The sequence below is a fragment of the Haliotis rufescens genome, unplaced genomic scaffold (assembly GCF_023055435.1).
Source record: "Haliotis rufescens isolate VD_foot unplaced genomic scaffold, xgHalRufe1.0.p SCAF_69, whole genome shotgun sequence".
NCBI lineage: Eukaryota > Metazoa > Mollusca > Gastropoda > Lepetellida > Haliotidae > Haliotis > Haliotis rufescens.
Genome location: NW_025964360.1, coordinates 1,592,622 through 1,664,710, shown reverse-complemented (window position 1 = coordinate 1,664,710; position 72,089 = coordinate 1,592,622). Strand labels below are relative to the sequence as shown.

The 72,089-nt window shown below is 40.2% G+C and overlaps 2 protein-coding genes across 2 annotated transcripts; both read left to right on the top strand.

Annotated features, from left to right (window-relative positions):
- Positions 1-15,267: 15,267 nt before the first annotated feature.
- LOC124148683 lies at positions 15,268-28,400 on the top strand. The gene is made up of 6 exons (XM_046519914.2): positions 15,268-15,434; positions 16,416-16,512; positions 19,488-19,660; positions 26,362-26,449; positions 27,026-27,173; positions 27,570-28,400. The coding sequence occupies exons 1-6, from the start codon at positions 15,280-15,282 to the stop codon at positions 27,578-27,580; spliced, it is 672 nt and encodes a 223-aa protein (XP_046375870.2). The 5' UTR covers positions 15,268-15,279; the 3' UTR covers positions 27,581-28,400.
- A 19,491-nt stretch (positions 28,401-47,891) lies between these two features.
- On the top strand, positions 47,892-55,394 carry LOC124148682. The gene is made up of 6 exons (XM_046519913.2): positions 47,892-48,179; positions 48,868-48,964; positions 51,029-51,147; positions 53,962-54,049; positions 54,617-54,779; positions 55,187-55,394. The coding sequence occupies exons 1-6, from the start codon at positions 48,010-48,012 to the stop codon at positions 55,204-55,206; spliced, it is 657 nt and encodes a 218-aa protein (XP_046375869.2). The 5' UTR covers positions 47,892-48,009; the 3' UTR covers positions 55,207-55,394.
- Positions 55,395-72,089: the final 16,695 nt, after the last annotated feature.

Below are 72,089 nucleotides of genomic sequence, written 5' to 3'. Positions count from 1 at the left end.
CAATGCTTTCTTACGCTTGGTGAGGCAGACTGAAATTGAACATTAGGATAACGTCAGCAGGGATAAAAGAGGTCATACCAAAGAACTTTATTTACTAGTGGAAAAATCAGACATTCCGATCAACCACTACAGGCCCCGGCCGGATCTCAAGGTTGACCAGATCAACACCCCAAAGGAATATCTCTACGCCAAACAAGGAGTCCCTTTCGTCATGGTGCACAAGAAGGGTGGACAGGACATCGAGTACGACATCACAAACTACACAGACTTGTACCACTTCTTCCAGAGTAGTGGCGTACCGACCTCAAACCACTTCGTCGCCAATACCGCCGCCCTCCTTGCCAAGAGTCTCTACCAGAATCCCGACCCCCAGGATGAGAAGACTACTACAAGGACTAGACTTTTTTTTCTTTTTTTGGGGGGTGGGGGTGGGGTGGTTCGGGGTGGTGGTGGTGGGTGGGTAGGTGGGTGGGTGGGGGGCCGGGGGGTGGGGGGTGGGGGGTTGGGGGGGGTGGGGGTGGGGGGGGGGGTTTGCACTTCTTTATTTAATCATTACCCTTTTTTACCCTAATAGTACAAGTGCTTCCCCGTGTGCGAGATAGGCTTAAGTCGGAAAGCGCACGTTATATCTCCGAGGTACCTATCTACCAGAACTCTATCTGCTGTTCTGGCCATACATAAATATATGTAAGTTACGTGATTATTTACAGCTTACAGCAATATAGTGCAAATATTATGTTCAATAAAAGAAAACGTTGATAGATCTATAACACACTTTTTGTACTATTAAACCAACTGTGGACTTTTAAGACATTTTCGCTTATTATAATAACATCTTGCTAACCAATCATGTCTATCTCTGAAATCCACAAGCATAGTTGCTGTCAAACCTAAAAAAACATATTCAGGGAGGTCAGTTTTGATTTGCCAAGCACCTTAAGGTGAGTTTATTTTTAAACTGTCAAAAGCGATTGTCCCTTCAATACTAGTATATGTCTGGAAGCTGTCTCTCGGACTGTTATAAGTTATGATGTATTTTATGATATAACTGGGGAATGTTCAAATTAGTTTCTGTCGTTTAATCCAACGTTCTAACTGTCAACTGTCTCAACAGGATCATAGGTTTGGTTATATATCTCCTCCCTGTCTCTATGTCTTAAGTTGTTAATCGGTAACTGCGGTCCAAATGTATCAACTTATTCATCTATTGTTGCAAACTTGACTGATTTAAACATATCTTATTGATCATGAACTACTCAGTCAGTCAAGCACCTGTATCAGAAATGTAAAACCAGCCATGTTTCATGTAGTCCCAATATCACTGAAAAATGCCGATGTAACGTGACAAATAAATTTACTCACAGACAATATATTTTTCGTGAGAGTGAAGCACAATTTTATTAAAGTTTTATTAACAATTTCATAAACTATAATAATATTAATATTAAAATTCATCATCACTTGCCAAGTTTATGAAAATGTCCCCATTTGGGAGATGTCACATATAAACAAGGATTCGAACTAAGTTTGATCGTCTTTGACACTGAGGTTTATCCCCACTTTGCCAGCAAACTGCAGAAGATTAACAGTGAGTGAGTGAGCATCGTTTCTATGTTTATACAAGAAAAGATGTCATGCCAAAAACGCTCACAGTAGTTAGTAAGTAAACTCACGACCTGTCATGACCTGGTTGAGTGACTTCCTCAAATGAACGTGAAAGGATTACCCACAGAGAAAGAAAGGATTAAAGTCACCCATGAATCTTATCCTAACGTAGTACTCCAACTTCTAAATGCCTCTCAAAGAAGGATTAAAATCCTAAAGATATCCTGTCTACGTGGTATAGGTACTCACAACCTCTAATAATAAACTGTTACGTTTGGTATCCCCAGCAATACTCACTATGGTAATTGGGCAAATGTAAAAATCACAAACCCTAACGAGATTCTGTCTACATGGTCACACCCGGTGATTGTGAAGATCTCAAATTTTATCAACTGTCAGACAGCATGGCTGTTCATATTCATTTACAACATCCTCTTATAATTAGTATAAAAGTGTCCCACACAAAACCTTCTTTTATTTATTTTTCAAAATACAACACAGAAAGTTGGGTGTGGAGAAATGGGACATATTCCTACGTGAAATAATGAGACATTAGTGGTGGTGACGGCTATGTCATAATTGAATTGTCTAAAGCATAAATTTGGCGAACGAAAAACGTTATATTTGCAATCAAATGGAATGACTCGTGTGGGCAAATGAATATGTTTGCAATCCACAAACAATTATTTTATTAATGGCGAACATTTACCAACCCGCGACAATCGTGTCAACACGGGGGTTTCTTAGCAATAAACTCGCATCTAAATTCACTACTGTTCTACTGTCGGCTAGCCACACTGGCTAGACTGGACCCTAGTGGAATGGTTCATGCCATAAAAGTCTAGCAACCGAACACTAATTAAGATGGGCCGACCTTGTATTTACGGTCTGGTGAACACAGCTCAATGGCCGCTCATTAACTCAAATTTCACATCTCACTGTTTTGTTTTATTTCACTATTCATTTGATAAATTTGTCAACTTCAACTGGAACCCGGTCCCGTGTTACACGCGTGGCACACGCGTGTGCAACGGGTTGCACACGCGATTCACACCCGTTGGAATCGGGTGTGCAACGGGTGTGAATCGCGTGTGCAACCCGTTGAGCACCCGTGTCACATGCGTGTTACACGCGTTCTCAACGCGTGTTAGGGGAATGAACTTTTAGGCAGTAGTGTACTTGTAATCTTAATTGTTGGCTTAACTTTCACTCAATCAACAGTAGCCAGAGGGATGGTATAAATCCTGCTGGAGTTCCATGTAGGTAGCAAAAGTACCGTAAGTCCCCATGGTACCTAGTATGGTGACCTACCTTTGGTTGTTGGTGATCTTTAGCCCATTTTTAATTTGTATTGTTATGAATAGTTCAAATGTTTATAATGACATGCTAGTTTTAAATATACGTCTGTGATAATCTAGTTATTTTACTGTCCTTTGTAGACAGGTTTTATAGTTCAGTTTTGTATTTCATTAATTTATAACTTGATTTAGTCACGATATGGCTGAAATATTGCCGGTGTGACTATAAACATTAACTCACTCACTCACTCACTAAAGTGATATATAGGTAGATATAATACTAGTCTTAATAGAAGTGTCAGGACAGTTCTTAACGCGTGTCGTGTCAGCCCTATGTGATTCGCGAATATCCACTTCCAGATAACATCATGTGTTGGTTTAACATGAATTAGTAAAGGTTCTTTAGGGATGCCTAACACGTTAATTAATGAAAGAAGAGTAGTCAAAACATTGTTGAAGATGCATTTTGATTCAAACTCAATTAAATGAGACAAATTATGCGTTTGTTGACATTTGAGATCTGCCGAGATATGTACGTTTCGTTTTATTATTCTGCAATCCATTTTTAGTATTACCCGCTGGTCCGGCCCGGCCCAACTTTTCTTGGCCCGACTTTTTAGGCAATCCCGGCAAACACCTCATGGGGGGTGTAACGAGGTCACAGGTCAGGCGTGCACTCGTCAGTTGTCTTATACGGTCAAGAGAAAGATCTTCCGGATGATCACTGCACTAGGGGAATGTGGATTGTTGATGGGGAAGAAGAAGAAGAAGATATTTTATCAAAGTGTCACACACATATAAATGTGTGGCCAGATTTGGCCTATGAGACACTACAATTCAATAAATGTCTGTTAAAATATAGTTAAAGATATTGGTTTAAAATATATAAAGGTAACAATGACAATTATCTATCATGTATGCTGAAAGGATGTGAAATTGTTAATAAATAAGTTAGTAATGTACAGAATTATATATAAGCAAGTGTCGACCTTCATCGTTCGAACATTTGTGACACCATGGCAGCTAGGGATGTGATGTTATTGTCATAATTCAGCAGGTGGATAACCTTTTGTAATGAAGATTTTTCCAGAAACGTCGGGTCAGTCGTATATATATTTTGTTACAATGATTATGCCGCAAATTGGAGTAGAAGGGGCAATCTATGAGAACGTGAACCTCATCCTCGACTACGTGATAGTTACATAATTTGCAAATACAGTTCGCAAGGGGCGTAACGGGACTCGAGTACCGTCCGGTCTCTACTTCTAAAGGTAAGGTGCCACATCGTAATTTACTTAACACAGAATGCTGTGATCTATTCAAAATTTTAGTAACGTATGTTTCCGCACGGAGTACGTCTTTAAATGGACGGTACATCCTCAGTTTGTTGCCGTTTATGTTATTTCTATCGTCCCACAATCCAGCTAACCAATCACGATGATCTAAGTCAATGAGCCAATCTTTTACACACAAAAATTCAAAATCACTAATATTATTTACATCGGTAAAATGAAAATGAAATCCTGTGAGCACATCGAGAATTCTGTTACTTAAAGATTTGCGGAAGATTAAGTTGCGTGACCATCTGCGAATGGCGGAAACTAATCTGTTGTCACCTATAGATTGAAGCTTACGCCAAAACCTTACAGTTTCGATTTTTTGTTTGATGGATGGTGAAGTCCAACCCATTTCATACACAATGATACTGCAAACGCTCGGATTGAATTTCTAAATGATAAAACAGAAAATATTACTAACACAGGAGTTGTAAGAGTTTATGAATCAATAAGAACTTATGTATGGGCAATTCTCGGTGCACAATCGCAAACAGGAACGGGAATAATCGGTTCTGGGACGGCGCTCGATGCGCAAAAACAGTTTGTCACAAACGTAGAGGATGCTATTAATTCACCAGTTGACATACCATCGTCTATAAAGCGTTATCAAGATGTATTACAGTACGCTCAATCGAAAGTAGACTATGTTTATGCGCCGGGACTATACATGTCTCCGAGTAATATGGAAGTTAAGATCGGTTAAGTGATGTTTTATAATAATAAAATTGTTACTGCTACCGATCAGCAAAAAACAGGTATAAATTCAGATATTAACACCGAATTAATAACGCAAACAAACACAGGCGAAATGGGAATAGTCAAGCCACAGATATCTACTGACGCTCCTACTAAAACATCTACTGACGCACAACCACAAGTGCCACCACATGTTGCAGGTAAAAATCAACAACATATTGATGAAAAAACAGCACTTATAGTTGGTGGAGTCGCAGCTGGTTTACTCATGATTTTGATAAATAGTCTTTAGCGGATACGTACAACAGCCCTGCAATTGCTACGATCAGTGCCCACAAGTTTTGACTAAGCCAAGTGGTGGTCTTAGCTAATAAATTCAAGAGCCAGAAAACAATACTCCCTATTATACCGGGAAGTGCAGAAACGGCTTGCCAAGGGAGCTTTCCCAGTGCTTCTCCTTATGCTTTTAAATGCTATTTTATCCACTCTTTAACACCATTTTTATCACTAGGCGGTGTGCCACCTCCTGTACCACCTGTACCACCGGTTAACGTGAGAGTCAAAGTTGATATAATAAATCTCAATGCCATTAAAATACTGGCAATGGTTATCCCCTGTTCTCTGAACAATGTTTTAAATTTTATCGGCCAGTGTAGTATCATCGTTGAGGACTTGATCAATAGTTTCTCGATTTCGACTGATTTGTGAACGAAGTGCCTTTCTATTACTCGAAGCCGCTTCGAGTCAGGCTGATCTTTCGTCTTCTAAGTTACGCAATCTTTCAGCAACGCACCGTCTACTGAATTCATCACCCGCCTGTTCAAGTTTTGTTTACTCATAAGCTATATGCTAGTCTATTTCGGATAGCTTGGCTATATTATTGATGAGTTCTCCCTGCATTGTTTACATAGCCTTGTCAAGGCCTCGTAATTCCCTAATACTGAACTCCGAGGATTTTTTCTCGTGAGTAGTCTACAAAACCTTATTCATTATGAACAGTGTTGATGCCATGTAAAGCGGCTTTAGAAGACAAGGCTAGGGGCTTAAGAGTACGAGAATTCGTAAGATCAATATCTGGGGAGCCACACAGTCGCAATATTTCTTTACTATCTATCGTAAACTTTGAATAGTCACGACCTATTGGGCTTTCTTTTAAGGCATCGTAATAATCATTAAGGGCTGGTTTCAAAAGTTCCTCTTCGATTGTACTCGGATCATCAAAGTTATCAAGATTAAAATCATCTATTTTTATATTAAGCATAAGGTTACATAATTTCAATATCACAATGTCTTCGCAATACGGACACAAGTTAAACCCACAACGTAGACTTCGAGATCCATTAGGGGTCAAAGCAATTCGCCTATCTGTAACTAAAAATAACTAATAACCCGAGGACCATTGATCAGAATCAAACACTTCTGGTTTGCTTTCCTAATCTCGGCGCACACGATGTGTTAGTTCTGGGAACTGCACGACTATCATCTACAATTAGTTTGAATTCTACCGATGCTAGCAGAGAGCTCGTTCAGAACATAGGTTGTGCGATTGTTAAGAAAATTGCGATTAAAATTGGCGGCAATGAAGTTTTGAGTATTGACGACAGCGATGTATATTTCTGTTACATGGATCTCTGAAGAATGGCTAAAGAACGGGAAAACTTACAGTACCAATGTATTTGTAATCAGAACACATTGAGACTGTGTGTAGGTGCTGACAGTGGCGATAATACTGTTGTAGGAGATAAGGCTGTTGATGATGCATTAGTTAATCGATTTTATATTCCGCTAGACTTTGAATTACTAGATAGTCACATGCCCTTCTATCAAGCATCCCTAGGCGATAGGTTAGAATACGAACTCACTTTTAATGACTACGATCGCGTGTTTCGACACCGAAAGATCACCAGGAACAAAAGAGATACAACGTGGAATATCAATCTAAACGTTCCCGCTAGATCGTTGAAGGGTATTTTAATGTTGTTCGAGGACCCCTCTGATGCATTTGCAAAAGATACTGAGAAGATCTACAACCCCAAAATTACAAAAGTAGAATTGACTATCAAGGGCGTGCCTAATCAACTATGCCTTTCAACAGGGGGATGAGATTAAAAAACTCCCTTCTATAAAACGAAGACAAGAAGTTAACGCAGTCGTGAAAGATCTGTCTCTCAAAGATGTGTCGATGGCTGAATGCCTTACCATGAAGTATGGCTATTGCTTGACATGCGAACCACGGACGATGACCAACTACAAGGCAGTGGGTGGAGAATAGAAACTGCTAGCGAGGGTGTTACTACACAGATAATGAAGCACCAGCAAGCGGCTGGTAAATTAAACATATATTTGTATGTGATTATGGACGCACAACTCAATATATAGAGAATGGATGATTCGTGCAAGCAATCTATTAATAATCTGTTACCTAAAGAACTGCACTGTGCTATCATCTGTGGGCAAACGGGTTGCGGAAAAACAGCTTTTATTCTAGATATTTTACAAAGTCATTATCGGAACGTTTTTGACCATGTTATTATTTTGTGTCTGACTATAAGCGTTGATCCGGGCGATCGTTTACAAGACTGCTTACGAGCATGGCACGAAAAATACAAAGGAGAATCAACCCTTTTCATAAAAGACGATTGCAGCGCGAGTAAAGAACTTACCAAAAAGAAAGATATGCTTTCATATTTAGCATTCTCCGGTCGGCATACTCAGGATAGCGTTTGGGTACTTACTCAAAAATACAACTCTGTCCTGAAAGATCTCAGAGAGCAGACCAAATGGGTAGCCCTGTTTCATTTTACTGACCGAGATTCATTTGAGGAATGTCTACGCGAAAATGATGTTATTTATACCAAACTTGAACGAGATAAAGTCAGAAAGCTGTTAGTGGAAAGAAAGCATTGTAAACTCTTATTAAAAACCGATCAACCAGCTGCTTATGCAATTGCTTAGCAAAAATAGCAACTGCTGAGCAAAAATATAGCAAATATAAGCAACTGCTAAGCAAAAATGTAGCAAAAATGTAGCAAAAATATAGCAAAAATATAGCAAATGTAGCAACTGCTGAGCAAAATTATAGCAACTGCTAAGCAAAAATATAGCAACTGTTAAGCAAAAATAGCAAAAATTGTTTTGTTGCCATTGCCAATCCCATATGAAGAATCACCATACCGATATCATTACCATTAAAATCTAGCTTGGGTGGTGGTGTGGCTTTAGTAATCATTAAAAAGTAAAAGTAACACAGACCATAGCACTGAATATACCGAACCTTATTTCCGGAGCAATTAAGAAGTTATAACAAAGTCTGATACTGTAGGCACATCATTAGATACATCAATTCAGAGGATACAACAAACTTAAGAACGCTGGTCTAATAGAGGTTAAAATGGAAAATGGATAGTTTATATTTAGATAAAGCAAATTATATGCCTTTCAAAGGTGGGTCTTATATAGATTTACCTCCGTAATTATAAAAAGAAAAAAGCCATAATAAATGTAAAATTTTACGTACAAAACTCAAGAACATATTCCTTGTGGGTTTGGATCTATAGTTGTAAGGTATGATGGGAAAACAAACCCGCCTGTGATTTACAGAGGTCCCGATGCAGCAGGAAAGTTCCTAGAATACCTACAAAATGAACAGAGAACAATCAGGGAAAATTTATCGCGTAAGAAACCCATGTGTATGACGAAGGATGATTGGAGGGCCTATAAGAAGTCAACTGGTTTTCATGTTTGTAATAAACCTCTGAATGGGGATTCCGTAAGAGATCATTGCAAAGTCACAGGTAGTTATCGGGAGCCGCGCATAACGAGTGTAACTTGAAACTAAAAATGAATTCTCAAACAATACCCATCCCCGTTGTGTTTCATAACCTTAGAGGATATGATTCTCATCTCATTAAGCAAACTATCTCAAAGACTGACGGCGGCTTAACGTGTATTCCTAACAATATGGAAAAATATATATCATTCTCGTTGACTAAAACTATACATTATATGGACAAGGATGGGAAAGCCAGAATAAAGCAAAGTAATGGGCTTAGATTAATAGACTCTGTACAGTTTCTGTTATCTTCCCTGGACAATTTAAAGGTGTATATCCTTACGAATATATGGATGATTGGTCTAGATACGACAAAACTAAATTACCAGCCCTTGAATCATTCTATAGTAACTTAACAGAATCTAAAATAACTGATGCCGATTATGAACACACTCTGACGGTGTGGGATAAATTAGGTTGTATGAATTTAGGCGATTATCACGATCTGTACTTAAAAACCGATGTACTGTTACTCGCTTTTTTATAAGATATTTAGAAAGACATGTTTAAAACAATACGGCTTGGACCCGGCATGGTACTATTCCAGTCCCGGACTATCGTGGGATGCATTGTTGAAGAAGACCTGTGTAGACCTAAAATTACTCACCGATTACGATATGAACTTGTTTATTGAGAAAGGATTAAGAGGTGGTTTATCGATGGTAGCGAAAAGGTATTCTAAGGCTAATAATAAATGACTGGAAGGATATGATCCGAGTAAACCTGACACGCATATATTATATCTCAACGCCAACATACCGATGGGCTATGAGCCAACCTTTACACACGGTCGGTTTTGAGTGGGTCAATGTGAATGATATCAAAGTGAATGATATCCCCTCAGATTCCGATAAAGGGTACATACTAGAAGTTGACTTGGAATATCCAAATTTGTTACATAAAGACCATAACAGTTATCTGCTAGCTCCTGAAAGATTAATCGTGAATAAAGATTGGATGTCGGAATATCAACACTCCTTGATGGGTAATACTAGGTTAGCTAACGTAGAAAAACTCGTACCAAATTTGATGGATAAGACAAAATATATAGTTCACTACAGAAATCTCCAGTTATATCTATCGTTAGGTATGAAAATAAAGAAAATACACGGTGTTCTAAAGATTTATCAAAGCCCTTGGATTGAGCCCTATATAAGACTGAACACAGATTTAAGAAATATGGCTACCAGCGATTTCGAAAAGAATCTATATAAGCTCATGAATAACTCAGTATTTGGTAAAACTATGGAGAATCTAAGGAAGCGTGTTGATGTTAAATTAGTCAGGTCTAATGAGGAAGAGAGACTCAAGAAACTTATAGCCAGTCCGGCTTTTAACAGAAGCAAGATATTTGATAACGACTTAGCCGCACTACATATGCAGAAGAGTAATATAAAATTCAACAGACCCGTGTACGTTGGTATGAGTATTCTTGACTTGTCAAAACACTTCATGTATGACTTTTATTACAACGAACTTAAGAAGCAATATGGTGATAGATGCGAGGTGTTATATACCGACAGTGCCGAAGATTCTTAAGTCACAGATTTCATTTTAATCGCATTGGATGGTTTCTTCCTGATTAATCTCGTTACTTCATTATTCAGCGCTGATAAAATAGCTGATAATCGTGTCAACCATTTGGTTGATCTTAATCGTTCCGATTTCATTTGGATCCCATACTGATAGCCAAACAAATGTTCCGCTAATGTCCGGTTTAATCTTTCAACGATAGCTTGACTATGGTGGGCCTCTTTTTCACAACACCTGATTTCGACATCATTCTTTGTTAACAGTTTAGTTACTCATCCCATAAACTCGCGACCAACATCTACTTGAAATAGCTTCAGCCATTTTAGTGGTCTGCGTTTATAAATGCGGCTCAGTGCATTAGCTATTTCTGTTGAATCTTTTGAGGTAAATGGCTCAGGCTCTTTGTATCGACTAGCCACAACCACTACGGTTAAAGCGTATTTATACGTTTTGTGTCTTACTTTATTGTGGGGAAGAAACAAGAGGTCAGCCTGATGAACTTCATTCGTTGTAAAAATATCAAACTTCTTCCTTGGGATATAATGCGGTGCCGGTAAGTATATTTGCCACATCGCTTGTTTCTTTAACCAATCCTTGGCCACATCTTTAGATACCTTAGCCGCAGTGGCTAATTTTTGTATTGCTCCTATACCTTTCCAGTATCCTCGTGGGCTATAGTAAATTTTATTCATTATTAATTAATATTGATGTTTCTTTTAATACGACTCATGACGATCGTTGATGCGCATCATCATTTTGACATAAAACATTCCCTCTGTAGTGGTGGTATAGGTATATAAATCTGGCTCCAGTGGAAGTGAGCCAGAATCACCATTACCTATACCACTTCCCCTTTATGCAAGTGGGTCACGGTGATCCATATTTGGTTTCTTAATCGGATTAATAACGCTTGATCGCCAAGTAGCTGGACAGGCGTTGTTATTAAAACAATCAGAAATCAATTTAAAAAGAATGTCAATACAGTCTTTATTCTTAAGAGATTCAGCTGGTATCGAGTCGCCAAATACGTTCTGCCGTGCACAGATCGTCCCATTTCTCCTGAAGCTCATTTCACCAGTAAGGTTTGTATTTAGATTTAGCATTCGGGTTTCTCCTTACTGACTGTCGTGTTAAACACACGCTATCTAACTCATGATGCATAAAACTAACAAACTCGTCATACACAGCGTCAACGTTATTTGAAACAGTCAATTCTCTCTCAATTTAATGAATGACGTCTGTTGCTTTACCAATGACATCGTCTTGGGATTAAAACGAGTTGGTTATCTTACCAGCGTCGTATCGTTTGCGAGACATGGACGGAGTTGGCTGCTGCGCGTATGTGTACATCTGCAGACACAGAGGTAGGTACGGTCACGTTCCAGGTAAGTATTGAGTGGTCAGGTAAAGTATCCGGCAGGTTACCTCCTGTAACTAACGACGACGACCGCGTGACGGCGAAATCTCTGAAAAAGCTAAGAAGTTCATGAGTTGAGACAACATAATCAACCACGGAAGATCCGTTTTTTATGTATGTTTTATCATGTTTACCTATGCGTCCATTCAGCATGCAGGGATTACACTCGGTTAAAAAGTTAATGAATAAATCGCCATATCTGTTGTATTTTAGATCTATTACCTCCCTATCAGCTACATTATCAACACCTTCTATGAAATCACACTTGTCGCCCACTCTCGAGTTGAAATCACCGCATAAACATACCAGTCCTTCATTTTGATAAAGGTACAACTGCTCAAGCAGGGTTTCAAAGAAGTGTTCAGCATCATTAGCTCGAGATGAGCCTTCTGGGGGCAAATAACAAACACATAAAATTAGACTAAAATCTGAATCCGCATGGGAATTAAGTTTAAACCATATTATGTCTTCATGTTCATTATCTAAAACACTCACGTCAAAAGTTTGAAGAAAAGAGTTCTTAAAGAATGCGCCGACTCCGCCGGAGCCCGGTTTCGTTCTCCTATGAATATTTTTCCTGTTGTTACCGTGCCACGTAAACCCATCTAAATAAAAAATTTCGTCCTTTTGAAGAAAGTTTTCGCATACCGCGAATACATCACGGTCGAAATCTTTGACTACACAATCCCTGAATTAACGGCTACTGGAATCCTTCTGCGTCCATCCACACGCGTTCCAGAGTCCTAGCCTTATATGGGGCTTTTCGTCCGGCGATTAATCTCTTCCCTTGGAATCGAAGAGTGTTGTCTTTGCCGATCTTTTTAATCAGAGTCAGAATGTTGGCCCGGGCAACAAGTTCTTCGTGTGACAAGGCAGCATCAATATAAACCTTTGAAAAAGTTTTTCTATCCTTCAACTGTCACAACGAAAACACAACAACACAAGGTTTGGCGTCGCTCCTTTTCTTCCGTACTGCACGGACATCATGAAGTTTCGGCTTGTCGCGGATGACTTTGTTGACCATACGACATGTCTCTAGTGGGTCATTTGTTTCGTCCTTAGAGCGGGGAAAATTTCTCATAGCAGCACTCACTGTCCTTCTTGCCCGCAACAACATCAGCGAACTGTCTCTCCATATCACCAACTTTTGACGACATGTCGTTTAAATCGCTTTTAACTGAGTCTATTTCTATGAAATTTGTCTGTTCAACACTTACTATCAGTCACTCTTTTTTCTATATGGACCAGCTGACATGATGAGGTACAACGTGTTTGGAACTGGGAGTTGAACACTAAGCACTTATAGAGAAGAGTTCCCCATAAAACGTTATGGACTCGCGGACGGACTTGTGTTTTCAATTCAAGACGTACATGTATCAAGTTGAACTTCTACGACAGATATAACTTGGTAATCGCTTCCTAACTGTAACATTAACTGAACTTTACGCATTTTATAAACATTTGTGATGGGGCGACAACGAGACATATTTTGACATTGAAAATGTCGCGTTACGGCATTGTCGCCCGATTGTAAAATATAAAAAGATTATTCAGAGAGCGACAATGCAACAACACGACAAATGTCCAAAATGTCGCGTTGTCGAATTGTCGTGGATTCGTTAATTTTGACACGTTTTGCTTGTTTTTGTAAGGGCGTCAATGCGACAATACGACAACGCGACAATGTCCCTTCCAAGATTCCATACTGATCCGTGCAAATATAACTGAGTTCTGAAATAGAAGTCTAACATGCCAATTAAAAGATAAAGTGTAAAAATGCGCTATAGCAGCTTCTTATTTCATAGCTCTTCAAGAAGGATTATCAATATTGGGATGGGTGATGAGTTCATCTGCATACCGAATCTATACGCTGTGATTAACAATAATTCTCTGAGTCAATACATTTTGTCAAATGTATGACATGTATTACCTGTAGGAACATATTGTTTATACTCGTCCATGTTTTTGACGGACAATATAAATTACATGCTAGGTAATAGTGAGGACGGGCATCATTGTGTGTATCCGTGCTTTGTTCATGCGAACAATTGACTTGTCCTTGCATGTGGTTGTGACGGGTGCCATCTGTGTGGCAGGATACGCTCACCTCTTCGCGAACACCCGTTGGATGGCCTGAACCATTTCGGATTTTTACCCCACATCAGTCTGATACACCGTTAAAAACTGAAATACTGTTCAAAGTGGTGTTTAATGCGATCACCGTAGTGTGTTACTGCAAGTGTCCAAATTTTGTGAAGTGATGTTATGTAATATGTAAAATAAGGCATATTCAATTATTCAACTGATTTGATTAGAATATACTTGCGTCAGTGTATTTTATTAACGCCCCAAACCGTATTTGTTAAACACATATAACAACAGATCATATACACCCATGGTGCCTTGACCTACTGTTAGCTTTAATAGGCCATTCCGGAATAAAATAGTTCCCCAGATTCCTAGTTTGTTTAAATGAAATGTATTCCAAAAAATATCCTCATTAGATGAGAAGGTCTGTTAAGAACTACCTCAGTAAGTCAATCACAATGACAGAGCGTCGTAATACATTTACATCAAGTACAAGACGTCAAAACGACCGACACGATAAACGTGACGGGAGATATTTCCGAAATTGTTAATTAACCTGTGGCGATTTCAAGCCTTTGTCATCACTGATCAATTGGCCGATCATTGAAAGGTGATTATAAAGATGTGTCAAATAGATACTAAGGTAAATTCATAGATTGCTGTAGATTGTCACTACGATAGTTTGGATTTTTGGGTGTTTTTTTTCTCTAGGATGGGTTGTAGCGAGGGTGTCCTTGAACGGGCATGCAACCAAACTCTTTGACTTATCCCGGAGTATGCTAAGACGCTACGTTCAAAATTAAAGGGTCTAAATGATGACAACTAGCGCTTCTGTATGAATTCGTACAAGGGAATTCCCAGGGTTTTCCCCAGGAATGTGGAAGTAGTCAGTGTTTACGTCATGTCAAGAATACAGTCACGTGAAAAACGTTATGTGACCCACCTCGCGTCCGGAGGGATAGCGGAGGGATATGTAATCTCAATAAACTTGGTAACATGGTTTGGTTTGACTTCTTGGCGCGTGTCTGAATTCCATTAACGCGTCACATATACTAAAACTGACTTATCAGCAAATCTCGCTGCACTGCGCTCGACAGATACTAGAGCAAGACATGCCAGAAATACGAAACCTAATGCTTCCGATAGGAAGCCTTAGGCATCACGTGCGTCGGGGGACCAGCGCCATCTGATTGGCCGTTAACAGTTGTACAAGGCGGAGCAAAAAGCATCGTTTTTCCGCCCATTTTACGCTTGAAAAACTCGACACTTTTCCGGACACTTGATAGACGCTAACCAATTAATCAAATTTAATGAATTTTTAGTTGTTTTTCCGTCCAATGACCATATACGGAAAAAACCTGAGGTTTTCGTGTTTGCAGTGTGTATACGTACTCCACCACGTGACATGGCCAGTTGCTATATAATAGTTTCATAACTTCCTGGTCACATCACTCACAGATGTCGGATCGCAGGATGATACCAACAGCGGCTGTAGCATGCTTCATAGGCATTGTGCTCGTCTCGCCGTGTTTGTCTGAGACTTGCACGCAGATCAGTCCTTGTGCTTGCCAGACTTCTCAAGGACTTTTAGACCTTTCACCTCTCGCCAGCAGAAACGGAACACCCAGGTCAGTTATGGTTCGGAATCCATCAAAGCATCATTTATATTACTAAAACCAAAATGTAATTTTCCATACATTGCCAGTTCAAATGTTTAGCGGTCACTGTTAACTCTGACCTGAGCCAAATTACAACCCCCACCCCCCACGGGGACCTGGGGTTATTTCGGCAACGGTGGAAACTGAACTGAACTGGACACGATTATTTACAGACCGCCGTCATATAGCTGGAATATTGCTGAGTGCGGCGTTAAACAGCGAAGTGTGCTTTATCCACCTTCCAAAACACACCAGGGGTGTCGTCAGTAAAACATACGGTGTTTTATTGTTTGTCTTTACCTTGAATATTGAGTTGACATTAAACAAACAAACAACAGAGGAAATATAGGAAACAACCATAGTCACATTTAAATCTCACCTTATGCTTTAAATAAGCACTGCAAGAAATTACTTTTTCAATTATTCTCTTTTTGACTCAAATGTTTAGGCATGAGCGTCTCTCAGGTGTACCATGATCTATGAATTCCTGGTTCGTCTTGACTTTTATATCTTTTAACTGCCAGCTCGTTCTCGTGGTTTTCACTGTATCAGTTCGAGCCTTCCTCCCACATTAAGCTGACCTGTGAAGATTCCGAGGTAGAATAGGTCTTCAGCAGTCCATGCTTGCCGTAAAAGGCGACTATGCTTGTCGTAAAAGGCGACTAACGGGATCCGGTGGTCAGGCTCGCTGACTTGGTTGATGCATGTCATCGATCCCAATTGCATGGATCGATGGTCATGATATCAATCACTGGATTGTCTGGTCCAGCCTAGATTATTTACAGACCGACGTCATATAGCTTGAATATTGCTGAGTGCGGCGTAAAACAAACAACCAACCAGCCACAATGAACTCATTTACTCAACATTCCACCCACACATTCACTCACTCAACCACTGACCCACTTACTCACTCACCCACCCACTCACTGTTATTGACTTTCGCTACAGGTTCCAAGACGTGCCAGGTCCAGCTGGTGCCTTGTTTTACTCCTACAACCCTTGTGATGGCTTCTCAAAGGGGTCTGGCCCGTGTCAAGACGTTGCGGTAAATTTATATAATTCTTCGTCAAGTAGTGCTTTATGAGGGCACGGGTGGTCGTGGTCCAATCGCTTCAAGCGCTACATTTCACTGTGGAGAGTTGCGTCCCTATGGCGCACCAGAAACCTCTGATAGTGTTACCAATCCCTGTTTCGCCATGATTTTTTTCTAGTATTGTCAGAATCTCTAATTACGTTAATTTGTTGTTGTGATTTGTGTTATAATTCAATTATTTTCCTTCCCGTGATACGTTTACATCACCAAGAACGGGGTATAAAATTAATTATTCCTGTACTTTCTCAGTGTATTATATATCCGTCATATTCTGATAAATACCCTCGACTCATTCTCCGATATAGCCTCGATTTGAGTCCGTTAGGAAATACACGCTAAAATAGCCATTCCATCAAAAAACATCCGTGAGCGAGAATATTTTTGTACGTTTCTTACCCATTAGGGAGAAGAGCTGGGGACGTCACGATGGTAGTGAAAGGGTCCATTGTACTTGACATAAAAATTGGAAAATAATAGTTTCTTTACTATGTATTATCGAGGATGTACTTTCCTCGGTGTATTGTTCAATACACCAACAATTTACTTCTGAGGTGGCTGTGTATTGGGCTATTGGAAACTTATTCATTCGCTGTGCAGAGTTGCGTCCCTTTGGTACGCCAGAAACCTACGATTTTGGCCTCGAACCCCGGGTCGCCCCGATTATGTTCGTAGGTCTGTCAGCTCTAAGCCAGTGCTCGTGGGTTTCACCAAAGTGGTAAACGTCTGAGACCTGCATCAATTCGGCTTTCTTCCCACATTGGGGGCACGGGTGGCCCATTCGTCTAAGTCGTCGCGGATCACTGTGCAGACTTGCGTCCCTTGGGCACGCCAGAAACCTATGATTGTGGGTGCGAATCCCGGTTCGCCCCAATTATGTTTCTAGGTTTGTCGGCACCATACCCGTGATTGTGGGTTTCACCGAAGTGGTAAACGTCTGAGACCTGCATCACTTGGGGCTTTCCTCCCACATGCCGCGATACAACTGGAATACTGTTAAAAGCGGCGTTAAATCCAACTCACTCATACCCTCTTCCCACATTAAGCTGACACATAGTGATAAAACTGGAATGTTGCAAGAAGCGGCGTTAAACCCAACTCACTCACTCGTCAATGGTTAATGCAAGGAAATAATGTTTCCCTGTCATTATTGAATCTTACAGAAATGCTGGGATTCAAATATACAAGCGTGATAACCTCTTTATCATATAATGTCATTATTTAATTCTGTGCTTCAAAATCGCTTTCCCTCTCTCACAAACATTACCGAAACATTGCGAGTTTTCCTGGAATGCGCGCATTAATATTTATTACGTCGCAGGGTAAGTGATGTGTCAGTCGGACAGTGACAGTAGCCAACTGAAATCTGTTTTTTTATACAGTTGCGAAGCAACATATACGCAAAACTGTACAACAATTGTTTTTAATTGCCTTTGGCGGCAATCCATCGGTCTGTCCGACAGAGTAACTGCCCTTTGTCAAAGGGAAGTTACTCTTACCCTAGTCTTTGAGACGTCACGACCACGGTCAGACGTTGTTGACAGTCGGTCTGTCCTGTCATAACGTTAAAAAGTGTAGTCAGATGTACACACATCTTATTTCGGCCAAAACCAACCATTTTAATTTGTGGAGAAGTTTTCAAGCCGCAGAGGTCCAAAAGAACAGATATGGCTACTGATCCCGCTTGGCTAGGCCTCGTGCCCTCGCAAAATTGTTTCGAAATTTATATCTCCAAAGTTGCCAAAACTTATAAAATGCCTTAGCTACGTCACAGTTAGACACTTATTTACAGTATATTAGACTGTTCTTTTGATAATGATAGCAATTATCCCTGTATTTTATCCAGATTCCCGATGGTTAATTCTGACTCGATCGCCGAATGACGAAGGCGACGCCGTGTTTGTTAATAAACAGTGAAAGTAGTCCCTACTTGACCTTTGATATTTGCATCTCTATCGGCATATGACCCCAACGGATATCGTTTTTATCCTGCCGAGAAACCTACCCATTATATGATAAAAGTATATATACTGTGTGTGTTTCAGCGTTTCGGCGTGCCAGCGTATGAGCACACATAAGCTTACGACTGACATAAATTATATATTACATAGAATATGAGTACATAAGATTGGCAACGTGGTACATTTGTACGAATGTGCAAATAGATGAATTTTAACGCCGCTATGACCGGGGGCCATGAGACAGCGTTGTAGTTGAAGCGTTTGTTCGGTTACCAACGCGAATACAAAATTTAAAGCCGTAATATTTCTGAACTATTGCTGAATACGGTATAAAACCGAACTCAAACACTCCGCGACCCGTGAAGATCCGGGGTAGAATAGGTGTTCAGTAACCCATGCTTGCCGTAAAAGGCGACTATGCTTGTAAAAGGGGACTAACGGGATCGGGTGGTCAGGCTGGCTGACTTGGTTGAAGCATGTCATCGATATCAATTGCATGGATCGAGGGTCATGATATCAATCACTGGATTGTCTGGTCCAGACTCGATTATTTACAGACCGCAGTCATGTAGCTGGAATATTGCTGAGTGCGGCGTAAAACAACAAACAAACGAAACGAACACACTCCGCAATAGTCACTGAAGCGTGCGTAAAATATATTGACAGGAAATGTGTTTTCCTCTCACAATTGTAGAAAATTGACTCACAGAATGCGAGGATTCAAGTCGTCTTTAAAAATATACTTGTTATGTTTCATACATCAACAACTTTCAACAGTATTTTAACTGTAAAATCACTGCGGTGCAGCATTTGGCCGGAGGAAAGCCCAAAGGGCCGGAGGAAAGCCCAAAACGATGCAGGTTCTTGACTGTCACTCTTCACATATATGATAACAATCATTTTCGCTCCATGGTTACCATTTGCTTTGGATCTGAAGCAATTCACTTCATCTGACGTTGTTGTTTGTAGGTGTGTCAGACTGACAATTCGACGATGTCCTTCAGCCTAGGAGCTGCGAACTCGACAGTATTCGCGAACTCGACAGTATTCGCGAACTCGACAGTATTCGCGAACTCGACAGTATTCGCGAACTCAACCAACGGATGGCAGGTGGTATATACATCACTTGGCAGTCCTACAAGGTAAACCTTTCACAGATTCCGTCTTTGGGTAGAGCGAGTAAGTGAAGGCTGTTTTACGGCACACTCAGCTATATTTCTGCTTTGAAGCCGTCAATAACCGAGTCGACCCGTGAAGATCCGGAGTAGAATATGTCTTTGGCTGCCAAACCTTGCTTGCCGTAAAAGGCGACTAATGGATCGGGTGGTCAGGCTCGCTGACTTGGTTGTTGCATGTCGATGCGCAGGATATCAATCACTGGATTGTCTGGTCCAGACTCTATTATTTACAGACCACCGTCATATTGCTGGAATAGTTCCTAGTGCGGCGTTAAACCACAAACCAACCAAACAATAATCGAGTCTCAACCAGACACACCAGTGGCTGGTAGATGATAGTTCCACTCATCAGTATATCGTGGCGTTTGGGTAGCCTAGTGGTTAAAGCATTGGCTCAAACCCAGGTTCAGTTATGGTTTGTTCACGCCACAAGTTTGTTTTTTGCTATAGTGATTGAGTGAGTGAGTTAAAATTTAACGTCGCATCGGCATTATTTCAGCCATATAGCGACGAGACCAAGCTACTATATACACAATTTTGTTATTTATGCAATGTCATATTCAAAAACAATTGATGAAAGATATTGGAGCATACTATATTTAAAAACAATTGATGAAACATATTTGAGCATAACAATATCATTAATACAGTTTAAAACACAGGCTATAGGCCACCAGTAACCAAAGCTAGACCACCTCGCTGGGGATCATGGGGACTTACAGTACCTCTGCTTCCTGCATGATACCCCAGCAGGATTTACGTCATCACTTTAGTCACTGATGGTTGTGCACAATACTAGCCAATATGAAAAAATACTCATCAATGAGTTGGCTTAAAAACACTGGTTGATGATAGTTACATCGATTATGATAGGATTACGTGTCACACAGGGGGACAATATTTTTACACTACGTTAACCTCCTGGACAGAGCCTTTAATAATGTCAGTTGCTAATAGCATCACACCAAATTTAAAAACAAGCATTTAATCATTTACATACATATTTAAAATTTATTATACAGACCAATTTCTTTCAAGTAATTTATGATGAGATGCCCGCTGACACGGGAAAAGAGATCTTTTAAATTTACACTTTGATAATGTGAATACCTTGCGATTGCAAAGTCCACCCAGTCAAGCAATATATGCTTGACGGTGAACCTTTCATCACAAGGGATACACATAGGAGGTTCGTCCTCATCTGTCTTAAGCAGATATTCGTGTGTAAACCGACTGTGGCCAATACGACACCGTCGTAAAACGACCTCGTCATGTCTTGACTGACAACCCAAGTAGGTATGACCGATTGTTGGTTTCAATTCGTGTAGTTTATTGCTTCCTACTTGGGTGTCCCACCTCTTTTGCATGAGATCCCGAGTATAAGATTTGATGGTTGGTTTGAAATCACTGTACGGGATCAGAAGTGGAGATAACGGTTTGTCAAGAGCTGCTTTTGGCTGCAGTATCGGCTTTTGAGTTACCTGTTATGCCTACATGACTTGGTAACGAGCAAAAGACGATGTCACATTGGCCAGTAGAAAGATCATTGTAGAGTTCTAAAATGTCAAGGATTATAGGATTATTTGAGGAGACACTTTTAAGTGCCTGAAGGCATGACAATGAATCGGAGAAAATGATGAAATTTTTAGATTGGTTTTGATGATTGATATAGGTCAAAGCTGTAAAGATAGCTTTGGCCTCAGCAGTAAAAAATGAACTTGTATCTGGTATTCTTGAGGAGACAGTTCTGGATTCAATGATGGTGGCACTTGCAACTTTGCCACCATCCTTGGACCCGTCTGTAAAAATGGACCTGTGATAATTATATTTTGAGCGTAATTGGTTATATGATTGTTTATATACCAAAGGATTGGTATCCGACTTTTTTAGATTGGTTAGAGTGAGGTCTACTTCTGGCTTCACCATCTGCCAGGGAGGAGAAGACAGAAGACGGTGAGGTGATACGATATTTAAATCCAATTTAGCTGCAGTGATGTGTGGTTGAATTCTGATTCCAAGTGGTGGAACCAGGTTTGATAGATTTTGAAACAAGTTTTCATATTGAGGGTGGAACACACAATTGTATGCTGGATTAGATTTATTTGAGTGCAATTTAGTGATATATTGCAGTGAAAGTTTAATGCGGCGCAGTTCGAGTGAAGGTTCATCGGCCTCCACATACAAACTGTCCACGGGAGAGGTCCTAAACGCTCCAAGACAGAGTCTTAGGCCTTGATGGTGTAAAGTGTCCAATTTTTCTAAATTGCTTTTGCAGGCTCCCCCATAGACAATGGAACCATAGTCCAGTTTGGAACGTATTAACGATCTGTACAAGTGAAGGAGGGTGGTCTGATCCCCTCCCCACTCGGAATTTGAAACGACTTTTAACAAGACGAGAGCCTTCAGGCATTTTGCCTTGAGATATTTAATGTGTGGTAAGAATGTGAGATGACGGTCAAATATGAGGCCCAGGAATTTGGCCTCCTCTACTACCTTGATATGAGTACCATCTAAAAATAAATCAGGATCCTTGTGAGGTTTGTATTTACGACAAAAGTGAATACAGTTTGTTTTGGATTTAGAAAATTTGAAGCCGTTTTCATTAGCCCATTTTTGAATTTTGTTAAGACAGAGCTGTAGCTGTCTTTCTATTGTATTCATATTCTTACCACGACAAGAAATGTTGAAATCGTCCACAAAATGTGAACCATCAACGCTATTGTTTAATACTTTAGTGAGACTATTAATTTTGATGCTGAAACGGGTGACTGACAGTATGCTGCCTTGAGGGACGCCCTGGTCTTGATCAAATTGATCTGACAGGGTAGAGCCTACTCGTACTTGAAATTGTCTGTTGTTTAAAAATTGAGATATGAACTGAGGTAATCTGCCCCTCAATCCAAATTCATGCAAATCTTTTAAAATACCATGTTTCCACGTTGTATCATATGCTTTTTCTAGATACAGTTCGTTGACAATGGAATTTTTAATAAACGATTCTAAACGTACCAAATGGTCAATGGTACTTCTGTTTTTTCGGAAACCACACTGGATGTCCCTCAGGAGGTTATTGGTCTCCAGGTACCAGACTAATCGATTGTTGACCTTTGCTCCATGGTTTTACAAACACAGCTAGTTAATGATATTGGACGGTAGTTGGATGGATCTGTGTGATCCCGTCCAGGCTTTGGAATAGGAATAATAATAGCATTGTGCCACGAAGGAGGGAAATTTCCGCTTGTCCATATTTCATCAAATATATTAAGTAAAGTTTCCAAACATGAATCGGGCAAGTGTTTCAGGAGCTGATAGTGGATGTTGTCGGCTCCTGCTGCAGTGTCATGAGATTGCCCTAGGGCAGTATATAATTCATGGAGTGAAAATGTTTCATTGTAGTCCTCACCATTATCAGAGTTTAAATTTACTGTTTTCTTTTCCTGCTGTTTTTGAAACCTCTGGAATTGAGGATTATAGTTTGATGATGAGGAATGATTTGCCAAAGTGTCACCAAGTTTGTTGCCTATTTCAGTTTTAGTAGTTAAAAGTGTATTACCATCTTTGAGATGGTGAACTCTAGATTTTGACCCTTTTCCCTTAATCTTTTGAATCATGTTCCACACATAGGTGTGCGGGAATTAATTTTTGAAACATAGTTCCTCCAGGATTGACGTTTATTTTGTTTAAACGTACGTCTCGCTTTAGCGCCCGTGATTTTAACGTTATTCAAATTGTGGACAGTAGGTGGCGTCGGAAATATTTTTCAGCTTTCTTCCTATTTTTCCTAGCTTGTTTACAATTATTATCGAACCATGGTTTACGTATATAGGGGTTTGCAGAGGACTTAGGAATGCTTTCGTCTCCAATAGCATTCAATATATCTGAGAAAAGTTGTATAGGATCAGGAACATTCCTGAAACTTTCGGGTTTTAGTTTTTCAGAACACAGTGTTTGGAATAAAGACTAATCGGCCTTTGTAAAGTTCCACCTTGTTGAAGGTGGTTCGTCAGACGGATTTATAGTTGTAAGTATTGTTGGAAAATGGTCACTTCCACAAAGATCATCATGGACCGACCATTCGAATTCATTTAAAATATTTGAATCTGTCAGTGAAAGGTCAAGGGCAGAGTATGTGCCAGTGGCGGGATGAAGATATGTGGTATTACCATCATTGAAGATGCATAAATCATTGTTTGAGATAAAATCTTCAAGGACTTTTCCCTTATTATTTATGTCAGTACTCCCCCATAGGGGATTATGACCGTTTAAATCGCCCATGATGATACAGGGCTTCGGGAGCTGATCGTACAAAGTCTGAAGATCTAATTGACGGATAGTTGAGGAAGGTGGAAGATACAGTGAACACAATGTAAACAATATGTTCAAAGTAACACGGACAGCAACAGCTTGAAGAGTAGTGTTGAGTGGAACAGGGCTATGGATTATGCTCTGCTTCACCAGGATAGAAGAACCTCCTGTAGCTTTATCACCAGGAGGGGAAAACGAGTGGTAAGAACTGTACTGACGGATATCAAATAGATCTGTGTGTTTCTTGGAGACAAAAAGCTGACGGTTTAAAATCTTGGATCAAAAGTTGTATTTCATTAAAATTCTTCCTAAGACCTCTGCAATTCCATTGTACAATGTTTTGTGGATTCATGGTGGGGCTTCCACAGGAGAAATGTCATGCGAACGTGAGGAAGACTTTGTTGTACTCCTATCGGTATCATGTGGAGATGGAGTTACCTCAGTGTCCAGAGGACCAAAGGAGTTATGGACCTCTAGAGGAGAGGTGGCCTTTGGTGTTTGCAGCTGTTCTCTCAGCTGCTTCTTTTTCAATAATTTCTTTTCCCTGTTTGTAAGTTTAACTGGTTCTGGTTCAGGTGTTATTATGGAAGTCTGAGACTCGACATTTTTGACGATTTTTGGTGTTGGGGGTGTTACAGATGAAGGTGGCTATAGAGTAAAAAATGATACTTATTCACTTATTCAAAAACGTAACGAAGGTACATGATACGTTCCAATACAATGAAAACACATATATGATACACATCCACATTACTTTATCAACAAGTCGACCGCCTCCGTGGTCTAGTGGTAGAGCGTCCGCCCGGAGAGCGGAAGGTCCGGGATTTGATCCCCAGCCGCGTGATACCAAAAGACGTTAAAATATGGTACTTGTTGTTACCCTGCTGGCGCTCGTCATTAAGAGGCTTAAATCAGGACTGGCCGGCTTAGAGTCAGTATACTGTGACTTAGATGGGCAGTCATGTTAAACTGCGACATGTGTCTCAGTGAGCTAGCACTAAGAAATCGGATTTAATCCGTACTAGTACAAGCAGCCACACGCACACACACAAGTGCATGCACAGCGTTTTGTAAGTGAAATATTTGTATTCTTGGACGCGACGTTAAACCCTATTTACCTCACCACACCTTATCAACAAGTCAGTAAATGGATGCATTTTTTAGACTTGTACGTAACCGCACTTTGTGTTCTGACAACTCTATGTTTTTTACCTGACAAATATAATATTTGCTGTTTTATGCCGCACTCAGCAATGTTCCAGCTATATGACGGCGGTCTGTAAATAATCGAGTCATGACCAGACACTCCAGTGATTGATATCATGACCCTCGATCCATGCAATTGATATCGATGACATGCTTCAACCAAGTCAGCCAGCCGGACCACCCGATCCCGTTAGTCCCCTTTTACAAGCATAGTCGCCTTTTACGGCAAGCATGGGTTACTGAACACCTATTCTACCCCGGATCTTCACGGGTCGCGGAGTGTTTGAGTTCGGTTTTATACCGGATAAGATGGCATGCATCAATGTAAAAGAAAACCAAACGAATATAATGAAAATGGAAAGAATGAAACAGAACCTTTAATTTAGGATAAAGGAAAATGTGAAAACATGTAATTAAGACAGTAACGGATAGAACGCATGGCCTTAAATATAATCGAAATCGGAAGTATTGCTCTACGAGAATTCCATGAAATGGCTGTGTTTATGACAAGTAAAATAAACAAACCAGGAGTCGCCAGGGAACACTACGGCCGAAGAATATATCAGTAGCATAACATACGTTTTCAAAAATGTCAACGAAATGTCAGATAGGAATTTTCACAGAAGTATTTGTTCCTTGTTTTGAAATTCACCATGAAGAAAACTTCATGAGCATACTTGGGGGAAGTAAATATATATGTTATAAACAATCCAAACGCAATCAACATTTCTAAAATGTTTGGAAGGCAGATCTGTAAAACCAATAAATGATATTTATTTAAAAAATGATCATAATCCAATTACATTTACACAGGTCCGTTGTGCTGGAGCAAGTTTCGTTTGTTTGCTTGTTGTTTATCGCCGCACTCGGCAATATTCCAGCTCTATGACGGTGGTCTGGAAATAACCGAGTCTGGACCAGACAATCCAGTGATTGGCATCATGAGCATCGATCCACGCAATTGGGATACGATGACATGCATCAACCAAGTCATCGAGTCTGACCATCGGATCCCGTTAGTCGCCTCTGATCATGACAACAAGCAAAGTCGCCTTTTATGGCAAGCAGGGGTTGCTGAAGAGCTATTCTAACCCGGATCTTCACGGTTCTGGAGCAAGTTAACCGAACTAACTACATGCGTGTATTTCTTTCAGAACATCTACTGTAACACTTGTTTGTGACCCGAATGAACCGGGAAACTTCACGGCACAAGGAGAGAATCCCCAGGGCAGCGCGAATTATGTAAGAAGCTGATCATCATTCCTTAAAGTTTTAGTTAAAGTCAAATATTTACTCCGTTTTGCCTCTCTGAGTGTAGATCTGTCAAACCGGCCATATCGGATAACATATAACAACATCTTGTTTGTTTGTTGTTTAACGCCGCACTCAGCTATATGACGGCGGTCTGTAAACAATCGAGTCTGGACCAGATAATCCATTGATTGACATCATGAGCATCGATCCATGCAATTTGGATCGATGACATGCATCAATCAAGTCATCGAGCTTGACTACCTGATCCCGTTAGTCGCCTCTTACGACACGCATAGTCGACTTTTAGGGTAATCCTTGGTTGCTGATGACCTATTCTGTCTCTAATTAACTTACATATCGTATTATCTAACACACATCGCGATTTGCAACGCCTTAAATCACTGCGCCAACTCTCCTTGACGTGGGTTCGAATTCCAGATTCGGCCCCGTGATGATGCTTGGTCTGTCATTACCATACATATGCTCATGGTGCAAGCATCAACGACGTCCACCCGCTTTGCTCCTATTTCAATAAACGTACCGAACAAGTTAATTTCTTTTCAGTTTTTCACGCTGACGTCAAGCAACGCTTGTTTGAAACCCAACCCCACATCACCCATGCCCCGAACGTCATTCCCGCCCACGGACGCCGCGCCCGGGTCACTGCCTAATTGCCTCTACTTGTTGTCCGTATACATCTTGGGTGTATCATGTAAGTCAATGTTCAGTTTCCGTTGTACTGACTTCAGCACAGGAGTAGGTTCGTCGGGTTGAACTCCACGTAAACAGTATGTCAGACGTTACAGCACCAATAACAATGGAATATGTTCATCCTGGCCTTTAATTATCAAAGTCAAATTTTTTTGGCGAATCATGGTAATAACAAAATGTATGTAACAAAGTGCTTACTACCTGTGGTTGGAAAGGTTAGACAGCAACAACGAGAACGGGGCAGATTTTAGGAGGGAACATCAGGCCAAAGTAGGAGTGAAATATTGCTTAAGTCCAGGGGAACAACAGTGAAACATTCTGTAACAGTATGACAAAGGCACCAACCTTCACAACTATTTGCGATCATTATAAATGATAATCTCTTTATTTATTTCAGTGCGTAGCTGATCGACAACTGATATATTCTACGAGGAAGTCGGATGAAGTGGCTCCTTTTATGTCAAGGACCACAGAACAGACCCACGTGGAATAGTCCAAATTTCTGTTAATCTCATTAAAATCAGATCTAAGTTCTCGCTACTGCTAAACAAAGAAAACTTTATTACGGGTTATTCCGAACGATAGTTACAGGCTTAACGACTGAACCAATACAATCTAGACCATCTATTAGCCATTCCAGAATGTTCCTGTGTTCAGGTTTCAAATTTTTAATCAAGAATTTGTCAAAATATGTCTCGAAGCGTAGTCGCCAGTTTGAAATTAGTGCCGTAAGCACGAGAAAGTTGCATTCTGATGGGCTAATGTCGACTTCTTGTCAGTCATTTAATTGGTCGGTCAAAGTTCGCGAATAGTCGGTCTGACATGACCCGTAATGGGATGTCCTCAGATCTTTGTTTAGCGGTAGCGAGAACTAAGATCTGATTTTAATGAGATTGAAATTCTGTCTGCGATTTCTCATGACATACAAAATGTAAATTTAAATGGCCTGTAACAGACCGGACAGACCCGCTGGTGATACTGAAAACCGTCTGCACAACTTCTGTCTTGTCACCATGGTATTCTTGACGATGAGTTTGAGAATAGCCATTTTGTCCTTCACCATGTCCGTTGTCACGTCATCATCGATTGGAGCGGAAAATTTCGAGTCCTGAAGGAAATCATCCTACATATCCAACAGCACCTCTGATCCTGTTCAAAGCCGAAAATCACCTATTTGGCTCTATCTATGTAACTTGGACCAATAAAATGGCTCAGGCTTTTGTTGGAATGTTTTGGTTATGTTTCTTTGGTCGTCTGGTTGCTGTTTAGAAAGCGGTTGAAGCAATGCAAATGTTGATGTCACAAGTATTCGTGAATTCAGGACTCGTGAATATATTATCAGTAAAACGGTAGCTAAAGCTGTTATACCATCAGGTATTGCAATCTATGTCGTCTCGAAGGCCATGGGCCACTTCAACGTTCAACTTGGTAAATCATCGCGGGACAACTTGAAGGATTAAGAGTCAGACTCGTGTTGCGCGGTGTAATGGAGGGCAAGGGTAGCGGGTTGAAGGTATACATGTTTTACGCGTCCATTAATGACCATGCGAAATGCGTGAAGCAAATTATTGAGAACACCGCTGTGATGTTATATTCCTAGAGGTACGTGTGTATGTGAAAATTCCAGTGCAACATTAAAAATTACATTGAAGTAAAAATGTCATGGAATTTTCAAAATCATGCATGATAATCACACCGAAACTGTACGTACATTCACTCACATGACACAATGTCGATTTCACAGTTGTAGACGTAGGGGTAGTGGGGGTTAGGGTGGGGGGTAATGGAGAATGGAGGCGGTTGGGGTGGAGTTAGTGCTGGTTGTTGATTCAGTTGATCAAATATGAGTTATTGTTGAGTTTGGAGTTTATTGAAATGAAGCCAAAAGCAACAGGTGTTGTTGATGCTTGCAGCTTCGGTTAAAACCACGAGCATAGGTATGGTAATGACAGGCCAAGCAACATTTTTGGTCCGAATCAGGAATTCGAACCCACGACAAGGAGAGGTGACCCAGTCTAAAGCGTATAATTCGCCTTATAAACCTCCAACGATGTTCGACTTTTCTCGGGTAAACCCGTTAAGGAGTTATTCCCTCAGAATGCCCGGGTAAGGGCATTCCAGCTAAAGTATGCCCAGGTAAGCGGGCATTCCGTGAAATTTAACGTTTTACAAACTTTTCTCTTGATGTGAACACAATTGTGTGATTGGTTAAAAGTTATTCCCTCAGAATGCCCGGGTAAGGGCATTCCAGCTAAAGTATGCCCAGGTAAGCGGGCATTCCGCGAAATTTAACGTTTTACAAACTTTTCTCTTGATGTGAACACAATTGTGTGATTGGTTAAAAGTCAGAAACTGATTGAGACATAAACAATCCATGACGTGAATCGAACCTGCAACCTCACATATTTGTAACCCACTGTTTTCCCACTGAGCTTCTGGGGAGGCGATGAGAATTTGTTTAGATTATCAAGTCATGACTCCATCAAGACTACAGGCTGCACGTGTTTTTTCTCTCGCACGCTTTGAGCGAATTACTTTGATACCGCGATACACTGTATAGTTTCACTATAAAGTATGTCGATGTTTTCTTATTTCTCCTGGTATTTTCTGGCATTTAGACGGTTCGTAAGTAGGATATAAACTCCCCCTTCGGCCCTCCCCTATTTCCCCCATCCCCGGGCTTACAGTCTCCGTCGAGACCTCATGGGGAGTTTATATCCATAACAAGTAACCGTCAGCCATTCGAGGTAAGGTACAAGACCTCATGATATCAGGGCAAACAGGGCAATTGCCCTCGGAAAACCTCCCCCTTAACTGTCCTCGGGGGAACTGACCTTACATTATATATGACAATGATCTAGAATCGCTTGGTTACATTGGTCATGGGTTCGAATTCCCGATTCGCCCTCAGTGTGATCCTTTGTCTATCATGAAGCAAACAGACTCGTGAAGATTCCGGGGTAGAATAGGTCTTCAGCAACCCATACTTGCCGTACAAGGCGACTATGCTTGTCGTAAAAGGCGACTAACGGGATCGGGTGGTCAGGCTCGCTGACTTGGTTGATACATGTCATCGATCCGAATTACAAGGATCGATGCTCATGATGTCAATCACTGGATTGTCTGGTCCAGACACGATTTTACAGACCGCCATCATATAGCTGGAATATTGCTGAGTGCGGCGTAAAACAACAAACAAACAAACATGAAGCAAACATGTAGTCATTGAACTGAAATATACAAAACAGCGTCAAATGCATCAAGTTGGTGTGGCAATCCTTTTAAACTTAGATGCTGTACTCCGACGTGGCCGGTTTGTCAGATCTACACAAAGAGAGGCATCGAAACAGTAAAAGATTGAACCTTTATGAAAGTGGACTGTTGGGTGATCAGCTACTTACATATTTCGCGGGGATGCTCGCCTTGCACCGTGAAGTTCACCTCGATTCGAGGGTCACAAATAAGTGTTACAAAAGATGTTCTGAAAGAAATTTGTATATGGAAGTGTAGTTGGCTAACAATTCATTTTCTGTAACAAAATAATTATGTATTTATTGATTAAATGATCTTCACAATATTTCGGAAATGTGGATTAAGATTGGAATATTTAAAACAGATATTTTTTATTCCTTTCGCCACGCCTGTTCAATAATTTAAGTGAATCTGTAACTGAAAAGATTATTCCACTGGTCGTTCACTGCAATATATAATAGGTCCAAAAACAATTGTTTGGTTCCCACTTCAGAGAATATGAATTTATGCTACTGATTCCCTCATTCAGAACATCAGGTTCCTGACCTGTTCACGCTTACCCTATTAGCGAACACCTGGTGTTATCACTAATTAGTGATCCATTCACATAATTTTCACCGCCATTTTTACGCCCAATGGAATCTGTTTCGTCGGACAATCGAGACTGGTGATTCTCACGCGAGTAATATTAATTAAAAAAATATGCATTGGACTTCGATTATTTAAGAACTGACTAAATCAATTTTGAAAACGTTTGCTTCCGTCAATTCTAGTAAATAAATAAGTCAGCGCAAGATAGTTCATCACAACCCTCGACCAAACAATTATCAGTCAATCAGGAATAAACAGTGGGTGTGACATATTATTAGGTTTATGGAAACCTAAACTCAAAATAAATGTGCTTAATAAGCACTTCAAATACCGTGGAAATCATTTGCACTTCATATTTTCTAAGAATGACAATACACGATTATTCGTGTGTTTCCATCCCCTTAACAACACAAGGCTTGCATTACACATTTTGATTTCAGATATAATTATATTTAATTTACATGCATACATACTAGCCTACTTATCTCTGCTTATCTTTCATATCAATATTTACTTAAGTTGCTTGACTAAGTTCGAAATGTAACTTCTCGTCACGATATGGCTGAAATATTAACTCACTCACTCACTAAGTTCGAAAAGCAACTATTAACATACTTTTTCCGCATGTAAAACGCTAAGGTGCTGTGAGGTGAAATGGGCTTTAACGTCGCGTCCAAGTTTATTGCACTTTTATAGCGACGTGTGTGTGTGTGTGTGTGTGTGTGTGTGTGTGTGTGTGTGGCTGCTTGTACTAGTCCGGACTGATGCCGATTTATAGTGCTAGCACACTGAGATACCATGCCGCAGTTTAATATGAATACCCCACTCAGACACAGTATACTGACTCCGAGCCGACCAGTCCTTGTTTCAGCCCCTTAATGCCGAGCGCCAGACAGGGTAACAACAAATACCATCTTTTAACGTCTTTTGGTATGACGCGGCCGGGGTAAAACGCCAAGAATAATGACACAGCACATGCAGAGTGTTTTGTACCCATGTCTCAGCAGGCATCGGAGGAATATCACAGACATTTATCAACATAAATGAAATGACACTGTGAGTGCGTGAGTTTGTTTTACTGTAGATGTGTGTGCGTGTATGGCTGCCTGCTTGCACCAGGCTCGACTAATTCCAATCTTATAGTGCTAGCTCACTGAGATACCATGCCGCAGTTTAACATGAATACCCCACAGACACAGTATACTGACTCCGAGCAAACCAGTCCTTGTTTCAGCCCCTTAATGCCGAGCGCCAGACAGGGTAACGACAAATACCATCTTTTAACGTCTTTTGGTATGACACGGCCGGGGTGAAACGCCAAGAATAATGACACAGCACATGCAGATACAGATGCTTAATAATTTCCAACTTAGGCATTTGTTTTTTGATTGGTTTGTTTATGGAGTTTAATTTTATCTTTGGTCGGTGATAAAAAAAACATTTTTTGCCGGGTTGGCAGGATGAGGAAAATTTCAAAATATAAACTGACGGCCAAGAGAAACTTTACTATTTTAAAAGAAGAAATTGCAAAAAAGAATAAAAACACATTCAAACTCAATCAATGCAAAACACATCGTCCAAACACAACAATGCTCTATGCAGAAAATGACAAGTCCACGCAGAATGCGAAAAAACGACAACAAAAAACATGTGATGCTTTTGCAGCTGAAAAAAACCTTGCAATATGGGTAAATAAATGATACCGACGGCATGTCGGACACTGACACTGATAAAGAACACACCACAGAAATGCCAAGACTGACACCCGAACAAAGCGAGCGGCCCTGGTTATGATACAGATGGGAGTCAACCATGGACACATTGCTTGCACTTTATGTTGCTACCGTGTTGCTGTAACTAACCTGATGCAACTTTACAGACAATCCGGGCAGACATGAGACAGGCAAAGAACAGTCAGACCCAGGATAACTACGCCCAATGAAGACCGGTACTTTGCACCTTCGGAATGGATTTTTGACAATGACGTCATCAGCGGCGAATGCCTTAGGACATATGGTTAGTCGACAGACAGTGGCCAGGCGACTCAGGCCTTACAGAGGACAGTTATTGACAGCTCAACATCGTCGTCAGAGATTGAGAAGGGTCCGGACTGTACGTCGTTGGCAGCGACGTGACTGACAGAGGGTCATCTTCAATGATGAAAGACCTTTCAGAGCTGATGTTGCGTTCAGGAGGTCGTAACGAATGGTTAAGGGGGTGTAATGGTGTGGGGAGAAACTACTGGTCGTCGCCATCGTTCTTCGTCCGATTGTCCAACCATTTCTACAACAGCTGTAACGTGGCGTCTTTTATCAGCAGGACAACGCCAGGCCCCATTCAGCCCAAGGTTGAAGTAAATCGTCGATTTGTCAGTCTGACACACCTACAAACAACGATGTCAGATGAAGCGAACAGTTTCAGCTAGAAACCAGTTGACATAGCAATCTGTAATTGAAGAAAAGGAACAGAAAATGGCTGTCAATTGTTTTGATGTTTGTTAGAATATCCAAGAAATACCAAACTCAGCCACCTTGTTCATACAATTGTCTTGTCCGGCATTGCCGAGTTCGGATTGTATTCACGGCGTCTTCATTATTTGAATAGGGGTAATTATTTTTAAAGTTCGTAAATTTTTTTAACATCCTTAAGGAGGAAGTAAATAATCATAATATCTGGAATGAGAAATAAACGACTCGTGGCCGTTGTTAATCGTAAGTAAAACACTACAGGGACAATTAACCATACGGGGCTGCGCCCCAAGTCGATTATACACGAGGACGAAGATATTATGTGATCAATTCTTTAACTCCGAATGGTTTGTCATCTACATTTACCTTTTCCACTTAAAGTAATGTTTCCGTATCACAGTCAGCGAAAGTAAGTAAAATTAACAATGTGACACTAAAATAACAAAAACAGCACACAGCCATAGACAGTTAGAAAACATGTCCTTCCGCTTAACCCATGTCAATGACCGGGGTTTGTAGTTCGTTCGTGTATATATAGGGTACTCTACTTCAATTTTCATTCACTTTAACCATAGCAACATAAACATGTGAAAGATATATCGGTCACTGACCCTATAGTTACAGCATGAGTAGCGAGACCTGGGAATAAATGTTTATAACACGTTTATAGGTACTTTATCATAATGATTAGTCGTTGTATCGATCGTCAATAGGCCTTTGAACTCCGTACACACATGCGATAAAAATAATCCCTTCGCTGTATATCGCACCATACTCGAATAAGTGAGTGAGTGAATTGAACGCCGCTTTGAACAATATTTCACTTATATGACGGCTTGTCAAGATTGATGTGGGAGGAAAGCCCTCATCTTAGACGTTTACCACTTGACTGTAACACACATAAGAAACATAAGAATATAAGAAACAAAATTAGGGCCAAGGTGGGATTCGAACCCACGATTTCTGCAGCGCCAGAAGGAAGTGAACCATCCGTGACCTAATAAAGTGCTACAAAGAATACTATAAACTTTTTACCGCAACGCAACGGCCCAGATCCCTCTGAGAAACCGTCACAAGGGTTATAGAAGTAGAACCACCCGCCATTTGTATCAGGTACGTCTTGGAACCTGAAGCGAAATGATTACGTACGTGTACGTGAGTTGGCGAGTGAGAAGCACACATACGTCTTCCCTTCAGTCGTTTCACGCCGGATTCAGGAATATTCCAGCAATATGACGACGCTAGACAACAAGTACAAGTCGCTACTCGCTGTAGCCGTCACTTATCACTGTAACCGCCAGACTCACAAACTCTTGATCCTTACCAGAATCCACGTCATATGCGACGTGCTTCTTGCCTGTTACTGTAGTGAGGCAAGCAGAATTTATTTCAGTGTTTCTCATGTCCAACATATAACACAATACCGTCCGGCTCAATAGAAAAAAACAAAAACCTTGTTCTATTCACACTCAGTCACCCACTTCAACATACAAACAACAAATTTCCCGTTTCGAAAAACCGAACTGAAAGTGATCGAAAAGGGAAATAACTCTGACTTTGTTTTGGTCTTTAAGGTCTCAAAATCAACCCTTACACCTAAACGACACAATCCCCATGGAATTAAAATTGGAAACCACTCTTGCATTTATCATAAACAAATGTCATCTCATTTGTATTCTCAATAAAAAATCAACTGTTTCTTATTTTCATAATTTCTACCGTCCGCTCGCTCATTCTTGAGCTGAGCATTGAGATGAGAAAGACAAGACGGCTCAACTAGTGTGTTTTGAAAGTGGATACACGGAGTGTGTTTATGTATTTGTTTTTTAACGCCGTACACAACATTATTCCAACTATATGACGGTGTTCTGTAAATACTGGGGTTTGAAAGAGGTAATCATTGTAGATATCTGCAACCTCTTACGCCTTCAGTTTGGAATGACACGCATTAACCGAGTCTGATCGTTGAGTCCATTCAGCCAAGATCAGTATTTCTTCAGTTATCCTTCTAAGTTTGAAGCTTATAACACCAATCATACGATTCAATGATGGATACCATATCTTACCTGGCGGTTCCGTTGACGTAGGCAAGAGGTGAAAGGTCTAATGTCCCTTGAGAGTTCTAATCTGGTGCAAGCCTCAGACAAACACGACGAGACGAGCACAATGTATATGATACATGCTACAAACGGTGATGTTATCTATCCTCCTGTGAACCCGCACCTGTGAGTGATGTGACGAGACGACAATGCCACTATCGAAAAGTAACTGGCTATGTCACATTATACACGGCTTATTTTTATGTACATGTACTGCATTTCTTCTGTAAACTTGAATTTTATTGTGGTGCTCACGTTGATAGGTACAATATGTGAAGCTCATTTTTATATTATGATGCTCCCGTTGATATCTACAATATGCGAAACTCATTTTGATATAATAATGCTCCCGTTGATATCTACAATATGTGAAACCCATTTTGATATAATGATGCTAATTGATACCTACAATATGTGAAACTCATTTTGATATAATGATGCTCCCGTTGATACGTACAGTATGTGAAACTCATTTTGATATAATGATGCTCCGTTGATATCTACAATATGTGAAACTTGTTTTGATATAATGATGCTCCGTTGATATCTACAATATGTGAAACTTGTTTTGATATAATGATGCTCCAGTTGATATCTACAATATGTGAAGCTCATTTTGATATAATGATGCTCCAGTTGATATCTACAATATGTGAAACTTGTTTTGATATAATGATGCTCCAGTTGATATCTACAATATGTGAAACTCACTTTGATATAATGATGCTCCCGTTGATTTCTACAATATGTGAAACTCACTTTGATATAATGATGCTAGTTGATATCTACAATACGTGAAACTCATTTTGATATAATGATGCTCCAGTTGATACGCACAGTATGTGAAGCTCATTACACGTACCATATGTGAATCTTCTCTACAACCTCTGTCAAGATGAGGAGAAGAGAAGCCAAGAGGAGAGGAGAAGACAGATGTCAAGATTTTTGCACTAAAATATCGAGCCCACTGAGGTACCATGCCTCAGTTTAACAAAGATATCACACTTAACAAGGACATAGTACACTGACAATCCTATTTATGCCAGGCAGGGTGAAACACAGACAGTCCAAATATTTCCAGTCAGATTTGATGTCCGTGATATTTCGAAAGACAACAAGTTTGTTGGTCATCATATTGCGCAAACTTTGACTTACTCAAACCACACTGGGGCTACATCATATGAAGCGAACCCGGGTCTTCGACGTGACGAGCGAGCTCTTTAACCACTAGGCTACCCGACCGTCCCCATAAAAATGGAGATTATGATGGTTTGTCGCGATCAGCACAGTACCCGTGCTCGTGGGTTTCATCATAATCAAGTAATCAGGAGTAGATAAGTGAATGTTGTTTAACGCCGTTGTTTAATATTTCAACTATATCACGGCGACCTGTAAGTGAACGCACTAGCAACGATCCACAGCAAGTCAGAGCCTGACCACCCTATCCTCTTCTTTGACTCTTACGACCAGCATGGAATACTAGGGACCTATTATAACCCTTTTACCATGGAGATATCATGTGGCACTAATATAATACGGTTATCGTGGTTGTGGTCCTCGCCGTTATCGCAGTCGTAATCGTAGTGATCGCAGTCGCAGTGGTCATTGTGGTGGTCGTGGTCGTTGTGCAGGCCGTAGTCGTAGTCGAAATCGCAGTGGTCGTAGTCGTAGTTGCAATCGCAGTAGCAGTAGCATCAGTAGTTGTCGTAGCAGGGTAATAGTAGAAGTAGTAGCAGTAGAAGTTGTAGTAGCAGTAGTTGGTGAGTGAGTTGGGTTTAACGTTTTTAGCAGTATTCCAGTTATTTCAAGGCGTGTCAGCTTCACGTTGGAGGAAAGTCCGAAGTAATGCAGGAATCAGAAGTTTACCACTTCGGTGAAACCCACCAGCACGAGTATGGTGCTGACAAACCTAGAAACATAATCGGGGCGCCCAGGATTCGAACTCGCAATCGTAGGTTTCTGGTGTGCAAGGGACGCAGCTGTGCCTCCAGTAGCAGTAGTAGCGGTAGTGGTAGTGGTAGTGGTAGTAACATAATAAAATAATATGTATTGACAGTACTGATGAGTGAGTGAGTTAAACTTTAACGTTGCATCTGCATTTTTTCAAGCATATAGTGATGTGAATAATTGTAGTTGTCACTTTGCCAGTCCTTTTTTCTTATTTCGTACAGGTCGTTAAGTAAAGATATAATAATTACATATCACTGATGTTATGTGTCATATCACGTTATCTGTCAGTTAAACTCGTCGTAGCTCATACCTATGTCAACATCGACAGCATACCTGGTAATCCGACATATCAGCACGATACAGTAGAGAAAAAAGTAGAAGAATGGGTGAAAGAAGAAGAAAAAGGAAAAAGAGGAAGAGTAAGAAGAGGAAGAGGAGGTCGACTGTACAGATGGCGTCTGTTGTTTCTGGTCCATGTATATCAGTCCCGACGTCTTCTGTCGGCCACATATCCCACCCCACACCATCACACCGCAAGACGGTGCAGTCTCCTGAATACAACAAGAAGCCATGGCATCGTATCCTAATTGCGTTGATGGATGCTCACTGTGTCGTGTCAATCACTGGGTTGTCTGGTCCAGACCGATTATTTACAAACAGCTTGAATATTGCTGAGAACAGCGTTAAACAACAAACAAACATTCTTAGATCTATCTTTAAGTGGTGATTTGCCTTTTTTATTATTCGACGTCGTCCCGTAATCGTTATTTGTTCAGCACCGTGACACAGCGAAACCAGAGATTGATATTATGAGCATCGTCTTACGCCGTTGGGGTATGCTGTCGCGTAATGAACCTTGTCAAATCATTGGGTTGCCCCTAACGAAAAGCATAGGTTGATATCAACACATTCAAAAGCACCACGGTTGGTAACGCAAATTTATTGCGGAAAATAAAAATGACGTGTTACGTGGGAAACTGACGATGTGTCGATCTCCTTCATTTTTTCCGAACAACTACGAACAACAATGGTTACGTAGAGGGGAGTGCCGTTTAAGAGGACCCGTGAAGATCCGGTGTAGAATAGGTCTTCAGCAACCCACGCTTACCGTAAAAGGTGACTATGCTTGTCGTAAAAGGCGACTAATGGGATCGGGTGGTCAGGCTCGCTGACTTGGATGATACATGTACATGTAATCGGTCCCAATTGCGTGGATCGATGCTCATGATATTAATCACTGGATTGTCTGGTCGAGACTCGATTATTTTACAGACCGCCGTCATATAGCTGGAATTTTGCTGAGTGCGGCGTTAAACAACCAACCAACCAACCGTATAAGAGACTAATCAGACTAAACTCTCTTTGTATGCAATAATATGTCGTAATGGTAGAAAAATAGCAAGTAACAAAATACGAAATGTAAACGAACAATTTTAAAGGGAGTTCAATGGAAACTATAAAAAATATTAAAAGTTCTATAATGAATCCGCGTCTTTCGGGTGCATTCCTCAAATCCATAGTAACCAAAACTGTGACACGCCTGCATCTCATGTACATGTAAAAACAAAAAAAGTAATAAGTTAACAATGTTGGAAATGTAAGAAGGGAAGCCAACTGTTATTTAGTTATGATTGGTAATTAGATATTGGAAAATGAAAGCCAGGAATCTAATTAGCACTGATTGGTAATGAGCAATGGAGAAACGGAACCCAAAATTATAATTAGCACTGATTGGTAATAAGCAATGGACAAATGGAAGCCAAGAATCTAATTAGCACTGATTGGTAATAAGCAATGGACAAATGGAACCCAAAATTATAATTAGCACTGATTGGTAACAAGCTATGGACAAATGGAACCCAAAATAATATTTAGCACTGATTGGTAATAAGAAATGGACAAGTGGAGGCAAGAATCTAATTAGCGCTGATTGGTAATAAGCAATGGACAAGTGGAGGCAAGAATCTAATTAGCACTGATTGGTAATAAGCAATGGACAAATGGAACCCAAAATTATAATTAGCACTGATAGGTAATATGCTATGGACAAATGGAACCAAAAATTATAATTAGTGGAGGCAAGAATCTAATTAGCACTGATTGGTAATAAGCAATGGACAAATGGAACCCAAAATTATAATTAGCACTGATAGGTAATATGCTATGGACAAATGGAACCAAAAATTATAATTAGTGGAGGCAAGAATCTAATTAGCACTGATTGGTAATAAGCAATGGACAAGTGGAAGGCATGACGGATTAACTGACATAGGTAACAAGACCATCATATTAACGTGCAGCGTTTGTACTTTAAGAACATCTTTTATATACAATAAAGGCCCAAGTGATTACTTGGTCAACGCCTAAGCGGTAACTAAAAGCCCAAGGGAAACATTCAACATACTTATGGCCATACGAAATGCAAGGGACGGTTCCTCAATCCAAACATCGTAATAAAATCTTGTGGTAAAACTAATGGTGGAGCTTGACCATGGAAGCTTTGACATAACGGATCCTGTCTGGGAACAGTGAGCACTTGACTTTTCAAAAAGAATTGTCCAAATTCAAAAGGAACCAGCGCCTTACAAAAGTTATATTTAGAATTGATGATCGTACACAAAGTACGCCTTCATCAGTCAACAACTCAAGAAATAATACCTTCATGTCCTTAAACGAAACGGGTTTAATCCGATGACAAGCAATGAATGGAGTTGTTAAAAACGTTTTTCTTTACATGTAATTATACGCAATTATATATCAATTGATAGGCTGGTTGGTGTACATGCTGACATCGCATGGATGGACTACTGTTGTGCGATGCTATACAAGAAATACAACTGTTTCATGAAAATGGTATGAGTGGCGGATGACATCGGTAGGACAGGACATGCTAAGCCTTTTCGCAAACACTTGATGTCATGTCATGTCGTGGGATTATCGATACTGGTTCTCTGGCGTTCACGTCGTGTATTACAAAACTTAAAATTTGAGATGATGGTCCGTAAACTGCTTATGTTCTAAACTGTTAAAGTTAGACATATTAATATGTTCAAAGTTATTTCAAGTTGTGACGTTATTACTTCACTGATCAATCCTAGTTTATGTTCGAAGCGTATTTGAAAAGTAATCAGTCATGTTTTAATATGTTTGTAGTGAGCCCGAGTTTATTTGTCGCAGTACGGAAAATATGGTTTTCAGTCGGTAAATATTGAGCTTTTCGCCTGTTTTCATAACAGTAATACTTAGAAATGAAAATAGGAGACAGTGTCTTGATTTTGTTTCTAGATTTGTCAGCTCATTACGTGTACCTGCGCACCGAAGTGGTAAAGTTCTGAGACCTGCATCTCTTCGGGCTTTCCTTCCATATCAAGCTGAAAAGCCGTGATGTAACTGGAAAACTGTTCAAAGCGGCGTTACATTCAACTCACTCACTAACTTACACAAGTCATATTGTCGTATCATTGTCTTACAATTCCCTATTTATCTATATATTCAGGCAAGAAAGAATTTTAATCCATATTTTGTGATATTGCTGTTAAAGTAATGATATAAAGACGTTATCACCCGAGTGTGTTTGGGGATGGGAGATATCCTGTACTAGGAATAAACATTGTATACATAATCTTTATTCCTAATTCAGAATATGTACCATCCCCAAATACACAAGTGTGATAACCTCGTTATCATATGATGTCATTCTTCAATTCTGTGCCAACTTCTCAAGCAAGTCACAGTTGTGAACGAATCCAAGGGTCGAGACAGCGCGATATATTTTTATCTCGAATTCGAGATAATCGGTAACAACTGGAGAATATGTTCGGTACTTTCGAGAAAACGAATGTGGAAATAACAGGGTCCGATGGTATGGGTAAGTGACACATTATACCCTGGTGCGACTGCAACAAAAGCCATGTTTGGCTTATTCATTGAACCAGGCGATTCATGGAACATACACTTTTGAAACAAATGATATTTCATCTTTACTTGGTTTACCTGGACACTTCAACAAATTTATTTGTGCTGTTAATATCAGTTAAGAGTGTTGGTATCTCCAACGTTTTAGGGTATCCATGCTATGAAAAGGTGGAGGTGGGGCATACCCTTTTAATTACCTTTCCATGGTGTTTCTGCAGACGAAAGTGTAATCGTGTTACAGGTTTAATTCTTTGTTCGATATGTGCCTCTGTTCACCAAGCAGTGAATGGGGTATCAGGTAGGATGAATAGGTAATGCTACTGTTAACCTTCTAGCGCGTTGTACGTTGACGTTGCTAAATCCTTCTCTAAAATTGCTTAAAAACGTATTAGATATAGAGAATCTCACCCTCGTGTCTTTTGATATCAAATACATCAACACGAGTTGATAAAAGTGGAAAAACTCCGAGGCGAGTGTTGATGTATTTGATATCAAAAGACACGAAGGTGAGATTTTATTTATCATCCAACATCATTCTTCCACCTTTTTTTCTGTTTAAAGACAGTAATAAGCAGTGTCTTAAGTGTAAAAAGTATTGCTAACACCTTTGTAGCAGAGCCATAAGTGATGTCATTTGATTGTGACGCCATGGTAACCAGTGACGTCACAATGCCCTGCAAAGCATTGTGATGCAATTTCATTGCAGCGATACCTACATTGTAGATATCGCTTGATCTCAACCACGCGATATCTCCTGTGGGAGCCAGTTTGGGATGATAGATGCCACTCTCCAACGGATGATAGAAAAACGAACCTATGTGCCCCTGAGCTTAACCCAGTGTAGACAAAACTCATGAATTCGGCATAAGAAAGAAAAAGCTGCTTCATGCAAAGAGTGGGATGTGCCCACATATAACAGAACAATCTCGCATGAATTGGAAACATATGTTTGTAAAAAATTCTTGCACATAACTTTAGATGTCATCAATTTCACCATGACGTCAGAGACGATATTTCTGTGCTCATGCATTGCAAAAGGCCTTAGCTACGACCGTGATTTTCGATATCTCAGACTATTATTTTGACATGTACATTTATCGTATATTTGGTTGATGCATTTATATAATTACTTATCTAGTGTATGTGTGTGTGTGTGTATGTGTGTGTGTATGTGTGTATGTGTGTGTGTGTATGTGTGTGTGTGTATGTGTGTATGTGTATGTGTGTGTGTGTGTATGTGTGTGTGTATGTGTGTATGTATGTATGTGTGTCTGTGTGTGTGTATGTGTGTGTGTCTGTGTATGTGTGTGTATGTCTGTGTGTATGTATGTATGTGTGTGTCTGTGTGTGTGTCTGTGTGTGTGTGTATGTGTGCGTGTGTATGTGTGTGAGTGTGTGTGTATGTGTGTGAGTGTGTGTGTATGTGTGTGTATGTGAGTGTGTATGTGTGAGTGTATGTGTGTGTGTGTGTATGTGTGTTGTGTATGTGTTGTGTATGTGTGTGTATGTGTGTGTGTTGTGTGTGTGTGTTGTGTATGTGAGTGTGTATGTGTGAGTGTATGTGTGTGTGTGTTGTGTGTGTGTATGTTGTGTATGTATATGTGTGTGTGTTGTGTGTGTGTGTTGTGTATGTGTGTGTGTATGTGTGTGTGTGTGTTGTGTGTGTGTGTGTGTGTGTATGTGTGTGTGTGTGTGTGTGTGTGTGTGTGTGTGTGTGTCTCAGATCTTGAAAGCAGGAATGTTTACGTACAACAGGGGCAACACAATAATTACTTGGTTTCATGGATTAGCTTAAAGTGCCATAAAATGAAGAAGAAGATCGAAATATGCATGGATGCTATTTATGAAGGAACTAAAACAAAATACAACAACAAATGTTGTCTGTTCTTTGTGCTGATTGAAAATTGTTGTCACGAATGCCTGTGTTATTAGAGTTAAGAACGTGTTGTGTATTGTAAACGTCAGAGACCTTCATCACTTCGGGCTTTCCTTCTGCATTAAACATAACCACCGTGATATACGGGTATCGGGTATACTGTTAAAAGCGGCTGAAACTCAATCACTCACTCCTGAGATAATTTTGAAAGTCACTGACCAGAGAAAAAAATCATCTGTATTTTTTCATACCTTGCAGGTCATTCTCTAACACTCTTTGAGTCTATCACGGAAACATGATTAAATGTAGCAATATTCCTCATGTCAACAAATATAAAAGACCGCCTCCGTGGTTCAATGCCCGACCAAGTCATAGCAAAAGTCGTCAAAAGAAGGTATTTGTTGTTTCCCTGCCTGGCGATCGACAGAAAGGGGCTAAAACAAGGACTGGTCGATTAGCTCCAGTGTCATTACAAACAAAGAAATAGATCGAAATATGCATGAGTGTTATTCATGAAGATACGAATTAAACACAATAAAAAAACCATGTATATATATCTACCAAAAAGTGAAATAGGGCGTGATGCGTGTTGGCTGTGTCAAACGCAAATGTGAATGGGTATAGCCACTGCCCAACCCAGAGTGAATCGGCGTAACGTGAATAGGTATAGCCTCTCCCCAACCCAGAGTGAATCGGCGTAATGTGAATAGGTATAGCCACTCCCGAACCCAGAGTGAATCGGCGTAATGTGAGTAGGTATAGCCACTCCCCAACCCAGAGTGAATCGGCGTAATGTGAATAGGTATAGCTACTCCCCAACCCAGAGTGAATCGGCGTAATGTGAATAGGCATAGCTACTCCCCAACCCAGAGTGAATCGGCGTAATGTGAATAGGTATAGCCACTCCCTAACCCAGAGTGAATCGGCGTAATGTGAATAGGTATAGCCACTCCCTAACCCAGAGTGAATCGGCGTAATGTGAATAGGTATAGCCACTCCCTAACCCAGAGTGAATCGGCGTAATGTGAATAGGTATAGCCACTCCCTAACCCAGAGTGAATCGGCGTAATGTGAATAGGTATAGCCACTCCCCAACCCAGAGTGAATCGGCGTAATGTGAATAGGTATAGCCACTCCCTAACCCAGAGTGAATCGGCGTAATGTGAATAGGTATAGCCACTCCCTAACCCAGAGTGAATCGGCGTAATGTGAATAGGTATAGCCACTCCCTAACCCAGAGTGAATCGGCGTAATGTGAATAGGTATAGCCACTCCCCAACCCAGAGTGAATCGGCGTAATGTGAATAGGTATAGCCACTCCCTAACCCAGAGTGAATCGGCGTAATGTGAATAGGTATAGCCACTCCCTAACCCAGAGTGAATCGGCGTAATGTGAGAAGCTACATGTGGCCACTCCCCTACCCAGAGTGAATCGGGGTCATTGAATGTCTAAAATGCAAATTGATCTGGGTTTCGCGTCAGGATACTGTAAATAAAACGTTTGTTGTGTGCTGTTTAGCGCCGCACTCAGCAATATTTCACATTCCAGCTGTGTGACAGCGGCCTTTAAATAACCGATCATAGGATGCTGTAGTACAAAGCGATCTCAACGCTAAGTTGGATTGTCTGGTCAAGACTCGAGTATTTACAGGCCGCCGTCATACAGCTGGAATATTCCTGAGTGCGGCGTTAAACAACAAACAAACAAACAACCTGATTAGAATAGATCTTTAGGAAACTGGCCGTAGGAGGGGAGAAAGTGGATCGGGGGATGAGGATCGGTGACTTGTAGATTGCACGTCATCGTGCCCCGATTACACATTCTCCAGCCTTATAACGACGGGCTGTAAAATTCTGAACCAAACAATCCACTGATTCATATAATGAACAACAGATTGTCACATTGAATCGATTTCACAATATCAGTCATTGGCTTATGCGATTAAGGCTATGTTATTACACAGCCCGTCGTCCTAAAGCGGGACTATTGTTAAACATCGATCCAATAACAGAGTTCAAGCGAACTGTAACGCTCGGCTACCTTATCGGATGACCAGGATTGCTGGCTATGTTGACATAGATATGATCTATGATCATCTATGTGTTTAGTAACGTGACACGGCACAAAGCATCACTGACCTATAGTGTACGGTATGTACGAAATACGAGACGAGGAATGATTGTGACTGAGACTACTAAAACTAGTGTCGTCTCCATATGACTAGAAAAATGCAGATGCGACATTAAACTTTAACTTACTGCTACTGTTTGTTTTTTGCTTGTTAAAACAATCCACAGATTTTTGCGTTAAATGTAATTGATTGATATATGGCCCTATTCAGTTGTATGAATGTGACAGATCATGGCAATACGCTCTAAATAAATCAGGTTAAAATCTAAATATATACTTTTCAAAGTTAAGAAGACTATGGTTAATTAGTCATGACAAATTGTTTTGCAAAAATACAATCATATAATTGTGGGTGTTCTATAACTAGTTTTCGGTAGTATATGATGTAACAGTGTGTCATACTGTTGTCCGTAAACATTCTTTTTGTCATTATCCTATGTGATGTATGTTTAACTTGAATTGTGTTTCTTGTCTTGTGCAAATCTACAAATATATGAACTTGCATAAAGTAATTTGATGAACAACGCTGTGAGCTTGTGATTGAGAATGGTTTCACGTTGCTTTTAACAATAATCCAGTAATATCACGGGGAACACCAGAAATGGGCTTCACACATTGTACCCATGTTGGGAATCGAAATGGGACTTCGGCTTGACGCGCGAACGCTTTAACCACAAGGCTACCCCACTGCCCCCATCGCCATGGCGTTACCACAGTTGATTTGTGTACTTTTGTAAACTACACATATGGAGAGAAAAAAAAATTAGGGTGGCCACATAGTTGGTTGATAACAATATGAAATGCATTACTATGATTATCTATAACATATATTAAATCAGCTATCATTGTAATATTTTATCATGTATATCTTAAGTATAGTTTTGTCAAAATTATGTATGTATGCGTTTGTGTTTGTGTGTGTGTCCGACTCATTGTCTGTATTATGAACAAAATGAAAACATGAACAGCGACTATCTTTATTCTGTGAATCTTGCGTATTTACTACACTACAAGAAAATGTACAAGCAAAACGAGAAAACATTATGTGTGCATTTGTAACATATTTATCTACTACAAGATGTTTAAAAAATCTTATCATAAGAGGCAAAATAGCGGTGAGAATTACAGGAATGGATCACTAAATATCAGCAAAAACCGTTTTAATGTACGGCATTATGGGAAATATCGCTTTCTCGCTCTATCGCTTTCTCGCTCTTTCGCTTTCTCGCTCTTTCGCTTTCTCGCTCTATCGCTTTCTCGCTCTATCGCTTTCTCAGATGACTAACCATAGTCATATGAAAGAATCGGGTTTCTTTAACTTCTTTTGAATAGTATGTACTGTAAATCTTGAATATTAACGTTAGAGTTAATTATAAATGCAAAAAATGAGAATAGACTTAATTAATTATACTTTGCATTTATGTCTCAGAAATGGCTGTTGATAAGACGGCCTCACTGCACACTTTGAATAGCGGAAATCCCAACTTGAATATAAAACCAATCAACTATCTATTTCCACATTACGATTCCTGAGAACAAAATGTCATCAAAAAACTAGAAATTACATATGGACATCCGGAAGTATTACCATTGTTTGGGTGAGGACTTCCACTTTGATGACATCTACTCCACAAACAGAATAAACATTGATATAAGCGTGGTTTTTAGGAAAAAAACTATTGTTTTTTCAGGAAGTACGTACTACTCAGCGCTAATGAGCGGTGTTATTTGCTATTTGTTTTGATAACTTGGCCTGGGGGCGGTGCATGCAATAAAACTCCTAAATTCCTTTTTACGCAGAAATACGTGGATTGGTTTAAAAGCACCCATGTCTGTACTGTTAAATTATGTTCAAGTAGATAGTGAGAAATTTCAACATTCTGTCCATCTGTATAATTTGTAATGTGACTGGAAAAATCTCAGCTCTGTTTTATGATTAAAACCCCTCCCCCAATGAGGTCAGGTTTAACTATTCATTAATGTGGTTTTATGTATATACTTTTTATCGTAAAGAAACCCATCTAGTGGCCAAGAGGGAATATTGCTATACCGCGAGAAAGCGACTGAGCGAGTCAGCGAGAAAGCGAGAGAGCGAGAAAGCGATGACCCCACTCGGCCACAATAGATAATACTTTTCGATATATAAATTATTGCTGATCACGTAGGCCTTTATGAAGCAAGTATCCAACAACATTTTGAAATCTATGTGTTCATCACGTGTTGCGTGTTGCGAAAGAATCACTTCATGTGTATCATATAGCCCCAGTGTGCTAATTCTGATGACCAGCTATTGTTGTCTTTCGCAATATCAAGATTGGACTTTAGATACCGTAGAACGTCTTGTACTTGCTCACCTTATATAATCCGAACAACGTAAGTCGTTTAACGTTCGCATTATTCACTGCGTTACGTGACTGACTGTCAGGCCGTGGACGGCGCATAAAGTGAATGATTATTTATTAGAAGAAATGCGGCACATGTATAAGTACACCATCATATGACATGGCCAGTTGCTATATAATAGTTTCATAATTTTCTGGTCACATCACTCACAGATGTCGGACCGCAGGATGATACCACAAGCGGCTGTAGCATGCATCATAGGCATTGTGCTCGTCTCGCCGTGTTTGTCTGAGACTTGCGTGAAGATCAGTTCTTGTTCTTGCCAGACTTCTCAAGGAAAATTTGACCTTTCACCTCTCGCCTACGGAGACGGAACACCCAAGTAAGTTATGGTTCGGTATCCATCAAAGCATCATTTATATTACAAAAACCAAAATGTAATTTTCCATACATTGCCAGTTCAAATGTTTAGCGGTCACTGTTAACTCTGACCTGAGCCAAATTACAACCCCCACCCCCCACGGGGACCTGGGGTTATTTCGGCAACGGTGGAAACTGAACTGAACTGGACACGATTATTTACAGACCGCCGTCATATAGCTGGAATATTGCTGAGTGCGGCGTTAAACAGCGAATTGTGCTTTATCCACCTTCCAAAACAGACCACTCACCACTCAACCACTCACTCATTATCACTCACCAATCACTCACAATAATCTCGACCCGTGAAGATCCGGGGTAGAATAGGTCTTCAGCAACCCAGGTTTGCCGTAAAAGGCGACTAACGGGATCCGGTGGTCAAGATCGCTGACGTGGTTGATGCATGTCATCGATCCCAATGGCGTGGATCGATGCTCATGATATCAATCACTTTATTGTCTGGTCCAGCCTCGATTATTTACAGACCGCCGTCATATAACTGAAATATTGCTGAGTGCGGCGTAAAACAACCAACCAACCAACCACAATGAACTCAATTACTCAACATCCCACCCACACATTCACTCACTCAACCACTGACCCACTTACTCACTCACCCACCCACTCACTGTTATTGACTTTCGCTACAGGTTCCGAGACGCGCCAGGTCCAGCTGGTGCCTGGTTTTACTCCTACAACCCTTGTGTTGGCTTCTCAGAGGGGTCTGGCCCGTGTGAACTCGTTGCGGTAAATTTATATAATTCTTCGTCAAGTAGTGCTTTATGAGGGCGCGGGTGGTCGTGGTCCAATCGCTTCAAGCGCTACATTTCACTGTGGGGAGTTGCGTCCCTTGGGCGTACCAGAAACCACTGATAGTGGTACCAATCCCTGTTTCGCCATGATTTTTTTCTAGTAATGTCTACTTATGTTAATTTGTTGTTGTGATTTGTGTTATAATTCAATTATTTTCCTTCCCGTGATACGTTTACATCACCAAGAACGGGGTATAAAATTAATTATTCCTGTACTTTCTCAGTGTATTATATATCCGTCATACTCTGATAAATACCCTCGACTCTTCTCCGATATAGCCTCGATTTGAGTCCGTTAGGAAATAAACGCTAAAATAGCCATTCAATAAAAAAACATGAGAATTTATTTTGTACGTTTCTTACCCATTAGGGAGAACAGCTGTGGACGTCACGATGGTAGTGAAAGGGTCCATTGTATTTGACATAAAAATGGGAAAATAATACTCTGTATTATCGAGGATGTACTTTCCTCGGTGTATTGTTCAATACATCAACAATTTACTTCTGAGGTGGTTGTGTATTGGGCTATTGGAAACTATGAATATTTCGCTTATTCTTTCGCTGTGACGAGTTGCGTCCCTTGGGCACGCCAGAAACCTACGATTTAGGCCTCGAAACCCGGTTCACCCCGATTATGTTCGTAGGTATGTCAGCTCTAAACCAGTGCTCGTGGCTTTCACCAAAGTGGTAAACGTCTGAGACCTGCATCACTTCGGCTTTCTTCCCACATTGGGGGCACGGGTGGCCCATTCGTCTAAGTCGTCGCGATTCACTGTGCAGACTTGCGTCCCTTGGGCACGCCAGAAACCAATGATTGTGGGTGCGAATCCCGGTTCGCCTTAATTATGTTTCTAGGTTGGTTTGTCAGCAACATACCCTTGCTCGTGGTTTTCACCTAAGTGGTAAACGTCTGAGACCTGCATCACTTCGGGCTTTCCTCCCACATGCCGCGATACAACTTGAATGTTGTAAGAAGCGGCGTTAAACCCAACTCACTCACTCACTCGTCAATGGTTAATACAATGAAATAATGTTTCCCTGTCATTATTGTATCTGACGGAAATGATGGGATTCAAATATACTTGTTAATGATCATACAAGTATATATACTGTGTGTGCAGAACATATTTCAGCGTTTCGGCGTGCCAGCGTATGAGCATACTTTGCCCATAAGCTTACGACTGACATAAATTATATATTACATAGAATATGAGTACATAAGATTGGGAACGTGGTACATTTGTACGAATGAGCAAATGGATGGATTTTAATGTCGCTATGATCGGGGGCCATTGGGCAGCGTGGTAGTTGAAGCGTTTGTTCGGTTAACCACGCGAATACAAAATTTGAAGCCGTAATATTTCTGAACTATTGCTGAATACGGTGTAAAACCGACCTCACACACTCCGCGACCCGGGAAAATCAGGGGTAGAATAGGTCCTCAGCAACCCATTCTTGCCGTAAAAGGCGACTAACGGGATCGGGTGGTCAGGCGGGCTGACTTGGTTGAAGCATGTCATCGATCCCAATTGCATGGATCGATGGTCATGATATCAATCACTGGATTGTCTGGTCCAGACTCCATAATTTACAGACCGCAGTCATGTAGCTTGAATATTGCTGAGTGCGGCGTAAAACGAAAAAAAACACACACTCCGCAATAGTCACTGAAGCGTGCGTAAAATATAATTGTCAGTACGGAAATGTGTTCTCCTCTCACAATTGTAGCAAATGTCTTACTGAATGTTAGGATTCAAGTCGTCTTTAAAAATATACTGGTTATGTTTCATACATCAACAAACTTCAACAGTATTTCAACTGTAAAGTCACTGCGGTGTAGCATTTGGCCGGAGGAAAGCCCAAAGGGCCGGAGGAAAGCCCAAAGCTATGCAAGTTCTTGTCTGTCCCTCACATGCATTAAAACATTCAATTTCGCTCCGTGGTTACCATTTGGTTTGGATCTGAAACATTTCCCATCATCTGGGGTTGTTGTTTGTAGGTGTGTCAGACTGACAAATCGACGATGTCCTTCAGCCTAGGAGCTGCGAACTCGACAGTATTCAAGAACTCCGCCAACGTATGGCAGGTGGTGTATACATCACTTGGCAGTACTGTGAGGTAAACCTTTCACACATTCCGTCTTTGGGTAGAGCGAGTGAGTGAGAGCTGTTATACGGCACACACAGCTATATTTCTGCTTTGAAGCTGTCAATAATCGACCCGTGAGTCGACCCGTGAAGATCCGGGGTAGAATATGTCTTCAGCAACCAATGCTTGCCGTAATGACTTGGTTGATGTATGTTATCGATCCGAATTGCGTGGGTCGATGCTCATGATATCAATCACTGGATTGTCTGGTCCAGACTCGATTATTTACAGACCGCCGTCATATTGCTGGAATATTGCTGAGTGCGGCTTAAAAGAACAAACCAACCAACCAATAATCGAGTCTCAACCAGACACACCAGTGGCTGGTAGATGATAGTTCCACTCATCAATATATCGTGGCGTTTGGGTAGCCTAGTGGTTAAAGCATTGGCTCGAACCCAGGTTCAGTTATGGTTTGTTCACACCACAAGTTTGTTTTTTGCTATAGAGTAAAAAATGATACTTATTCACTTATTCAAAAACGTATCGAAGGTACATGATACGTTCCAATACAATGAAAACACATGTATGATACACATCCACATTACTTTATCAACAAGTCGACCGCCTCCGTGGTCTAGTGGTAGAGCATCCGCCCGGAGAGCGGAAGGTCCGGGATTTGATCCCCAGCCGCGTGATACCAAAAGACGTTAAAAGAAGGTACTTGTTGTTACCCTGTCTGGCTCTCGGCATTAAGAGGCTAAGACAAGTATACTGTGTCTGAGTGGGGTATTCATGTTAAACTGCAGCATGTATCTCAGCATCTTCCCGAGGCAAGAGAGTTAACTGACAATTTAAAGTCCAGTTTCCACCCTTGCCGAACTCGGCTGGTATTATGGAGTTAGAATCTGGCTGGACTAACATGTCTTTGCATTGTCCAATCAAAATCGTTAACCGAAATCGAAATCAGGTTCGTAAACTGTCATGCAGAGTTCGGTCGATTGCAGGATTTGCAAAGTATGTGCAATTTGTTGTCAACATATATTTCCAAATCTTTTCAAGTTTTTAATCAAGGTGCTCACATGATTTGATGCACTTCGCGATGTTAGTCCTGTTTTATAACAATATAGATCTTGATTGTCGATCAGATCGTCTTGTCTTGGCGCCACCCATTTAGTTTGTAACAAATGCAAGTGATACGAGAGCTGGAATCTGATTGGTAGGAGAGACAAAGAAGGGACATAACTCATAACAGCCACTGGTGGCACTACAATCGAGCCCAGGAATTCCAGCCTTGTTCGGCAAGGGTGGAAACTGGACTTTTATAGTCAGTTAACTCTCTTGCCTCGGGAAGATGGTATCTCATTGAGCTAGCACTAAAAAATCGGCTTTTATCCGGACAAGTGCAAGCAGCCACACGCACACACACATGTGCATGCACTACGTTATATAAATGAAATACTTGTATAAAACCTATTTACCTCACCACACCTCATCAACAAGTCAGTTGAATGGATGCATTTTGTAGACTTGTACGTAACCGCACTTTGTGTTCTGACTATGGTATGTTTTTTACCTGACATATTATAAGTTTGTTAGTTTGTAGTTTAACGCGGCACTCAGTAATATTCCAGCTATATTCAGCGAATCTGACCACCCGATCCCGTTAGTCGCCTTTTAGGGCAAGCATGGGTTGCTGAAGACCTATTCTATCCCGGATCTTCACGGGTCGACATATATAAAAACTATAATTATATTGTGGAAGTTTTTCAGTTCAAAAGACCATGCTTTTGTAAGCATGTTTTTATTTCTCCCAAATTGAAAAATATCAGGATTAAATACAAAAAATTGCAGTGAAAATGTTCCGACCCTGTTTAGTGAAAATTTCTGATTGACAGGAACAATGTTTTGATGTGTTTATGGGCGATTCTCCTGTACATTGTTAATGTGCAAATAGAATAAAAATGAAAACGAGATAAATATATTCGCAAGAAATGAAATAAACATAATGTAAAAGAAAACCAAAAGAATATAATGAAAATCGAAAGAATGAAACAAATAAATGTAGTTAATTTAGGATAAAGGAAAATGTGAAAACATGTAATTAAGACAGTAACGGAAAGAACGCATGGCCAAAAACATAATCGAAATCGGAAGTATTGCTCTACGAGAATTCCATAAAATGGCTGTGTTTATGACAAGTAAAATAAACAAACCAGGAGTCGCCAGGGAACACTACGGCCGAAGAATATATCAGTATCATAACATACGTTTTCAAAAATGTCAACGAAAATATCAAATAGGAATTTTCACAGAAGTATTTGTTCCTTGTTTTGAAATTCACCATGAAGAAAACTTCATGAGCATACTTGGGGGAAGTAAATTTATATGTTATAAACAATCCAATCTGTAAAACCAATAAATGATATTTATTTAAAAAATGATCATAAGCCAATTACATTTACACAGGTCCGTTGTGTTGGAGCAAGTTTTGTTTGTTTGCTTGTTGTTTATCGCCGCACTCGGTAATATTCCAGCTCTATGACGGCGGTCTGGTTGGTTGGTTTGTTGTTTAACGCCGCACTCAGCAATATTCCAGCTATATGACGTCGGTCTAGAAATAACCGAGTCTGGACCAGACAATCCAGTGATTGACATCACGAGCATCGATTCACGCCATTGGGATACGATGACATGCATCAACCAAGCCAGCGAGCCTGACCACCGGATCCCGTTAGTCGCCTTTTACGGCAAGCTTGGGTTGCTGAAGAGCTATTCTAACCCGGATCTTCACGGGTCTGGAGCAAGTTAACCGAACTAACTACATGCGTGTATTTCTTTCAGAACATCTACGGTAACACTTGTTTGTGACCCGAATGAACCGGGAAACTTCACGGCACAAGGAGAGAATCCCCAGGGCAGCGCGAATTATGTAAGAAGCTGATCATCATTCCTTCAAGTTTAGTTAAAGTCAAATATTTACTCCGTTTTGCCTCTTTGAGTGTGGATCTAACAAACCGGCCATATCAGATAACAACATTTTGTTTGTTTGTTTGTTGTTTAACGCCGCACTCAGCAATATTCCAGCTATATGACGGCGGTCTGTAAACAATCGAGTCTAGACCATATAATCCATTGATTGACTTCATGAGCATCGATCCACGCAATTTGGATCGATGACATGCATCAACCAAGTCATCGAGCTTGACTACCTGATCCCGTTAGTCGCCTCTTACGACACGCATAGTCGACTTTTAGACTATTCTGTCTCTAATTAACTTACACTATCTAATTATCTAACTCACGTCGCGAATTGCAACGCCTTAAACCACTGGCCACCTCTCCTTGACGTGGGTTCGAATTCCTGATTCGGCCCCGTGATGATGCTTGGTCTGTCATTACCATACCTATGCTCGTGGTGCAAGCATCAACGACGTCCGTCCCCTTTGGCGTTGCTCCTATTTCAATAAACTTACTGAACAAGTTATTTTCTTTTCAGTATTTCACACTGACGTCAAGCAACGCTTGTTTCATACCCAACCCCACAACACCCCTTATACCCACGTCTACAACTATGAAACCGCAATCGACGACGTCAGCCGCGCCCGGGTCACTGCCTCATTTCCTCTACATGTTGTCCGTATACATCGTGGGTGTATCATGTAAGTCAATGTTCAGTTTCCGTTGTACTGACTTCAGCGGAACAGGAGTAGGTTCGTCGGGTTGAACTCCACGTAAACAGTATGTCAGACGTTACAGCACCAATAACAATGGAATATGTTCATCCTGGCCTTTAATTATCAAAGTCAAATTTTTTGGGCAAATCATGGAAATAACAAAATGTATCTAACAAAGTGCTTACTACCTGTGGTTGGAAAGGTTAGACAGCAACAACGAGAACAGGGTAGATTTTAGGAGGGAACATCAGGCCAAAGTAGGAGTGAAATATTGCTTAAGTCCAAAGGAACACTAGTGAAACAATCTGTAACAATATGACAAAGGCTGAAAGATACCAACCTTCACAACTATTTGCGATCATTATAAATGATAATCTCTTTACTTATTTCAGTGCGTAGCTGTGACCACTGATCAAAAACTAATGTATTCTACGAGGAAGTCGAATGAAGTGTCTCCTGGCATGTCAAGGACCACGGAACAGACCCATGTGGAATAGTTCAAATTTCTGATAATCTCATTAAAATCAGAACTTAGTTCTCGCTACCGCCAAACAAAGATCTGAGGACATCCCATTAGGGCACACGTCAGAACGACCTTTCATCCGACTAATCAGAGCGTCGCTTACCAGATCATGAAAGTGAGAGTCGGAATGTGATTTCTAATCATGCAACCTCGAACACTGTAACACGGGGTATTCCGAACGATAGTTACAGGTTTAACGACTGAATCCATACAATCTAGACTATCTATTAGCCATTCCAGAATGTTCTCTTGTTCAGGTTTCAAATATTTAATCGAAAGTTTGTCAAAATATGTTTGGAAGCGTAGTCGCCATTTTGAAATTAGTGTCGCACGCACGAGAAAGCTGCCTTCTGATTAGCTAATGTCGACTTCTTGTCGGTCATTCGATTGGTCGGTCAGAGTTCGCGATTGTTGGTCAAAGTTCGCGTCTGACATGACCCGTAATGGTATGTCCTCAGATCTTTGTTTAGCGGTAGCGAGAACTAAGATATGATTTTAATGAGATTGAATTTCTGTCTGCGATATCTCATGACACACAAAATGTAAATGTAAATGGCCTATAACAGTCGGCACAGACCCGCTGGTGATATCGCAACCCGTCTGCACAACTACTGTCTTGTCACCATGAGATCATCGACGATGTATTTGACAAGAGCCATTTTGTCCTTTACCATGTCCGTTGTCACGCCATCATCGATTGGAGCGGAGTCCTGAAGCAAATCATCCTACATATCCACCAGCACCTCTGATCCTGTTTCAAGCAGAAAATCACCTTCTTGGCTCCATCTATGTGACTTGGACCAATAAAATGGCTCAGACTTTTGTTGGAATGTTTTGGTTATGTTTTTTTGGTCATCTGGTAGCTGTTTAGAAAGGTCGTCTCGATACAGATGTTGACAAGGTGTCACAAGTATTCGTGAATTCAGGTGAATATATTATCAGTATTAAAACATCTGCCTTGATCGTATCGATAGATTAAAGGATGAAGGGACATGGAAAAATCGGGTAAGGTAAAACTGTTATTTTTTCAGGTATTATGATGTTAACCTAATTCTATTTTATCTGTGTCTCGATAGCCATTTGAGCGGTGGTAAATCGTCGGGGGAAAACCTGAAGGATTAACCATATGTTTCTTGGTGGCTACGAACTGATTATGTCCTGGCCTCAGTTGGCCATTATGGACTGTGGTAAAAGGACATTATTGGTACACTAAGTGGGAACTGGGTCGGATTGTCGTGAGCTGTGAATGGTGTGATGATGAAGAGATTGACATTGACTTTGAGAATGAGGCTTGAATGAAAAAGATGATGTTTGCTGTCATAATCAGTAGTTTATTCAGCTAATAGATTTCAGAGGAACATTTCTGGGTAAAGAAAAAATAAGATTAAGAAACAGGTTGGAGAGGGTTTTCACGACTGCTGTAAAAAAGGCAGTCCCTGGGAGAAGGAGGGTGTTGGCTACTCGAGGGATCAATAGGGGGTTGAGGTAGGGTGGATGGGTTTTGGTCAAAGGAGGTCTACAGGTTCAAAGGCGTTGGCGTCTAACGGCGAACCAGGTTCGAGTACTTGCAATGAAACGTGTGAAGCAAATCACAGTGGTGACATTATGTACTGGAAGTAGGCATACATCGGTGTAAAACTCCTGTTGTGTTTTTAAAGAACCAATTAAACAACCAGATTGATTTATTCTCTCTTGAACATGCCTGTCCCTGAGGCACTCGTGAAGAGCAACCTCCCCATGGTGAGTGCTGGGTAGCGCGAATAACTCTTCCCACGTGTGGACCCGGGGTAGAATGTGTCCACAGCACCCCATTGCTGGATGTATGAGGCGACTGAATTGGGCAACCCGTTTGCCGTGGGTTGCGCGCCTCTGTCTGTGGAGGACGGGATTCTGATGGTTAAGGGCACTGGAGCCAGGAACCGGTGTTCTTTTGCCCAACACACCACTTCGACCCTTTCTTCACCTAGACGGGTGGTAGAATGGGCCCGATTCTATCAATCGGCTGGTCACACCATGCCCTGTTCATGCAAACTATTCATGCTGTCCCATGCCAGAAGGCGGTGGCTCATGGGCCAATCTGGTAATGTCAACCTCTGAATTCTGTATGTCTCCAGTTTTCTGTCATGAGCCGATCCAGTCTGGCATTTTACTTGGTAGACAAATATAGCTCTTCATGTCGTATTTACTGGAGTATACCACCCCTATGCCTGTATCCCTTGGGTTTGCACTTTGGAGATCCGCTGCACTACAACATCGTTTTTTCGACACTCCATGGTGGGTGGGGAGCAGGGGTGGGGAGCAGGGGTGCAGAACAATTTTCTTTCATCATGGCTCACAATCACTCTGGTTCGAAAAGAAGACATTTAGACTCAAGTTCATCTAATGAGGCTGAAACAAATCTTGATTCCTGGGCTCGATTCCTTGTAATCGAAGCTTCAAATCACCTACCCATCAAGTTAAATCCCTTTGTATCTCCAAAGCAATACAAGGACATTGTGGAGAAGCTAAAAATGTCACCCCACTCCGTACTGGATCACTTCTGGTTGAATGTGCTCGGAGACCACAATCGTTCAATCTCTTATCAATCAATCAATTTGCCAATATTGACGTTGTTGTTTCTCAGCACGGAACACTAAACTCTTCTCGTGGCATTGTCCATGAGTGGCGGATATCTCAGAGGAGGAAATTGTCTCTGAACTAAAGAATCAAGGTGTCCAATCTGTTGAACGTTTTACTAGCAAAGATGACAAATCAGACATTATTCCAACAAATACTTATCTATTTACTTTGCCCGTGCGTCAATTCCACAATCAATTAAAACAGGTTATGTTAACATCAGGGTGGATGTGTATGTCCCCAATCCACTCCGGTGCTATAGATGCCAAAAGTTTGGACATGGTTCAAAAACCTGTACTCGCCCTGTGGTTTGTCAGCGCTGTGGTGCCAACCATGAGAGCATTGTCATGAAGATCTGAAATGTTGCAACTGTGATGGCCTACACATGGCCTCTTCTAAATCCTGCCCTATTTGGCAAACAGAAACCAAAATCATGAAAAAAAATAGCGAAAAAAACCATTTCATTTGCAGCCACTAAACAACTTCAAATATGAATTACTCTGCTGCACTCGTCCGTCCTGTTAAAACTTCATCTGTCCTGTGTCAGACAGATTTGACATGTGTCAGATCTGATCAATCAGTCTAAACTTCATCTGTACTTCAACAACTATTTCAGAAGCATCACCTCAGTCTCAGTCTCTCCCTCAGTCTCAACCTCAGTCTCCACAAAATCCTGACCGAAAATTAAAGAAAAAAGAAAAGAAACGAAAAGTTTGAACAGAAGTCAAATGCCCAATCCTCAAATTTCGTCGGAGATATCTCCCCACAACTCCTTCACTGCCCTTGACATGGAGATTACTCTATCGTCTCACAGTAGTAGTATGAGTTCTTCCTCCTCACATTCACGTGAGAGATCACCAATTGAGCCACCATGACTCAATCATCAAATCTTATACAATGGAACTGTAGAGGACTTAGGAATAATTATAATGATTTACAACTTTTAATTCAAGATTTCAAACCATCAGCGATATGTTTACAAGAAACATACTATAAAGACACTGACAAATTCGATATAAGAGGTTATACATCCTACAATGTCTTTTCACTTCTTGGTGCTGAGGCCACTCGGGGTTCTTCAATCTTAACAAAAACAAGGTGTTATCCATAGCCCCGTCCATCTTGTAACCCCCCTTCAAGCTGTTGCAGTCCGTGTGACTTTGCACATTGTGTTTACATTGTGCTCACTCTATATCCCACCATCTTCTTCTCTCCGTCAGTCTGAACTTCAAGCTCTCGATGATCAACTCCCAAAGCCCTGTATTATTACGGGCGATTCAAATGGACACAATCCACTTTGGGGTAATGTTCAGACAAATAATAAGGGGAAGGTTTGAGAAGATTTCATTTCAAACAACGACTTGTGTATCCACAATGATGGTTCAAATACATATCTGCATCCCGGTACAGGTACTCTGCTCTTGATTTGCCAGTAACAGATTCTGATTTATTAAATGACTTTGAATGGTCCGTCCACGAAGACTTCTGTGGAAGTGATCATTTCCCAACCGTTTTAAAACCTGTCTTTCCTTCAGATGTTCCTCCTTCAACAAGATGGAACTTTACTAAGGCCAACTGGTCTTTGTTCGAAATACTTGCAGCCAATGAATTGAAAACCTGATTTCTTTCTTGACGCTACTGACCCTGTACAATTATTTTCTGATGAATTAAACAAAATCGCTGATGAAAGTCCTCTACAAATCCACACATCCGTAAACCATGGTTTAACGATGATTGCAAACAAGCTAGGAAGGCACGGGAAAAGGCTGAGCACTATTTCCGTCGCCACCCCATGTAGATAATTTGAATAAATTAAAAAAATTAAATGCTGAAGCCAGGCGTACGTTTAAACAAAACAAACGCCAATCTTGGTAAAATTATGTTTCCAAGATAAATTCTCGTACGCCCATGCCAAAGGTATGGAACATGATAAAGAAAATAAAAGGTAAAGGTTCTAAATCTAGCATACATCATCTTAAAAATGGGGACGAACTATTGACTGATAAATCAGATATTGCATATAAACTTGGTGAAACATTAGCAAAACATTCTTCTTACTCTAACTATATACCTCAATTCCAAAAATACCAAAAACAGCAAGAAAAGAAAATCATTAATTTCAAATCAGATAATTGGGAAGATTATGACGACATATTTTCAATACATGAGATAATATACATTATCACCTCCTGAAACATTTACCAGACTCATGTTTAGAAACCCTTCTACTAATTTTTGTTCATATCAGGACATCAGGTGAATTTCCATCCTCATGGCGAGATGCTTTAGTTGTTCTATTACCTAAACCAGGACGTGATCATACTGATCTTTCAAATTATCGTCCAATTTCATTGACTAGCGGTGTTTTCAAAACCATGGAACGCATGATCAATAATCGACTTGTTTGGTACTTAGAAACCAATAACCTAATTAAAAATATTCAATGTGGTTTCCGTAAAAACAGAAGTACAATTGATCCTTTAGTCCGTCTTGAATCATTTGTGAAAAATGCTATAATAAAAAAACAACATGCAGTGTCTATTTTTTCGATCTAGAAAAAGCTTATGACACTCCATGGAAACATGGTATTTTAAAAGATTTACATGATTTTGGATTGTGAGGCTGTTTGCCCAATTCATATCCAAGTTTTTAACAGACAGACAATTTCAGGTCCGCGTGGGTTCTACCCTATCTGATCATTATCATCAGGATCAGATGGTCCCACAAGGCAGTATTTTATCTGTCACATTCTGTAGCATAAAGATCAATAGTTCATCAAAAGTTTTAAATGATTCAATTGATGGATCGCTTTTTGTGGATGATTTTAATATACCTTGTCGTGGTAAAAACATGCATACTATAGAAAGGTAACTCCAATTATGTTTAAATAAAATTCTTAAATGATCTCTTGAAAATGGGTTTAGGTTTTCCAAATCTAAAACCAACTGCATTCATTTTTGTAGGAAATATAAGACACATAATGACCCTTATTTAGTTTTAGATGGAACTCCGATCAAAGTTGTCAAGGAGGCCAAGTTTCTTGGTATGATTTTTTACCATCACTTGACCCTTCTACCGCACATTAACTATTTAAAGACCAAATGCCCGAAGGCTCTTGATTTATTAAAAATAGTTTCAAATTCCAAATGGGGAAGGGATCAGCTGTACAGACCGCTCATCCGCTCTAAACTTGATTACGGCTCCATTATCTATGGAGTAATTTAAAAACACTAGATTCAATTCATCATCATGGCCTTAGACTTTGTTCTCCAAAGCGGGTTTATGTATCCTAAATATCATTTATTAGACATACGTTGTATTAGAGATCTTGTCACTTGTTATTCTTAAAATAATCAATGTTCAAGACGTAATTTAAAAAAATGATAGACTTCACCTTTCTGTTTTTCTGTTGTCGACTTCACCTTTCTGTTTTTCTGTTGTCATCATACTATCATCTGCAGGTGTAATGATCTTTCAGGTGACCATGGTAACATGTCATGCTTTCTTTTTATAGGCATGAGTGATGCTCAATGTCATCATATTTGTCTATCCATATGAATGAGTAAACCCTTCCATAATCATAAATAGATCTCTGCTATTCCGACTATGTCATAAGTATGGGTTTATGAATAACTATCAATCAGTGATGGTGCCATGTGTTCGCCGTTCCCTGTTGAAACAGATAGGAAACATTAACCGGCATTATTATTATCTGAATTACAAATGATTCCTGATAATGTTAGTATTTGTGTGGTGAATATCAATGTTGAAAGTGTTGGTATCTCCCAAGTTTTGAGGTATCTGTGCCATTAAAAGGTTTAAGTAGGGTAAACCTTTTTTATATGGGTATACTGTATTTTGTAAATTTACTGGTTAAACAACTGTAGAGATAACACTCTGTGTGTGTGTGTGTGTGTGTGTGTGTGTGTGTGTGTGTGTGTGTGAGAGAGAGAGAGAGAGAGAGAGAGAGAGAGAGAGAGAGAGAGGTTTGGTGTGTGTGTGTGTTTGTGTGTGTGTGCATTTACATCAGCAGAATTTCTTTGGCAGGAACGTTTACCTACGACATTAGGGCCAACACATTATATCCTTGGTTTCATGAATTACGTACCTTAAAGTGTCAGAAGTACGAATGAAAAAGATTGAAATATTCACGAATGCTGTAAATGAAGGAACTAAAGAAAATTGCACCTGTTTCTAACGAGCTTTAGTCTCACCTGCATTGAGATACATGTATGTGTGGTGACTTCATCACGGCATGATCCTACTAAATATTTGTCTAACAATCGCTTTTGTAGATAAACTCATTACTCCGACATAACAAATGTACAACTGCTTCATGCAAAGAGAAAGGTGAAACCAGATATTACGGAACACTCTGGCGTGAATTAGTAACATATTTTAATAGAAATATATTATAACATCATGTGTGGGCCTTTTAAAAAATATCCATAAATATATTTACATATTAAGAGTATTGCATACAGTTTTCGAGAGTAAGTGAATTCACCGTAAACATTGAAAGCCTCATCATTAACGCAATATATGATTTCGATGAGTATATCTTATTATTAGCTTTTTGCTGATTGACTAGCACAAGCCAATTGTTCCATTGCTTCGAGGAGGCATTTTGCCATCGTCTAAATGCATTGTATGGTATAATTTAATCAGGCGTCATTCAAACAATAAAATGTTTTGTTTCTTTATATAACGCCGCACTCAGCAATATTCTAGCTTTATGACGGCGGTGTGTAAATAATTGAGTCTGGACCAGACAATCCAGTGATTAATATTATGACCATCGATCCACGCCATTTGGATCGATGACATGCATTAACCTAGTCAGCGAGCCTGACTACCCGATCCCGTCAGTCGTTTCTTACGACAAGCTTAGTCGCCTTTTACGGCAAGCATGGGTTGCTGAAGACCTATTCTACCCCGGATCTTCACGGGCAAACAATAGAATGAGTAGTCCCATAAAAGATATTTAAAAAAGATGTATAGTCCCACATGTGATGAGGAAGGAGCTCACTCGTTTTTATAGGCAAGAATGGCTATTGGTTACATAAAGAATAACCTCCTTGGTGGCGGGTGGCCAAGTCGTCTAAGGCGCCGCAACTCGCTGTGCAGAGTTGCGTCTTTTGGGCACGACAGAAACCTACTATTTTTAGTTCGAATCCTGTTTCAAGGTTTGTCAACACCATATCCATGCTCGTGGGTTTCACCAAAGAGGTAAACGTCAGAGAACTTCATCACTTCGGGCTGTCCTTCCAAATCACGCCGACACGCCATGGTATACTAATAATTGGAACACTGTTAAAAGCTGTGTAAAACTGAATCTCTCCATCGTGAGATAATGTTGAGAGTCACTGGCCAGAAAGAAAACTTCATGACAGAGTTCTTGTAATTCCTCTTTCATTGCAGGTAATTTTCTAAGACACTTTGAGTCTACCCAGGAAAGCAATTAAAATGTAGCAGTATTCCTCACATTAACAAACATAAAAGAGAACCTCAGTTGTCCAGTGGTAGAGCGTCTGCCCGGAGAGCGGAAGGTCCGGGGTTGGATCACCGACCGCGTCATTTATATTTACGCCTTTAGACTATTATTCTAGCATGTACATATATTTGTATTGCGTTTATATTTAGTGTGTGTGTGTGTGTGTGTGTGTGTGTGTGTGTGTGTGTGTGTGTGTGTTTTGGGTGTGTGTGTGTGTTGGGTGTGTGTCTGTGTGTGTGTGCATTTACATCAGCAGAATGTCTTTGGCAGGAACGTTTACCTACGACATTAGGGCCAACACATTATATCCTTGGTTTCATGAATTACGTACCTTAAAGTGTCAGAAGTACGAATGAAAAAGATTGAAATATTCACGAATGCTGTAAATGAAGGAACTAAAGAAAATTGCACCTGTTTCTAACGAGCTTTAGTCTCACCTGCATTGAGATACATGTATGTGTGGTGACTTCATCACGGCATGATCCAATCATGAAACAACTCTGTGGAAACAGCTATGCCCGTGGTCGTTGTCGATTAATACAAGGCTTGGGTCATCCCCAGCGTCGGATAATCGTACAAACTGTCATGGCTGATGTTTCACAAGGAACGGAAAGGTCTGATCACTTATTCGACACAGCATCCGTGATAATTGCTCGGATTGGCAAAAACAAAACAAGGTAATCGGGCCAAGAAGTTTAACTTTCGCTTCAGGTATATCGAGGATATCATATCGTTCAATAATCTTGATATAGCCAGTTCCCTTCCACTGATTTACCCACCTGAACTAGAAATATAAGAGACCAGTGAGACCGCCTTACCTGTTTCATATTTAGATCTATGCATACAGATTCAGAGTGACAACAGGAGGGACCACATTTATTAATCACTAAGCTTCATTAGCTTGGCTTACTTATAACCCGACATTGATCCCGTCTTATAGTGATCGAAACAGGTGGGCCCACATTTGTAAATCGCTGGGTTTCATTGGGTTGACGAAGTCATTTAGGCTAGTGGGCTCACATTTGTCTTTACTTTGCATGGGTATGTGACATTATATATCATTCTTATTTTGTAATATTGATGGGAAATATCTTTATAAATCATTTCGTGTGACGTTAATTCCACGAAAGGCACAAAAGTCTTTGAAGTTTGAATAAAGTCATCATAGCTGACCACACTAGTTTTAAATAGGTACAAAGCAAGAAACTTAGATCTACTTGAAATTAAATTTACAGAGGCAATACTACTCATTCTACTTTTTTAAAGAATAACACATCAATCTAATCATAAGTGTTGGTGACGATATAAGCCTGAACATATGTCTACACTTGAATTGATCTCGACATGATACAAGCCTCAAACGTTTCCGAGGACTTGTTCCATAAAAGGAATAACTCATGAATATTAATGACCCCACGACCTAGTATGGCGATTTTCGTAGAAGTGAGTTCTGTTGTATTGCCATCGCATTTGTACATTTTAATCCAATTATAAGTCATAATATTTATTTTAAATACACAAAATAGCAGTTCGTAATGCGGGTTTGTTTAAGTAGTACATATTCTCAACAACAAGTGCGTTTAGTTTCGAATGTGGGCTACCTCGAACTTTCGATTAGGCAAACGGAGTTAGCTCCCTTCTCGAACCACCCATAATGCGGTTGCGAATGATTTTGATTTGACGTCATCAATTTGATCAAGTCGTCACAGACGATTTTATGAGACGTCATTGAAACAATAGAATGATCAGCCCCACATGTGATCAGGAAGCAACTCGCTCGTTTTCTCGGAACGAATGACAATTGGTAAAATAATAAGTAACGTACTTGGTGATTTCTGATTGTATGTGTCCATCGTGAGAGGATGAGGTTGGGTAGGGGTGTCCCTGTAGTCTAAGGCGCCGCAATTCCCTGTGCAGAGTTGCGCCCCTTGGGTACGCCAGTTGCCTATGATTGGGGGTTGAAATCCTGGTTCGCCCCGATTATGTTTCTAGGTTTGTCAGCACCCGTGCTCGTGGGTTTCACCATAGTGATAAACGTCAGAGATTCACGAGAGATCATCTGTATTTTTTCATACCTTGCAGGTCACTCTCTAACACTCTTTGAGTCTACCACGGAAACATGATTAAATGTAGCAATATTCCTCATGTCAACAAATATAAAAGACCGCCTCCGTGGTTCAATGTCCGACCAAGTCATAGCAAAAGTCGTCAAAAGAAGGTACTTGTTGTACCATTTAGCTGCAGTATTGCTGAGTGCGGCTTTATACATAAAAACACAAAAACAAAACACACCTGCTTCTAATGAATTTTAGTCTCACCTGCATTGAGACATGTGTAGTGACTTGAACTGATGTTCATCAGCAGTTCATCACGGCATGATCCAATCATGAAGCATCTCTGTGCAAACAGCTGTAACCGTTAATGTGAATTGTAATTCGTTGTCAATTTATATAAGGCTTAGATCATTCCCCGGGTCGGATAAGCTTACAAAGTGTCGTGGCTGATGTTCCACAAAGGAAAGAAAGGTGTGATCGTTTATTCAACACAACATCCGTGAGTATCGCTTATACTTCCGTGCGGATTCTGGGTTAAAACAGGTCCTGAGTTGCCTTTGCCTAAATGAAAACTAACATTATATCATGTTGGGTAGGGGGTAGTTTACAACACAAATTCACATGGAATCAAGAAACCATAAATTGTTCACTAGATTTGATTTAGAATCCAATTTACCAAATAGAAGTCAAATTGGATGATGACACAACTCGAAAAAACCTCTGGAAATGTCGAAATGTCCTTTACTACCAACAACGGGTCATAGATAAAAAGTAGCATAGAGATACCTGGATGAAACCAAATGCACAGTAAAAATAACAAACAGCACACATGTAATGAAGAACACGGGTAATGAAGCCAGATGTATAGTGAGGATAAGGATTCAAATGAATAAACAGTAGTGACAAGCTGATTGGATCCTAATTAAAATAATCTTGGATCTTCAAGGGCAGACTAGATGTAATACCCATGATCTCTGTTGATCATAGTTTTGTGACGGCGTATTTATATGGCTTCTATGAGTTTTCTTTTGGTGAAGTCCTGATGTTTAGTTGAGAGGATTTTGACTTTGTCAAAATGAAATTGTTGGCTAGGGATGTTTTTCTCTTCGCTTAAAGCCTGAGAGGGCTGATTTGCAGTCTGATTTGGCTGTTTATATGTTATGTTCTTTGATAAGAGACATTTCACCAATGTAGGAGTCGCCACAGTTACAATTTATCGTATAGATTAATCTTGTGTGGGGTCCCTGTTGGAGGTGTGTATTCGGTAGTGATTTAGTGTGTGTGTGTGTGTGTGTGTGTGTGTGTGTGTGTGTGTGTGTGTGTGTGTGTCTGTCTGTCTGTCTGTCAGGGTGGAGGGTGGGGAGGGTGGGTTGTGGGCACTGTGGTTGAAAATGGTATTTATGCCTGCTTGGTGCTTAAATAATGTGCTGATTTGATTTGATGAGAGGTCTTGCCGATGTTGGGTAGGGTGATTGTGATTGAGCCAGATTCTGGTCTGGTTGTATTGGGTTTGTACTGTGGTGTGGAGAAGATTCTCTTGGCTAGCTTGGTAGGGTACTGGTTGAGATTGGTAAAGACATGCTGCAGATGTTTAAGTTCATGGTCAAGGTTGCTGGAGCAAATGTTCTTGACACTCTTGGTCAGTATGGAGATGATGCCGGACTTTTTGGCGGTCGGGGATTCCATCGGGAGGCCACGGATCTGCTCATTGGTGTCGTCTCCTCAGGTGACGTGGGTTCAGATAATGCAGGATACGGTGAGGCTGATGACGAAGTCTATGCAGAGGTTGGCATCAAGTGGTTGATCTAGATTGCAGAGGATTTGCAGGGCTGCACCAATAGCAACGTTGGTGAGGAGATCAATAATATCATAGCTGATGATATGGTCAGATTCAGTGATGCTCTGGATATTTTGACAAAAGTCTGTGAAGTCTGTGCATGTCAGCGTGTCTCGAATCTACCCTTGTCATGGTGTGGCCACAACTCTGTTCCTCCTCAGATAATTAGTGACCCGACCATGTATTGACTTGACATTTGTTATCCCCACTATGTTCACTACCATATTCATGTATTGAAAATGTTTTTGTGACTATGATATTCAAACATTAGGGGAATTTATATGTACACTCAGATATTTCTCACGTGTTTATGATAATTTTTGCCTCATCAATGATTGTACATGTCTCGTTGTAAATCTGTGTTGAAATTAACCTCTCCAGTATAGAAACATTAATTAGTTTACTATTAGTGTTTTCCCAGTGTTTAAAAACACACGTTGGTTAGGCGCTCTAGTCTGTTGTATTCCCCGGTTATCCAGGAGAGATGTCCTCTGAGGTTCGCGCGCTTGATATATAAACTTTTTCTGAATCTTGTGTTTTTACCCCCCAGGATTCGTCGGGCCGTTTTAAGGGTCGGTTGGCTACTGAGTAATAAACCAGGTTTTGTTAGTAAGTGAATACGTACTGACTTACTCTGGTTGTATTGAAACAAACTTAGTAACTAGGGTTTGCAATACTTGTTACTTTGTGTTTCTCGTAGTCTGTGAATTATAGTATTTCCTTTTTCAGTCAAATTGGCTGAATCGTTAATCAATTAGACTAGTTGGATATTCAAACGTTCTCGTCTATTTTATAGTCCAAGTGACTTATTTTAGGGATAGTCCCTCTGTGTTTATTTCCCGGTTTATTTGATCCTTTTATTGCCATCTCTTGGTACAATTAGTTGTTAGTAATAAACCTGTGAACCTATAACCACGTTTCCATTATGACCTTAGTTTTTAATTACACCCGCTGATCTTTGGAGCACAGCTCAGTGACACTGCAATATAGGATTTAGCTGACTTACGGAGAGGTGAGAGTATTCTTGTGAGGTATTAAGCAGTGTTGTAATAGACAGTGTCTCTGTAAAATACACGTTATCTAGATTTGATGGGTTTTTCAATGGATCTTGATGGTTGCATGGTCATAGGGAGGTTGTAGGTGTGAGATGGAAAGTTTGTAGCACTGCTGGGTTGTGAGCTCAAAGGTGTCTTTCAGGCGTTTCAGGATGGGCTTGTGTTGGCGTTCTAGTCTGCATGTTGGATCTTTAATTTGGGTAGTGTCGGATAGCATCTTGTTAACCAGGGAGTGGGGAAAAACTGTCGACTGTACAATTTCGACTGTATCATGAGCATGTGTGTATGAATCACTATCCAATAGTGCTGATGCCAGGTGTAAACAAACTTTTCCTTCGATATGAAATGTAGCATCAGCATCAAGATTACACAAGCTTAGACGCTGTTATGAAGACCAACATAACAAAGGTGGTACATACTTATATGTACGAATAGCAAGTCCAGACTCAAGAAGAAATGAAGTCTTTCTGTCAAATAAAAACTGTTTACTTTGTCTTAAATGTCATAGTTAGGCATCTCTCTCGCAATTTGTATTAAACTTGTTCAATTAAAAAATACGTTTCATTACATTAAAATTGCAACTGTACTGAAGCTCACATGGATATGTAGTCGACAATTAATACTTGATAAAATGAGTTGACTAACATAAAAAAACCGTTGATGCCGAAGTCTCCATTATTTGACAAAATGGATTTCATTGGGCGTAAAAGTCAAAATTGCATGCTTCCTAATCTACCATAATGAATAAAATATGTAAATATGTTGACTTCATTTTTTTTTAAAATGGTAATTCATTTGATTGAATTTATCAACATCTTCAAACATTTTGAATGAAAACATAAGAAACAAATTATCAGTTATTCCTGTGTAAATTTCAAATTTTGTTATTATTATCTTAATTATAGCAAGAATCATACACGCCACATTTCAGCGTTATCAATACAGCAGTTCCTGCTAAGAATATATTTACAGAATGTACCAAGTATCATTTTTTGGCTTATATTTGTGACTAACTTTGCACATGCATGATTACCATTTCTGCCATACCTTGATAATCTAGTGTTGCAAATATAAGGTGAACTACAGCAGCACTTTGAGTGATCCATTCGTCTGTGCTATTGCTCGTAACTTTCCATGTGTAAGAGCAAACTCATGATTTCATGTTTTGTTACATCATGTTCAAGCAAAGAAAAAGTATGCTGCGTATCTGGAACATATCCTTGTTTTTCGTTTCAACAGGTGACAACACAGAGAACTGTCGCAACTATGATACTAACGAGGAATGCAATCAAGTTATCTTTATGGATGTATGTTCTCTTCCTTGTGGTAAGTAACTCAATATTGCAGCTACACGTACATGTATCACAAAAAGTTAGTGACTAGAAGTTGCCAGTTAAAAAACATTTCAGCTCTATCAAGGCTACCTCTAACTTATTGGGTCAAGACTATCTAGAAAATGGACTGAGGTGTCAATAGGTGAAAAGGATTCGAATTGGAAAATCAGAATTTAGAAAAAAAAACTTGCTCCAGAAAATAATGTTTTACTAAATCCCTCTAAATCCCTCAAATATCCTTGGAGAATACAAAGATAACTTCATGAAGCTGTGACTGAAAACATATTCTGTCTCTTATACAAAAAACCCAATCCTCCACCAAACGTAATTCCTTCCCAATATTAAATGGTCATAATAAGACCAGAAATCCAAACGGGCGTTAAACGAAATGTATTTGTTTTACTTCAGTTGGACATATTTTTTGTTTTCCTCAGGGGATCTTTGGTGGTGCCTTAGGACCAACCTTACTCGATCTCAAGCAACTCTTCCAAGTTAGCCTGTTAGAAACGTCAAACCTCTTCCTTGTGCATGGTATTGCTGAAGGGGCTGGATGTCTTGGCTCAGTGTTTCTATTGAAGTTTCTGGATTCAAACCTGGTACTCACGGCCTGCATGCTACTCCAGGGGGCAAGTGTTTTGCTGTTTGCCATGACACCCTATCTCAATATAGCTTGTGTGGCTGTTGGAGTTATAGGGGTAGCAACAGCATGTGCCTTGAATTGTAAGTATATCATTTTAAAGTCAACTGTATTTTGTACACATCGTACTAGAGTAATATAATTAGACGCTAATTAAGAACCATGAAATACTCCAATATCTAGTTATGAGAAAGATTCCTAGAATCAGAAAACATTCTTCAGTGTTCTGTTGTTGTCAACTGTTAAATGAGCAAGAATCTGTTCGACAGACAAGGGACTCATTCGACTGACTGATTTGTTTGTTTGGAGGACACATGAATGCAGTTATATTTCCAGCCATCATATAAGTGTGGATGATTTTAACACTTGACTAAATGTGCCTGTTCCATGTTGTGAGGAAACGTAACAGCAACGCAATATTCAAAGACATGTTTTAGGAAAATATGTTTAGCCAACACACCTATAATTATATTCGCCATACATGGATGCAATAGGTTCTGAGAAGAATTAACTGATATTAACACTGCATGAAATATAACATTTCCATGTGTTCCCTCGTGTTTGGAATATGGTGTGCATTGTTGGAATCTTTGCCCATAGGCAATGTCACCTATAGAAAATGGTACTGGCATGTGCAACCATTTCTTTATATGCCAAATGTTATAAATGTATGCTCATGAATTATTTCTAAATGAAACTTTTCGATGTATTCCTAATGGTGCTTAAAATTAACGAAATGAAAGAATTAGGTTTATACAGGTTTGAAATTAATGGAAATTGGAAATACCTTTCTCAACTGTTTTCATTGGGTTTGAGAGTGACAGGATTCTTTACATATACTCAAAACATGATGAAATGGTAGTTGGAATGTTTGTTTTTGTTATCGAAATTATTTGTGTACATTGTAACCTGACCTCAAATCATAGTGCCGAGTTAATCGCTCATTATGCAAGTGCCATGACGTGGAGAGGGTGTAATAGTGGAGGTTGTCGGGGTATTGAGGCTTTTAATGAACAGCTACATTGTACTTGGATTCTTTTGCTGTGAATCTGATGCATGAGCCTATTACTGTTTGTGTGTTTGTTGTTTAACGCTGCACTCAACAATATCCCAGTTATATGATGACGGCCTCTTTATAATCGAGTCTGGAATAGACAATCGAGTCATATCAATAAATATCATGAGATGTCAAATGTTTCACTGATATCGAAAACACCAATATTTAAGATTCAGTTAACTGACAAAGACAGAAGTGGATGGTAACCTAAATGTTCCTCTAAAGATTTACCTGTAAACATATTTCAAGGTTATTTCTAAAAATTGAAAGAATGCCATTGACGTAATCGTCTCGAATGGAGATGCCATATGTCATTTGAAGGAGGTTGATGGCAATGCATCTTACAAATAATGTGCACATTATGTGGTTTAAAGTCACCGGTGACTATTTGTTATTATACCCTATATTTTATCAAACAAGATGTAGATTTCTTCACGGATATTTTCAGAAAACCAAAGTTCTGTTCTGTTGGAGCTTCTCATGTATTGGTCATACATTATGACTGTATTGGACGCAATGGAAAACCCATATTAATTACATTGTAATATTTACATACATTCGTCTTTTGTTTACAATGTAAATAACAATGTCTTGCAAATGATTCTCATGTGAAAATTTTCATGCTCCCAATAAGTGCCTGGGTGGTTGCCAAGGGAAGAATGTCCCACTATTCAGCAAGCATATGGTC

What these genes read in the sequence shown, in the direction of transcription:
- LOC124148683 (XM_046519914.2), top strand. Translation starts at nt 15,280, where the DNA reads ATGATACCAACAGCGGCTGTAGCATGCTTCATAGGCATTGTGCTCGTC. An exon ending in AGCAGAAACGGAACACCCAG is followed by an intron (nt 15,435 to 16,415) that starts GTCAGTTATGGT and finishes CTTTCGCTACAG; the next exon opens with GTTCCAAGACGTGCCAGGTC. An exon ending in TCACTTGGCAGTCCTACAAG is followed by an intron (nt 19,661 to 26,361) that starts GTAAACCTTTCA and finishes TATTTCTTTCAG; the next exon opens with AACATCTACTGTAACACTTG.
- LOC124148682 (XM_046519913.2), top strand. Translation starts at nt 48,010, where the DNA reads ATGTCGGACCGCAGGATGATACCACAAGCGGCTGTAGCATGCATCATA. An exon ending in TACGGAGACGGAACACCCAA is followed by an intron (nt 48,180 to 48,867) that starts GTAAGTTATGGT and finishes CTTTCGCTACAG; the next exon opens with GTTCCGAGACGCGCCAGGTC. An exon ending in CCCAGGGCAGCGCGAATTAT is followed by an intron (nt 54,050 to 54,616) that starts GTAAGAAGCTGA and finishes TTTTCTTTTCAG; the next exon opens with TATTTCACACTGACGTCAAG.